Raw genomic sequence first — 72,089 nt, forward strand, 5'->3', positions numbered from 1 at the left:
AGAGGTGTGGTATCCAAGCATCTCATATTGTGAGATCTGACAGCACCTGGTAGCAGTGTAATTTTCTACACTAAAGTGATAGATGCTGAATAACTGAAGTGTGCCTAGACACTCAAATGGCTAATACTTCCAAAGAACAGTATTGGGTCTTTAAAGGTCCCTCTTTTCCCTGTCAATTAGTGCATTTGAAGATCTATTATACTTCAAAGAAACCAGTTGCTAGTGTTTTCAAACAGAGCACAGTCAGAAGCTGGGAGACAAACAGAGGAAAAGAAGATAACAATACAGGACAGAGCACCTTCACCCACATAATGTTTTTCATACACACTGTGTGCCAGACCCTGAAAGGCGCTGAGTATCTGCTGCATACCCACCATTACCACTGCAGACAAGGGCTGATGCAGCTCCTCAGTAACTCTCAGGAGTTTTTTTTTCTCTCTCTCTCTGTAGAGTTAAATAGTAAAACTACAACAAAAATAATGAAAAGAAATATTAGCAAAGATGAGAGAAATTAAAAAGGAAAGAACAAGACATGGTTTTCTGCTGGGTGAAATGGGGAGTCAGTGTGGGAAAACTATCTAAGATTCCAGGAGCTCAGAGTAGAAGGCTTTCAGCTCAGTAGTAGCAAAATGGTGGGGGAAAAAAAAAGGAGGAAGGATTGTTTCAGTGGTAAGGTACTAACCAATGAACTGAAAGACCCTGTGTCTATTCCCTGCTCTACCTCACACTTTGTGTGCCATCTTGGGCAAGTCACTTAGAGCCAGAATTTTTAAAGTTTTTAAGCACTAAAGATACAGATAAACATCTAGTGGGATTTTAAAAGCACCTAGATTCATAACACCCATAGATTTCAATGATTAGCACTCAGGCATGAGTATTATCTGCATAAAAGGAATTAAAAGTGTGACAAAGCTCTGTCCTTGCCTCCATGGGTCCCATGTTTCCTGGCAGATTTCGCTAGCCTCAGAGGCTCACTGTGACCCTCCACGTAACCCTTCTCTCTCTAGGGACAAGGGTCACAGTCTACTGAGCCATTTTCATCATAAGCCAGCGAGGGAGGTGAGAAGTTATCCTTCCTTGCACAGTCTCCGTTGTCTCCCAGTCTCAGTGATTAATCAGGGGGCAAAGGTGGGGGGGAGCTCGGGACCACCCTCTACTCCAGGCTCCAGCCCAGGGACCCTAATAGTATCAGCTATGGTAGCTGACCTTTTAGAAACATGACATGTACAATTACTTCCCCCACAGCAGCCCTCGCTTCCTCAAGCTCTACTTCACCCTTACCTCAGGGCCTCCTTCCTTGTGCCTGATATGGTGTGAACTGCTCAGTCTCTCCAACAGCGCAACTTCCTCCCACAGCTCCTGACGTGCACACCCACCTGACTGACTGGGAGGCTTTTAACTAGTTTGAGCCAGCCCCTGATTGGCTTCAGGTGTCCCAACCAACCTAGCATTCTCCCTACCTTCTGGAAAGTTCTTAATTGGTCCCAGGTGTCTTAATTGACATGAAGCAGCTGCTGTTTCACTTATCCTAGTACCAGGGATTTGTTTAGCCTGGAGCTTATATATCTATCTCCCACTACTTTTCTATAGCCATCTGGCCTTGCCCCGTCACAAAGGCTAAAGGTAGAGATAACATAGGGGTAAAAATTACAATCCACTCAGAGATTAAGATTTTGGACAATGAGTAGGGAATCATAAATATATAACATCACATCACAACATTGTGATATTAGTGTTCTGATGTTGTGTCATCATATTGCAATGGCAATCAGGCATTAGACGCAAATGTGAACACACAAAACAAGTGATGCACTAGGGCATCAGAACACTAGTTAGGCCTAGTTGGATGGAGGCAGCGCTCTGGAGGCCAATAAAGCCTGAGAGAAACCCTTGTAGACATAAGCCTAATTTGTGATTCACTGTCTCAGGAATGGTGCATGGGAACCTTGGTGTAGAGAAAATGGGAGAGTCCATTTCTGGGAAGCTAGCACATGTAGGAAAAAAACTGAGAGACTTACAGAAACCCCAATAACATAACTTGCTCTGTGTGTGTGCACACACGTGCACATTTTATGACCATGTATCTAAATAAAACTTTGTGCATTTACTATCCCTTTAGTTTTTGTTGAAACCAAACACACTCCTAATTTCTTAGGGGGGGGAATCTTAAAATATGGACTGTTTACAAGCCCTTCTTTAAAAAAGAAAGTCACTCTTGCTATTTTCAGTAAACTTGCTACTTTCAGTAATTAGTGCACACTTGCTGGGGTGTAAATTCTACCAGAGTTTTGTACACTAACTGGCCTGAGTGGACCTTGCTGGCATGCACTAAAAGTTCCCTCGTATGCATTGACATAGTTCTGTTTGAAATGGGCCTGAGGGGTCCTCATGTTAGAATACCTCATACCCCAGTGGTTAGCACGCTCTCCTGTGAAGTGAGAAGATCAAAAGCCCTGTTCAAATCTTTTCTCCTCCCTCAGGCATCCCACATCCCAGGTAAGTGTTCTAATCACTAGGCTGAACATTTTAAGGTGGGCACCATCACCTCCTCCTCCTCTGGCCAGATTCTGAATTCAGTAGGGGCCTCTGAGCATGCATACTGGATCAGGCCCTGCATGTGAGTTAGGCACCTGAATGCCTGTCTTCCCCAGTTTGTGAATCGCTCAGGGGCTTAGCCAGGAGATAGGCATCCAGCCACCTAGAGTGAGGAACCAGTGCACATGTTCAGAGACAGAAATTTAGGCTCCAAGGGAACTTTCGCCCGGTCCCAGTCTCTCTGGTGAGCAGGGAGAAGATGCGGGAGAGGTCCCAGCCGGTCTCTCTCACCAGGCATGGTCCTTGGAGATAGAGAAAAAGTGGTGATAGAAGCTCTCAGCAACTGCCCAGAGCAAGGGCAGTGGCTCCTCATGGAGCGCTGCCCCGCAGGACCTCCCAGACCCTGCTTCCCAGGACTCTAAACCACCATCTCCTCACGCTGCCTCCTCTTCTGCTTCTGGGCCTGGTCCAGAAACAGAGATGGTGGCTCAGCAAGGACATTCATGTGAATTTGTAGTAGCATCTGTGGCCAAGGGGACTGAGCCACCTGCACTCCCCTTTGTTGTGCTCCTGTCTAACTCCCTTAGCCCTGGTCTACACTAGGACTTTAGGTCGAATTTAGCAGCATTAAATCGATGTAAACCTGCACCCATCCACACGATGGAGCCCTTTATTTTGACTTAAAGGGCTCTTAAAATCGATTTCCTTACTCCACCCCGACAAGTGGATTAGCGCTTAAATCGGCCTTGCCGGATCGAATTTGGGGGACTGTGGACACAATTCAACGGTATTGGCCTCCGGGAGCTATCCCAGAGTGCTCCATTGTGACCGCTCTGGACAGCACTCTCAACTCAGATGCACTGGCCAGGTAGACAGGAAAAGAACCGCGAACTTTTGAATCTCATTTCCTGTTTGGCCAGCGTGGCAAGCTGCAGGTGACCATGCAGAGCTCATCAGCAGAGGTGACCATGATGGAGTCCCAGAATCGCAAAAGAGCTCCAGCATGGACCGAACGGGAGGTACGGGATCTGATCGCTGTTTGGGGAGAGGAATCCGTGCTATCACAACTCCGTTCCAGTTTTTGAAATCCCAAAACCTTTGTCAAAATCTCCCAGGGCATGAAGGACAGAGGCCATAACAGGGACCCGAAGCAGTGCCGCGTGAAACTGAAGGAGCTGAGGCAAGCCTACCAGAAAACCAGAGAGGCGAACGGCCACTCCGGGTCAGAGCCCCAAACATGCCGCTTCTATTATGAGGTGCATGCCATTTTAGGGGGTTCAGCCACCACTACCCCAGCCGTGTTGTTTGACTCCTTCAATGGAGATGGAGGCAATACGGAAGCAGGTTTTGGGGACGAAGAAGATGATGAGGAGGAGGAGGTTGTAGATAACTCACAGCAAGGAAGCGGAGAAACCGATTTTCCCGACAGCCAGGAACTGTTTCTCACCCTGGACCTGGAGCCAGTACCCCCCGAACCCACCCAAGGCTGCCTCCTGGACCCAGCAGGCGGAGAAGGGACCTCTGGTGAGTGTACCTTTTAAAATACTATACATGGTTTAAAAGCAAGCATGTGAAAGGATTACTTTGCCCTGGCATTCGCGGTTCTCCTGGATGTACTCCCAAAGCCTTTGCAAAAGGTTTCTGGGGAGGGCAGCCTTATTGCGTCCTTCATGGTAGGACACTTTACCATTCCAGGCCAGTAACACGTACTCGGGAATCATTGTACAACAAAGCATTGCAGTGTATGTTTGCTGGCATTCAAACAACATCCGTTCTTTATCTCTCTGTGTTATCCTCAGGAGAGTGAGATATAATTCATGGTCACCTGGTTGAAATAGAGTGCTTTTCTTCAGGGGACACTCAGAGGAGCCCATTCCTGCTGGGCTGTTTGCCTGTCACTAAACAGAAATGTTCCCCGCTGTTAGCCACAGGGAGGGGGGAAGGTTGAGGGGGTAGCCACGAGGTGGGGGGAGGCAAAATGCGACCATGTAATGAAAGCACATGTGCTATGTATGTAATGTTAACAGCAAGGTTTACCCTGAAAAAGTGTAGCCACTGTTTTATAAAATGTGTCTTTTTAAATACCGCTGTCCCTTTTTTTTTCTCCACCAGCTGCATGTGTTTCAATGATCACAGGATCTTCTCCTTCCCAGAGGCTAGTGAAGCTTAGAAAGAAAAAAAAACGCACTCGCGATGAAATGTTCTCCGAGCTCATGCTGTCCTCCCACACTGACAGAGCACAGACGAATGCGTGGAGTCAAATAATGTCAGAGTGCAGGAAAGCACAAAATGACCGGGAGGAGAGGTGGCGGGCTGAAGAGAGTAAGTGGCGGGCTGAAGAGAGTAAGTGGCGGGCTGAAGACAGGGCTGAAGCTCAAATGTGGCGGCAGCGTGATGAGAGGAGGCAGGATTCAATGCTGAGGCTGCTGGAGGACCAAACCAGTATGCTCCAGTGTATGGTTGAGCTGCAGCAAAGGCAGCTGGAGCACAGACTGCCACTACAGCCCCTGTGTAACCAACCACCCTGCTCCCCAAGTTCCATAGCCTCCACACCCAGACGCCCAAGAACGCGGTGGGGAGGCCTCCGGCCAACCAGCCACTCCACCACAGAGGATTGCCCAAAAAAAAGAAGGCTGGCATTCAATAAATTTTAAAGTTGTAAACTTTTAAAGTGCTGTGTGGCATTTTCCTTCCCTCCTCCACCACTCCTCCTGGGCTACCTTGGTAGTCATCCCCCTATTTGTGTGATGAATGAATAAAGAATGCATGAATGTGAAGCAACAATGACTTTATTGCCTCTACAAGCGGTGATTGAAGGGAGGAGGGGAGGGTGGTTAGCTTACAGGGAAGTAGAGTGAACCAAGGGGCGGGGGGTTTCATCAAGGAGAAACAAACAGAACTTTCACACCGTAGCCTGGCCAGTCATGAAACTGGTTTTCAAAGCTTCTCTGATGCGTACCGCGCCCTCCTGTGCTCTTCTAACCGCCCTGGTGTCTGGCTGCGCATAACCAGCAGCCAGGCAATTTGCCTCAACTTCCCACCCCGCCATAAACGTCTCCCCCTTACTCTCACAGATATTGTGGAGCACACAGCAAGCAGTAATAACAGTGGGAATATTGGTTTCGCTGAGGTCTAAGCGAGTCAGTAAACTGCGCCAGCGCGCCTTTAAACGTCCAAGTGCACATTCTACCACCATTCTGCACTTGCTCAGCCTGTAGTTGAACAGCTCCTGACTACTGTCCAGGCTGCCTGTGTACGGCTTCATGAGCCATGGCATTAAGGGGTAGGCTGGGTCCCCAAGGATACATATAGGCATTTCAACATCCCCAACAGTTATTTTCTGGTCTGGGAATAAAGTCCCTTCCTGCAGCTTTTGAAACAGACCAGAGTTCCTGAAGATGCGAGCGTCATGTACCTTTCCCGGCCATCCCACGTTGATGTTGGTGAAACGTCCCTTGTGATCCACCAGAGCTTGCAGCACTATTGAAAAGTACCCCTTGCGGTTTATGTACTCGGCGGCTTGGTGCTCCGGTGCCAAAATAGGGATATGGGTTCCGTCTATGGCCCCACCACAGTTAGGGAATCCCATTGCAGCAAAGCCATCCACTATGACCTGCACATTTCCCAGGGTCACTACCCTTGATATCAGCAGATCTTTGATTGCGTGGGCTACTTGCATCACAGCAGCCCCAACAGTAGATTTGCCCACTCCAAATTGATTCCCAACTGACCGGTAGCTGTCTGGCGTTGCAAGCTTCCACAGGGCTATCGCCACTCGCTTCTCAACTATGAGGGCTGCTTTCATCTTGGTATTCATGCGCCTCAGGGCAGGGGAAAGCAAGTCACAAAGTTCCATGAAAGTGCCCTTACGCATGCGAAAGTTTTGCAGCCACTGGGAATCATCCCAGACCTGCAACACTATGCGGTCCCACCAGTCTGTGCTTGTTTCCCGAGCCCAGAATCGGCGTTCCACAGCATGAACCTGCCCCATTAGCACCATGATGCATGCATTGGCAGGGCCCATGCTTTCAGAGAAATCTGTGTCCATGTCCTGATCACTCATGTGACCGCGCTGACGTCGCCTCCTCGCCCGGTATCGCTTTGCCAGTTTCTGGTGCAGCATATACTGCTGGATAATGCGTGTGGTGTTTAATGTGCTCCTAATTGCCAAAGTGAGCTGAGCGGCCTCCATGCTTGCCTTGGTATGGCGTCCGCACAGAAAAAAGGCGCGGAATGATTGTCTGCTGTTGCTCTGACAGAGGGAGGGGCGACTGATGACACGGCTTACAGGGTTGGCTTCAGGGAGCTAAAATCAACAAAGGGGGTGTCTTTACATCAAGGAGTATTTCAGGCAGGGCTTCACGGAGGTTCCAATAAGAAATGGTGCACCTAAGTTATTGTTCTTATTGGAACAAGGTTAGCTTGGCCTCTGATTGATACATGGCTAGATTTACCTTGCTGCACCTTCTCTGTGAGTGACTGCAGTGTGACCTAGAGGAATGAGTCCCCTAGACGGGGGAAGGGGGGAAGCAAATGAATACAAAACAAATCTGGTCTATTTCTTGTTTTGATCCACTCCATCTATCTTTTACATCTTTGGCTGGCCGCAGACGGTGCAGAAGGACTGCATGCCATCCACATCTCATGGCTGCTCGGCAGAAGATGGTACAGTACGACTGCTAGCCATCCTCATCTCTTGCCTGCCCGGCAGAAGATGGTACAGTACGACTGCTAGCAATCCGTATTGCCTGCCTGCTCACCATAAGACGGTTCAATAGGACTGACTGCAGGACTAAAGAGAATGACCTGGTCAAGTCACTCCAAATTTAGTCCCTGCGCCCATGTCTGCCCAGGCGCTCCCAGCCAACGTGGCCAGGAGCACCTCGGACACGACGAGGACGGCTACCAGTCGTATTGTACCATCTGCTGCCACAAGGCAAGGGGTTGGTGCTACTGTGTAGCAATGCCGTACCACGTCTGCCAGCACCCAGGAGACATAGGGTGACGGTTACCTGAGCGGGCTCAATGCTTGCCGTGCTATGGCGTCTGCACAGGTAACTCAGGAAAAAAGGCGCAAAACGATTGTCTGCCCTTGCTTTCACGGAGGGAGGGAGGGAAGGGGGGCCTGACGATATGTACCCAGAACCATCCGCGACAATGTTTTAGCCCCATCAGGCATTGGGATCTCAACCCAGAATTCCAATGGGCAGCGGAGACTGCGGGAACTGTGGGATAGCTACCCACAGTGCAACGCTCTGGAAGTCGACTCTAGCCTCGGTACTGTGGAAGCACTCCGCCGAGTTAATGCACTTAATGCACTTAGAGCATTTTCTGTGGGGACACACACACTCGAATATATAAAACTGATTTCTAAAAAACCGACTTCTATAAATTCGACCTTATTCCGTAGTGTAGACATACCCTTAGACTCCTTTAACTAGTCTACAGAACTACATGTTCCCATGATTGTTATCCTCATTCTCAGTGCCCCAATTCCTCTGTTCTTCTGTTACAATCACCTGTTGTGAGCTTCCTGAGTTTAGATTGTAAAATAAAGAATTGGGGCTGTCCCATACAATCTGTACGATACCTGACCAACATACTAACAACTTTGTAATACACATTAATAATTTTTTCTTCAGAAAGAAGCCTAGAAAACAAGATAGATGTAACTAGAAAGTAAATGTAACATAACATTTCAAGGAGATTTTAAGATGGATCATAGGACTAGAGTGAAAGAGAACATCTACATGCTTTACAATTGATCATTAGTCTTCTTTGTTGTAAAGGAAATCTCTTCACACGTCAGTGCTCAAAGTTACTTGAGCTCCTCCAATATTAACTATAACACATTCACTACTAAACCTTTGTTACACTAAAAAAACCCTATGGCCCTGCCTAAATATAACAGCTTGTATTTTCAAAAAGAACAGGAGTACTTGTGGCACCTTAGAGAGTAACAAATTTATTAGAGCATAAGCTTTCGTGGGCTACAGTCCACTTCATTGGATGCATAGAATGGAACATATAGTAAGAAGATATATATACATACAGAGAAGGTGGAAGTTGCCATACAAACTGTAAGAGGCTAATTAATTAAGATGAGCTATTATCAGCAGGAGCAAAAACTTTTGTAGTGATAATCAAGATGACCCATTTAGACAGTTGACAAGAAAGTGTGAAGATACTTAACATGGGGAAATAGATTCAATATGTGTAATGACCCACCCACTACCAGTCTCTATTCAAACCCAAGTTAACGGTATCTAGTTTGATATTAATTCAAGCTCAGCAGTTTCTTATTGGAGTCTGTTTTTGAAGCTTTTCTGTTGCAAAATTGCCACCCTTAAATCTTTTACTGAGTGGCCAGAGAGGTTGAAGTGTTCTCCTACCAGTTTTTTAATGTTATGATTCCTGATATCAGATTTGTGTCCATTTATTCTTTCGCGTAGAGACTGTCCAGTTTGGCCAATGTACATGGCAGAGGGGCATTGCTGGCACATGATGGCATATATAACATTAGTAGATGTGCAAGTGAACGAGCCTCTGAGACCGTGGCTGATGTGATTAGGCCCTATGATGATGTCCCCTGAATAGATATGTGGACACAGTGGGCAACGGTCTTTGTTGCAAGGATAGGTTCCTGGGTTAGTGGTTCTGTTGTGTGGTGTGTGGCTGCTGGTGAGTATTTACTTCAGGTTGGGGGCTGTCTGTAAGCAAGGACTGGCCTGTCTCCCAAGATCTGTGAGAGTGATGGGTCGTCCTTCAGGATAGGTTGTAGATCCTTGATGCTGCGTTGGAGAGGTTTTAGCTGGGGGCTGAAGGTGATGGCTAGTGGCATCCTGTTATTTTCTTTGTTGGGCCTGTCCTGTAGTAGGTGACTTCTGGGTGCTCTTCGGGCTCTGTATATCTGTTTTTTCACTTCAGCAGGGGGGTATTTTAGTTTTAAGAATGCCTGATAGAGATCTTGTAGGTGTTTGTCTCTGTCTAGGAGATTGGAGCAAATGCGGTTGTATCTTAGAGCTTGGCTTTAGACAATGGATTGTGTGATGTGTCCTGGATGGAAGCTGGAGGCATGTAGGTAAGTATAGCGTTAGTAGTTTTCTGGTATAGAGTGGTGTTTATGTGACCATCACTTATTAGCACCGTAGTGTCCAGGAAATGGACTGCTTGTGTGGATTGGTCTAGGCTGAGGTTGATGGTGGAATGGAAATTGTTGAAATCATGAAATTCCTCAAGGGCTTCTTTTCCATGCGTCCAGATGATGAAGATGTCATCAATGTAGCGCAAGTAGAGTAGGGGCGTTAGGGGACGAGAGCTGAGGAAGCGTTGTTCTAAGTCAGCCATAAACATGTTGGCATACTGTGGGCTATGCGGGTACCCACAGCAGTGCCGCTGACTTGAAGGTATATATTGTCCCCAAATGTGAAATAGTTGTGAGTGAGGACAAAGTCACAAAGGTGAGCCACCAGGTTTGCCGTGACATTATCAGGGATACTGTTCCTGACGGCTTGTAGTCCATCTTTGTGTGGAATGTTGGTGTAGAGGGCTTCTACATCCATAGTGGCTAGGATGGTGTTTTCTGGAAGATCACCTATGGATTGTAGTTTCCTCAGGAAGTCAGTGGTGTCTCGAAGATAGCTGGGAGTGCTGGTAGCATAGGCCTGAGGAGAGAGTCCACATAGCCAGAGAATCCTGCTGTTAGGGTGCCTATGCCTGAGATGATGGGGTGTCCAGGATTTCCAGGTTTATGGATCTTGGGTAGCAAATAGAATACCCCTGGTCGGGGTTCTAGGCATGTGTCTGCACAGATCCGTTCCTATACTTTTTCAGGGAGTTTCTTGAGCAGATGGAAAAGTTACTCATGTATTGGACATTGAGTAAATAAAATTCCATGCTGTGTTATACATGTACAAAATGATTTGTTCCAGAAACTTTTGGTATACTAGTATGACCATTTATTTTCCACCATTCCTGAACTCCTTACCTTTTTTCTGTTGGTGTGTGCCTCACATTTGGAGCATTTGAATACTAAACTAATCACTATTTGTCGATCTAGGAAGCAAAATGAAGATAATAGCTATTTACCTATTTTACTCAATTGCAAATAGAAAGAATATATCAAAGAAATTAATTATATGCTTCCATTCCAATAAAGTTGCAACCGCTGTTTTATTCTTACAAAGCATCCTTAAAGATATGTGAGACAGACCATTTTCATACCGAGCCAAACCAACGAACTGTGTTTTTCTTGAAGTTACCACTTTGAGTCCAATATTGAAAGCTCTGTTGACACTGGAGCAACTACCAAGTTGGAGGGATCCAGTTATCACAAGGAAGTCACCTAACATTCTGTGACAGGGTCATGCCAGATGGCTACAGGAGAGTAATAGAAGGCAGATATATTAGCCCCCAGGCTAAGTAGATCCCTTTTCCCTGGGTAAGGTAACTGGGAAGGTTCCAGAGCAATCAGGAACCTTCTGGAGACAATTAAGATGGATAGGCTGATTGGCTGCAGGTGTTCTAATCAAGAAGCTGCTAGAATCAATTAAGGCAGGCTAATCATGGCACCTGGGTTTAAAAAGGAGCTCACTTCAGTTTGTGGTGCATGTGAGGAGTTGGGAGCAAGAGGCACTAGGAGCTGAGAATGAGAACACGGACTGTTGGAGGACTGAGGTGTACAAGCATTATGAGACATCAGGAGGAAGGTCCTATGGTGAGGATAAAGAAGGTGTTGGGAGGAGGCCATGGAGAAGTAGCCCAGGGAGTTATAGCTGTCGCACAGCTGTTCCAGGAGGCACTTTAGACAGCTGCATTCCACAGGGCCCTGGGCTGGAACCCGGAGTAGAGGGCAGGCCCGGGTTCCCCCCAAATCCTCCCATCTCCTGGTCAGACACAGGAGGAGTCGACCTGGACTGTGAATTCAGAAAAATGGCCAAGCTGAGGGCTGCTGTGAAGCTCCAAGGCGAGCAAATTCGCCAATAAGCGCAAGACCCACCAAAGTAGAGCAGGAACTTTGTCACAATACTTAAACTGTAGCTTGGTCTTGCAAGGTAGACTGTAATGAATCATCTTTTAACGGTGGTTCTGAACAGTGTTGTAGCCCTGCTGAAGTTCCAGGGTGACATACCATCTGGAACAGAATAAAAGCATGATTCACTCCTGTCTATACTGCAAAACGAACTGCTTTTTATGAGTTGTTATTATTAGATTACTATAAAGTAAGTGAAAAACCAAAGTCAAAGAGTAGTTGTCAATGGTTCTCTGTCAAACTGGGAGAACATATAGAGTGGAGTCCTGAAGCGGTCTGTCCTGGGTCCAGTACTATTCCATTCATGGCTTGGAAAATGGAGTGAAGAGTATGCATATAAAATTTGTGGCTGACACCAAGCAGGAAGAGGTTGCTAACACTTTAGAAGTTAGTGTTAGAATTCAAAATGACCTTCATAAATTGAATAATTGGTTTCAAATCAGCAAGAAGAAATTCAGTAAAGACAAGTGCAAAGTATTACACTTAGGAAGGAAACACCAAATGCCAAGTACAAAATGGGGAATAGCTAGCTAGGTGGTAGCACTGCTGAAAAGGATCTGTGAGTTATAGTTGATCACAATTTGAATATAAGCCAACAATGTGACGCAGTTACAAAAAAGGCTAATATCATTCTGGGTTGTATGAATAGGAGTGCCATATGTAAGACTGGGAGGTACTCTACTTGACACTGGTGAGCCCTCAGCAGGAATATTGTGTCCAGTTTTGGGCACCACACTTTAAGAATTATGTGAACAAATGGGAGGGAGTCCAGAGGACAGCAGCAAAAATGATAAAAGATTCAGAAAACCTGACTTGTGAAGAAAGGTTAAAAAACTGGGTAGGTTTAGTCTTGAGATGGCGGGGGGACCTGATAATAATCTTCCAATATGTTAATGGCTGTTATAAGAGGACAGTGATCCATTGCCCTCCATGTCCAGTGAAGGCAAAACAAGAACTAGTGAGCCTAATCTGCAGCATAGGAGATTTAGGTTAGATATTAAGAAAAGACTTTCTTACTATAAAGAGAGTTAGGTACTGGAATAGGTTACCAAAGAAGGTTGTGGAATCCTGCCCTTGGAGGTTTTTAAGAACAGGTTGGACAAACTCCTGTCAAGGATATACGTGGTCCTGCCACAGCAAAAGAGGATGAACTTGATGATCTCTCAAGGTCCCTTGCAGCCCTATGATTACAGTAGCATTACCTAATCTAGCCTCCATACAGACACGTAACAAAGATGACAGTCCCTGCCCCGCCCCCGCCCGAGATCTTACAATCTAAATGTCATATAGAAAGCAACAAATGGACAAATCAGGGAAAGGGGGATATCAATCCAATTTTACCTTAAAAATAAAAGCCTGTTCACCACTTGCCTAACCAATGGTAGATAGTCGAGATTTGTAGGCATCACAGCAGAGACACGGTCTCCCAAGATGGTAGCTGTACAAAGAATTTAACTTGATATTTCAGATAGGTGACCTCTGTAATTCAGTGGTAATTCTGGTGGATAATAAACATACACCCATCTGGGGTTCAAACAATAATCATATTTTGTTTATTATGTGTGTATGGTTTACATTTTTGTTATTTAGGATAGTCACACTGCAATCACATGTACAAGAAACTACAGCCATATGGTTTCTTCAGCGGACCAATGATAGCCGGTCATGCTGCTTACTATATTTGGATATGGACTTATTTCTAAATTAGCTGTGGTAGATAATCAGCATATTAAAATTATCTTTACAATGTATACAAACACTCTTTGGATGAGAAGTTCATTTTATTTTTGATAGGCCAAATGTTGCTGACCTCACACACAAGTTATGGGTCTGAAATGGAAAAAGTGGGGCACGCATGGTTCTGTGGTTAAGGCATAGCACTGGGAATCACAAGATCTGTATTCTGGGCAAAGTCCCACTAATTTCACTATGCCAAGATTTTACCTTCTATTCCTCCTTTGCCATAGACTTCCTGTGGGATTCTTAAAATCTAATTTTCAGAAGTACTGAGCAGCCCCAGTTCTCCTTGCAGCCAAGACTTAATTCACAAGAATGCTGTGAGGCTACAAATACATAAACTGTTTTCTGATCCTCAGATTAAAGAAATGCAAAGTATTATTTTCATTAAAAAGTCCTGAATTTCCCATTTGTAAAGACCACAATAAACAATGTAAAATCAAAGAGAAGCAAATTCACACAAAAACATAATGTTTAAACAACCTTAATCTTCTGATTTAAACCCGTAACAAACCTGGCAATTCAGACTTAAAGCTGATATCATTTATAAGTAATTTCATTGTGTTTGGGGTCATCAGCACATATAATGCAAACAGTGCCCTGTGTGAATTATACATGTAATGAAAACTCAAGCAATTTCTGCCATGACTTGGTGATAAGTTGCTATAATAGCAGCTTGGGGTCCAGCAAATTTACTTTCACATGCATTATTAGCGACAGGTGACATAGTGATAATGATACAATTAACGCATTTCACCTCTTTAAGCTCTCCCAAAGGTGAATTTTTGCTTTTACTGCTTTATGGGGGAACCATTTCATTTTCGGTGTTTGAAGGTCCATGTGTTTTAATGGTATTTTTAACAAAATAAGCAGAAAATCGGGGGCTGGGGAGTGTCCTTTGGGGGACATTTTAACTCAGGTATTACATACTAGGGAGAAATCCATTTTGTTCAGTCAGCAGCAATGGTACATCTGTGTTCAAGAAACAAGAACATAGGGATTGGCATAGTAGATCAGACCAGTGGTCCATGTAGTTCAGCATCCTTTCTCTGATTGGCCAGATTGGCTTCAAAAGAAGGTGAAAAAAACCAATCTATAAGCATTTATAGCATAGCCTGTCCATAGAGAAAGTTACCTTAACCTCCATAATAGTTAGGGCCAAGTTCTGCATTAAATGCAGTCCCGTGGTTGACCCGAGGGCAGAATTTGGCCCTTCCACTGGAATTTGTCAAGCAGTTCAACAGACCTCATCATTTCCAACTGCTCCTCCAGAGATATTGTGTCATGAAAATATAACATGCATATCATTAACAGGATGGGATGGAGTGTCTTTATATCGTATTTGAATGAGTACTTAGGGACTCTAAACTCTGTATATTGGCATGAAAGAGTAGTTTGTCTGTTGTCTACATCTGCATAAGGATCTTCATGAAACTATTGTTAAATAAAACACTTATTTTCTAAATCTGTCTTTCCCTTTTACCCCAAGCGCTCCTCAAGAAACCAAACAAAATAAAACCACAACAGCATAGGGCCGTAGCATGTCTTTTCACGTTTTCATTTAAATAACGAAGTTTGTATGCAAGAAAGCATCCAAAATAAACCAACTTCCATTTCATTTTGACTTAAAAGTCCTTAAAACTTAGATTTTCAAATGTAAAAACAAACACAAAACCTGTCTTTGCCAAATTGCCACCTATCACAATTTTGAAAGCTAGTTTATGAACCCCTAAAAGTTATTTAAAAGACAAAGAAAACCCCAAAGAAGGGTAGTGGTAGTGCTCTGTAGAGGACTATTGATTAACTATGCTGGGCCAGATGTTTAATTAAATGGAAGTAGGATCAGGCCCCCATTCTTCCAAAAAGGACACTTAAAAATGGTTTTTTGTGCTGAATCTTTAAACAAACACTTTAGAGCTTAGTTTTACATTCATCTTGATCCCTAATTACTCAGATGCCACAGCAATGAGTATGACATATAAACAGAATAGATGGTAATTGTTTCTGATAAATTATGGAAATATTTCTGTATATTGCATATCCAATAAATGGGCACTGCCACCTCCATCAGTGATTCATGTCTGCCCATATTATGGTTTGTACGCATGTACGAAAGCATATGCAAACAATGACAGTTGTAGCATAGTTTTTACATCCATATTCAGCGTGATTACTTGTTAATGTTAAGAAGCTGTGCTAGTGAAAATGGGGAAGGCAATAGGACGGATGGTATGAAAAAACTCCCTTCCCCTATGGGAATGAAACCCATGCTACTTACGACTGTTCACAAACAGTGCTTCAGAACAACATTCTAACAGCAGTTGCTAATAGAACTGGCTTGAGAACCGTTTTCAAACTAGTTGTAACTCGTACAGTTAAGTGCTCCAGCATGGACAAGACTGTAGTTGTCTATGCAAAATACGTTTTAGTCTTTTTTTTTTTCTTTTTTTAAGTAATGTCATTTTGTGTTGCTGGAATGGTTGTGATTCAGTAAACGTACTTAGAGGAAAGAGCCCCTTGCAGTTCCATGGGCTTTCGATCAGGCCCTAAATCAGAACTAACTGAAGTAGTGCACATGGGAAAATAATTTATCGTTTACCTCTTTACTTATTTCTTATTTCTGACCAATCAATCTTGAATGTTATTTTCAAGAACTAATGAAGCATTAAAATAGAAGCTCCAGTTCAGAACTGGCTTCTTGAAAGAAATTATAACACTTAAAATGGAACTCTCTATTACATTTAATGAAGTGACATTTATTCCCCCCGTTTTTGATCCTTTGATTAGGACCTGAGCCAGCTTCCCTAGCCCACAAAACTCCCCTCACTTCCCTGAGAATTTTATTTATGGAATAAACTCTTGAATCACATCTAAATTAACAATTTAGAATTAACATACACATACAGGCAACATGGTGTATGTTGGTGCAGACTTGGTTGAAGCCAATGGAGCTATACGAGTTTATACCAGATGAGGTTCTGGCCCCTGTACATTTACTGGATTATACATAAGTAGTTCCAACCCCTGAAGTCCTTACTTAAGCAAAACTCCCACTGCCTTTGATAAAGAGTTGGTTGGAGTGTGGAAGTCCTTCATCTCCATGCAGTTGCAGAATAAGGGGTGTGTGTGAAGGTCTTGCCCAGCCTGGCTGAAACATAGGCTTCAAAGGATTAGATTTTTACTGGCAAATATGGGGAGAGGTTGATTTCACCGACAAAAAATATTTCCATCTATAATCATCAAATGTCTAGATAGGCAAAGTGAGAAAAATGCTGCTTCATAGCTTCTTAGAGTTTGAATTAAGGATATTTACTTTGTATATTTTAACATGTGATGTTGACAATTTGTGTTTTAGTGGTTTTAAAACATTAACTTTTTGAATCTCAACATCGGCTGTCTTTAAATAGTTATTGTCTGACCCTCTCCTTCTTGTCTGATCCCTCCCCATAATTTCCTGCACCTATGAAAATGTAAGTCAGTAAAAATAAAAAAGTGCTTACAAATAAACATCAGTATTACTTGTCAAAATTATTTTAAAAATAAATATTGAATTCTGCAAAGCCAACTGATAAAACAGCTCTTGGGACCACTACACACTCCTTAGGCACAGTTACAGTCCAGTGATCAAGTGCTTTTCACAGACCTACTGGCCCTGCCCTTGTCCCATCCACAAATCTTCCTGCTCCTGAGGAAAAAAGAACCTGCCAATCTTGATTCTGCAGCATACATACTGCTTGGCTTCTGTACTTTTTGCCCCCCCCCCCCGGCTTCAGAAATGACATTTGTGCAGCATTACAAGCCTGCTATGGCAGTGCTGGGATACAGCACAGCTCAGTGCTAAATAGCACAGCAAGACTGCTCCCTAAGCAGAAGTGGGAATTTTAACTTACGTCTGAGCATTGTTATAGATACTTTGGCATTTAGAAAGAATACAAACCACAGACCAGCACAAATCTTGCCTCTCCTAACAAATGGTGGCCAACCTTTGGGGTATGGCTTTTGATACAATAAGAAAGAAGGAACAGAATTAGAGTAAGGCTCAGATCCTAAGATCCTGGTTCACTACATTGACACTTCTCTTTCCTCCCCATGGCAGTTCATTCCACTGCTCTCACCGTATGCCTCCAGCACTGAACCCCAGATCACCAGCTGGTGGAAAACAGAATTGCATCCAAGCCGTGAGAGTGCTTGCTATACATTCAGTGACTGATCCAAAGCCTACTGAAGTCAAGGGGAGTCTTCAATGGGCTTTGGCTAAGGCCCATAGAGAACTCATGATATCAAAGAAAAGATCTGACATGTGGATTGACACAAGTACATTATAATCGTTCCCATTACAATTACTTTGTTAACAGAAACAGTAATTTGCTGGCTTCTCACCCCTCCTGAAGTGTAAGCTATCCTGTGATAGTAAGTACGGGGGGCTCGAATCATGTCTTTATGTCTCATGGGCACCATTAAACTTACAATAAAAGAGGATAACTATGTTTATAAATAAATAGTGAAGAGCACATCATTTAATTGCTATTTATTTTCATAAACATGAGGTATTTCAAAGTGCTATAAGACGCAGCACTAAATGTACATCGTTGGAAGAAATTAAACACAGAACTTTGCAGTTACCCAGTTCTATGCACCAAACATTAACAAATACATTAACTGGAAGAAACAGGCTAGGAAAAGGCATATATAGTAAATTTCTTTACAAAAGTTTTCTTAGTTCAAAAAAGTGATAAAGTAATATCTACTCAAAACTTTCACAACTCATTTTCATACGAAAATATAAGTATCAAATTTAGTTATGTATCAGCATCATACTAAAGTATACAGGCAGTGTAAGAATTAGTACAGTACATAACAGAGATTAACAATATATTTGTATACAAAAACATGCTCCTCAAACATTGAGGTATTACAGTACTTAGGTATGAACTTCCAGTCAAATACTGGTAGCAAGAGCCACCTCTCATAACCCAAGACATGTACAAAAGGCAAGTGTGTAGATGGTATTTACAGAAAATTCCCACAGAGGTACAAATGGTAACCCCTAAAGTAACATCTGTTAGAACATAAGCACCATTCAAAATTAGGAATGAACGTTTTTAAAACTTAACTAGGTGTCATCAGCAGCTCCAAAGGCTCACAACTTTTAAAGAACATCTATAGCTCTTAAGAAAAAATACAAGGGCAGTCCATCATTGTTTGGCAGTCTGTTAAACTCCTTGCAAGAACATCCATGTGCTCTGTACCCGGATAACATAGATTGTTAACTACTTGAGGGACTGGATTGAAAGTAAAACCAACATTCTTAACGTCAAAAAACACAATTTTTTTTTAAAAGAATTAAAAATGTGCAAAGTGGCAGTGACTGTCCAGGTCAGACAAAAAAAAAAGTTTAGCAAGTCCGTGTGTGTTCTATTTTCTTTAGCAACTGCTGTTGTCTGGCTTGCAATTTTTCCTTTTCTAGCAATAACTTGTGTTCCTCTGCCTGAAGGGAATGGACATAATCAGTGGCTTTTTTCAAGATGACCACTTTTGCAGCCTTCTCATTTTTAATCAGTTCAGGTACATGGTCCCTTAATGTGAGAAAACTAGATCGCAGGTCATTACGCCGCTGACGTTCCAGAATATTGTGATTGCGTCGACGTTCACTATCTTCTGAATCTGAGTTTCGAGGACTTGAACTCTTAGACTTTGGTTGGATCATGGGTTTTATTGGACGGGGCACCTCATTTTTTAGCTTTTTCTGCGGCGGGGCATCTTCGCTTTCCATGTATGGAGAAGGGGCAGCGTAATTATGCTGCTGGTGAATCGGGGCGCAACGCTTTAGAATCAGTTCATTCTGCTGCATTCTCACCGATGCCAAGGTAGCATTTTTAGGACGCACAGTAATAGTAAGAGTAGTAACAGCCTTGTTGGAGGAGGAACGCCTCTTCTCCACTGTCACAACATCAATTTCTTCCTCTTCATCCTCTTCCTCGTCATCATCTTTAGAAACACAAAATGTAAAATAAAGAAAGTAAGTTGTTCTCTCCAAAAAATATTCACACAGGACCTTGAAATTTAAAAACTAGTAACATATCTGTGTGAATTCTCAGGACAAATAGCAACCTGTAAGTATTTTAAGTGTTCAAAATATGCACAAATATTAGGATAAAAATAGGGTGCATATACTAACTATCTGCAGATAGATGGAGCTAAATAAATATAGACACACCATGCATACACTCAGACCCAGACACAATAAGTGGGTATTTGCTAACTCTAAGAACAGATAGTTTTCTGCACTTTTAAGCTGTATAATAGGAGGATCCATAAAGGTGCAACCCAAATAAACACATTAGAGGAAACAGTATTTGAGAAAATGCCCTAATTTATACTTTAGCCAACAAACTGGGGTACAGAACACACAGTGTGTGTGAGCGCACACACACCCACAACACCTCCCTTGCTTGATCAAAAAGGAGCCAGAAAACTAAACAATCGCTGGATTTGTTCTGATGCAGAATGTGAAGCTGTTCCAATCTGAGAGTCCCTTTAAGCCAATGTTTTGGTTTACTGCCAAGAAGACAGCTGTTGGGAGGAAGTGCTTCCTCACAGAAAGCTGTCAAGGCACAGACATTAAAGGGACAGTGAGCCTTTTGAAACAGGAGGCTTATCATCGACTTTATGATGATGGTCATATGGATCTACTCATTTACATAAGAGAAACTGTGTTTACAATTGAACTGGGCTTCTTTTACATGAGAGGAATTTTTTGCATCAAGATTTTCCTCTGCCTGTCTTAATCCAAAGACCCAAAAATAAAACATTTCCCTGCTAAATTATTAGACTGCCTAGCCATTCCAAAACCATGTACAAGGCAGGATGATTTTACACTAAAAACACTTTTATTGTATGGTCAATGCACTATTTACACAATACATTCTGCATAAGCTGCATTTTATTTGGCCCCATGAATGAATTTTGAGATTAACCACACGGTAGGCTTTGGCATGGGAGAAGATTAAAAAAAAAAAAAAAAAAAACACTCCAAGTTCATCCAGCATCTGTTAAGTATAAACATGCTCAGAATAGGATGCCCTTTAGTTATATACCACTGACTACTTTATCATCAGCTGCCTGCCAAAGGGTCTCCTTCAAGGAATCCTTTCAAATAGGCAATGTCCTAAGACAAGCATGCTGCCACCTACTGGCAAATCCATATACCTGTTAGAAATGGAGGGAGTAAAACGTACGCACCCACTTGGACAGTGACGGGTTTTGTTCTTGGTTATGTTTTTATCAATGAAGTAAAGCAAATGAGAGTGGTCTGAGATTTTTCAAGCTTCCCCTCTTCCAGACTAACTTTAGTGGCACCATACATCGATCTGACCTCTTCTAAATCTGCTGGTGGTGGACTCTCCCCCAGCCTCCCTTCTCTTCAACAGCAGGAGTTCCCATGCCCTAAGGGCTCACACCACTGTCATGTTTTACATTGAACTGATTGTGCAATACTTGTTCTTCCCCAGCTTCACCCCCCCAATGCTTCAGCTGCCCTTTTACTTACCCCTCCTCTCTCCCTGCCCAAGCCCTTCAACGCACGGGGCTTCCTCAAGCACTCAGGCATATGGCAACCAACTTTCCCCCAATCTTTTTTTTTAGTGACTCACTGAGATGCAAGAAACAAAGAAAAGGGGCATGACCTAGGACCACAGATTTATTTTCTTTGGTCTCCTGACCACATGGGGGCGGGGGGAGGAGAAGGGAAGACGGAGCTTAATTTTGATTACAGGAAGGAAATGTGGGGGGAGAGAGAGAGAGAGAGAGAGACCACCCCTTCTTTTTTCCTCACTGCCAATAGCCTAAGGCAGCCTTGCAAAATGTTCATGATAATGTACCAGCCAGGCACAACGTTACTCCCCCACCTTACCAGGATAATAAAAAACTAATGCTAATTTACTTGACCAGTAACATTCACCGTAAGTGAACTGAATTTTGCAAGCCTGTCCCAATGAATTCACTTTCTCTGTCTACACCTTTGGTTGGGGGAGATGCCTCATAAAGGTGATGCTGCCCCCAAAGCTGCATTTGAGGGTACGGCAACCATGCCCACACAACACCTCTGGGGATATGCACACAGGCTAACAAATCTGCGATGAGCGGCGTATTTACCCGAGTCACTGAGAGTATCGTCTCCTGAGCTGCTGTTGGCTCTGGTGGCACTTGTGTGGCAGCTGCTGCGCTGGGTGGTAGCTGCTGCCCCCTGTGCGATCCCACTGCTCCCACTAACGTTCACCCGGATGCCAGCCGTTCCCCCTGTTGCTGGGGCTGCGGCTGCTGTGGCTGCTGCCACTGGCTCCTTCTTGTTAATGGGGAAGGGGAACACCACGGCAGGATCCACGCACTCTGACACAGAGTTATTGAGCTCTGCTTGGCTGTTGGTGCCCCCAGGGCTGGCGGTGGTTGTGGATGCACCAGCTCTCACTGGTGCCACTCCTGCTCCCACTTTGCTCTGCAGTTTCTCACTCACTGCCCTCTCCAGCTTCTCGCGGGCAGAAAAGCCACTCCACATACAATCCTGGATGATGATGGAGTTGAGGTTGTTGCTCTCCCCAAAGCCTGTCTCCAGTAAGTCTCCTCCATCCGTGCTTCCCCAAAGGTCGGCCTCAGGGGGCAGCAGCAGCAGTTCAGATGCCCAGTCCAGAGGATCACGGGTTCGGAACCCCCCTAGAGCCACCCCTCCCCACAGCAGTGGGGCCCCTCCTGGGGGGTTCTCCTGAAGTCCTGCCCGACTGGGAGACAGAGGAGGGGTAGGCAGCAGTTCAAACTTTTTCCAGATGTCCTCCCCAGGGGGAGCAGAGTCCGGACCGCACAAATAGAAATCATCTTCATCTGGATAGAAGCAGGGCTGCAAAGAGTCAAACTCGAGGTCTGGGTTTTTACTGACCATCCCTGGCATTACTGGGTTCCTTCTGCTGATTCCTTGGTTGGGCTGTTATTTAGAGGGAGGTCTGAGTGTGTTTCCACTGAGAGAGAGAGAGAGAGAGAGACTTCTCTCAACACCTGAAAGAAAATTAAAAAAAAATCAAAAATAAGCAACTAGTTAAAACAGGAGGAAATACATTTAGATAGATTATTGTATAACAATTCATTCCTCCCAATTAAAAAAAAGTAAAGCCCATAATCATTAAAATGCCGCAGGAATGCAGGGAGCACTCCCTTAATGCTGCTTAAACCACCCAGACAAAAAAAAAAAAAAAAAACCCAAACAAACAACAAAAACCACACACACACACAACCAGGACAACCTGTGCACACACGTGCAAACTTTTCTGTTTTAAGCCTATGCTCTGTAACAAAACAAAACACTCCAGAAAGGGACAGGAGATCTGCAAAGGGGTGTCTGTGCAGCCTTACACATTGCAAGCTCTTCAAACTGCTTCAAAGAACCAAACACAGAGTAACCCAACCAATACACTGTATACATATGCAAAGTTTGATACAGCAATCGCTCCAGAAACCCCTCTTAATATGCCAACAAAAGTAGTGGAAGTTTCCCCCCTTTTTGTCATCCGCAGAACGGTGCAAAGGGGACAGAGGAGGATGCAAAAGGGGCAGAGGAGAGGCGGCTCTACGCAACTTTACAACTTGCCAGTTCATTCAGGCAAAGCTACTCAGAGAAACCCGCACACAACACGCGGGCGGAGGGGGGGATCGGAAGTAGCAAAATGCAGCAAACCTTATATAATAATTTCAATTAAAAAAAAAACAACAAAGCCGACACTAACAACAAAGCCCTTCGATATGGCAACAAGGTACAGGAAGTTTCTCTCTTGCTCAGCTGCCCACTGAGCAAAGGGGTGAAAGGCTGCAGATGCAACAAGGGAACTTTGCACATTGCCACTACGTTCAATGAGACCTGCTACAAACAAGCTTTCGATCCCCTCTCCCTCCGGAAGATTCCTTCATTGTGCGCCTGACCAGCCCACCACAACCCCCTTCCAGCACCGGAGCCCGCTTGCATCAGACATTTAAAATGACCTTTTAAGTCTGGAACAGGCGTTCAGTGTCCCCCTTCACCTCAGCAAGCGCAACCCGCAGGAAAATCGGTTTGCTGAGTTTCAAACAGCTGACATTCAAACTGAGACCAAAAGGAAAATCTCCATAAAAAAAGAAAAAAAAAAAAAGCCTTATGATGAAATGCAATTAAACGAGCCCCGCTCAGCTGCTCTCTCCCTGCCCCGCCCCCTGACCGCTTCCACTATTGTACCATTTTTCTACTTACAAAATCTATTGCAACCGTTTAAAATAAATCAAAGCAATGAAACTTCTCCTACAAAACACAGCGATGTCTATGCAACAGCTTCAGAAACCCTGAGGATTTCCTTCTGGTCAGTGAAACCCCCCCACGCAAATCACTTAACTGCCCCTGCATTCCCCCCCACCATCGTCCTTAGTTTTGCAACTCCAATACAACGTGAGGTTTTATTTATTTATTTGGTTTTGCCCTCCCTTCTTATTACAGCCGCGGTCCCTGCAGCTGCCTCTTCTTACCTCCTCCTTGGTGATGGGTGGTGTTGCAAAAGGGGGAGGGGGGCAGGAAAAAAAAAGAGGCAGATGATCTTGTATGTTGCACTTTATTGAGGGCCAGCCCGCTCGTCCCCGAAGGCTGGCTTAAGCCTCCACATTCACCCTTTGCTTGCAGACAGATGACTGTCACTGGCTGGCTTTGAAGCTCTTGGATATTATTAACTAAAAAAAAAACCCTGACACACCCGGGGAGGAAAAGGCGAGAGGAGAGAGAGGCTTAACCCCACCTCCCTAATTTCCATAAAAGCAGGGGAGGTGCCTGGCATTTGGCGCCAAAAGCCCCTTTGCTCTTTATGCTTTGCAAGGAGAATTAGGTCCAATTCCCTTTGCAAATAAATAAGAATAAAAAAGGAGAATGCAAAACCCGAGCTGCACGCCCGGCCACCCTGAACATGGGGGGGGGGAGGTTGTTATTGCACCAATGATGTGCCTATTCAGTGCTTTGCATGGAGCGCAGAGGAGGAGAGTGGGTGCCTTTAGGGTTCTTCTCCTTTGTATCTCTTCCCCCCCCCGCCCCCCGCCTTTTTAAGAGAGTTGTATCTATTCAGGCTTGCCGGCGCGATTTATTTTGCAGCAGATGCTAATAAGAGAAGGGAAGACCTAGGCGGCGAGCTTCGCCAGGACAAAAAGGAAGTCATTATGGAGGGTTCAATCCAAGGTGTCGGATTGATTCTGTTGTTGTGCAAATAACAACCCCGTCTGCCCGGGTGGGGGCAGGGGTGGTGAGCACCACAGCGGCGCTGCCCAGAGGAGGCAGATTGCAAAGTCAATAAATACAGAGGCCGTCCCCCCTCCCCCCGCAGTCCCTCTGCCCTCGTCCTGCCCCTCCCCCACGTGGTAAATAAATAATTAAAGGAGCGGTTGCGGCACAGGCTTTCCCTCTGCAAAAGGCGACACCTTGCGGAGGCGCGAGGGAGCAGAAGCAAAGCGCAAGGCGGAGGCGCCCCGCGCTTTTCCTAGCAGCCGCGCGTCGGGCAGGGCTGGCTGCGAGCTGGAGGAGGAGTGCAGGAGGGGTGGGGAGCTGCTTTTTCTAGCTGGGGATGCCCTGAAAGGGAGGGGTGAGAGGGGAGCAGGGGTGCTCAGGAGGAGAGGGGTGTATGCGTGGGTGGGTGGGGGCAGTGATTAAAGTGCCCTGAAAACAGCGGGGGTGGCCTCATCATCTGGCAGGCGCAGCTAGGGTAAAACAGGGCTTCAAGTGCACCTCTCCAGGGCCCAGCTCAATTTGTATTGATTTATTTTGGCTGATGCGTAACCTCTTGACACACCACCCCATTCCCTCACACATACTCTTCAAGCTCATGGAGGTGGGATTTGGGCATTCCTCTCAGGAACCTTTATTTTGAAACCAAGTCTTTTTTTGTGCAACCTGGTGTCTTCCAAAGGCAAAACACTTATTATTGTGTGAGGTTCTTCGGCCCTTGCTATGCAGGATGCCAGACTAGATGATCATAATGGTCCATTCTGGCCTTAAAACCTATGAATCTGTCAACCGCTTTCTGTTAAACAAGTATATTTATAATGAGGAATAAAAATGATCCCTGAGAAGAATGGCTAAGCAACTTCCAGACAGGGATGAAGCTTAACCAGAGACAGGGAAATCCCCTCCACAGTCTCTTTGGTTGGCGCATTGAATTGCAAAAGCACCACACTTTAGACCAGTGGTTCTCAACCGTGGACTACGGCGCCCTGTGGGGGACTGCAAGCAGGTTTCAGGGGGTCCGCCAAGCAGGGCCGGCATTAGACATGCTGGGGCCCAGGGCAGAAAGCCAAAGCCCCACTGTATGGGGCTGATGCCCTGAGCCCTGTCACCAGGAGCTGAAGCTGAAGCCTGAGCAACTTAGCTTCACAGGGCCATGGGCAGTTGTCCTCCTTGCTACTCCCTAATGCTGGCCCTGGCTTTTATATGCAGAAAAACAGTTGTTGTGACGCAGGTGGGCCCTGGAATTCTTATAGCTGTTGCGGGGAGGAGGGGCTCAGAAAGATAAAGGTTGAGAACTCTGGCTTTAGACTTTGCTTTCCAGAACACATTGAGCATGCCTCCTGTCATGTCTGAGTTGTCATGCAATGTCACATCATCATGTGATGTTACATTGTGATGATGTACCTCGAATGCCATCATATTGCTCTGCAATGACTTTATGAACACCCCAAAGATATTTAGCGATTCTTTCGATGCCCCATAGGACATGGAACAGCCAAGTCAAAATGAGACTGGTAACAAAATCTTGTGTATGTGTGTTAGCCAAGGATTAGAGATAGAGTTGCTAACTCTGATTGAAGCTATTCCGGGATATTTTTTCCCCAACATGGTGTAATGTCATTAATTGTACTGTACAATCTATAAAAATCTCCCGAATCGCTTTCAATAGTCAGCGGGAGATCAATACTGATTCCGGTAGACTCCTGACCAATCTGAGAGGGTTGGCAACCCTAATTAGAGAGGTGGTGCTGGGAAATAGGCCACGTTTGATGGCCAGGTGGAAAATTGTTCCATTGTCTTAAAAGATCCAGGAGTAGTTTGATTCAAGGGATGTCAGGTTAGCAGAGGTGAATCTTAGTTGTACCACAACTAGTGATAATTTTCTGTCACAAAAGATTGTTAGAATCAGTGATAGAGGGGATACAGTACAATGAGCTGGAGGTTTCACTGACCTGTGTCAGGATTTGAACTGCACTAACAGTTCAAACTACTACTAAGCAATAAACTAGTTCAAACTAAATACTAAGCAACAAACTAGTTAGGTTTTGTGCGGTCAGGGCTGAACAGCCCGACCCTCCAAAAACACATTTTGGACTCAAGAGAAGGAATTAATTAATTAACGTGTGTTCTGTACTCTGAAGGTGTGAAGTCCCATAAAAGGTCTAAGTATGATTAATTTGCATTAATTTGTTTATTTTGGCTGGTCAAAAAGGTGTGGATGGTTTTTATTTAATTTTTATTTTTTTCTCCTTGCATATCAATAGCTTTTAGTGGCTTAAAGCTTGTTTAAGAGATCTTAATGTGTGAGTAATTTATACATTCTCCTCATTCATGCTCCTAGCTCAATTTTAAGCAATTATATGTGGTTTGCTCCTTTTAAATTCATTATTTTTGTCTCCCACGTGCTCTTGAATTCGTATGTCTCTCTTTCTCTCTCTGGGATGGACACTGGATGCCATCTGATTGTATATTCAGAAATCTGTTGCTTGATTCTCTCTGTAGTCTCATCATTTCCTGTCTCAGCTGAATTTTCTCAGTAGCCTTTTTAATGATGTCTTCTTCTTTATCGGAATGGAGATCAACTCCTCTTTTGGGTCAAGTATGATATTAACATATATGCTTAACTCTTGTTATATGAACAGTCATACCTGATTGTGAACGTTAATAAGGGATAGTGCTGATCAATTAGTTGGTGCTCTGTTAATGTTACCTCCATAGTGAAAATAAACAATATGGATACTGAAAAGACAGCAACAGTTCGCTGAGCCAAAACCCAATGAAGTCAATGAGAGTCTTTCCATTGACTTCAAAGAGCTTCAGACCAGACCCATTGCACTCTGCCTCTCAAGTGAGTGACTATTTTAAAGTATCCCTAGGGTTTCCTTTGCAATTTTCTTCAATCTTTAATTAAAGATCACCTTTGCTAGAAACTGATTTTTGCTGCTTCTTTGAGTGGTCAGTTGCTCAAGACAGGTTTCCCTGTATATTTGTTTTATATAAAGGGGGTAGGGCAGTGGGTATCCTGCAAGAAACCAGAGACCTTAACTCAAGTTATTGAAATAAGGAGGCTTTTTAAAAAATATTTTTTTTCTTTATTTAATTCAGCATTTGGTGCTAACTCTGTGGATGTAAAAATATTTTTAAAAATACAGTTCTATTGTTTTCCTTTTTCAGCCTAGTCTCACCTGCTGAACGTTCTGTGAAGCATGGGCATGACTGCACAACATTGTTTTCTTTTTGGTTTACATTAACATTGAAATTAGGCACCTAAATATTGGACCTTTGATGATCTGATCCTGGGTGCTTTACAGATGTGTAAGAAGACAAAGTTTCTGCCCCTAAAAGCCTGCAGCCTAATTAAATGCATCAGGGCAGATGAGATGTAATGACATGCTGTGAGAACTAACAATGAACTTTAGAATGTTTAGTGTTATTGCAGTTTTTGTGTGTGGTTTTCTTTGTTGCAGGGTGGATTTTTAAGGCTGCTAATCCTTCTCTTGTTGCCTCCAAGGGGTGCATACTCTTATCATCCACCGTTTCCCAGACTTTTGGATTCGCTATCTCAACAGTCATAAAAATCAGGTAATGGGACTGCTAGCATCACAAAACCATTTACATTACTCAAGGATAAAAGATACTTTTGCTTCTTAACTTAGTGGCGAGAGCCAGAGCAGGTGCTGCAGTCTCTAATCTGGCTTCATGACAAATCCTGCAATTCTTTGTGCTCAGTGCTCTGCAGTCACATGCACCTGAGTATTTTATATAGGTTGGGTGCTAATGGTGATGGCTATTGTACATTTTCATTTCATTAAGGAATATCATGCAATGAAAGCTTCTTATGTGGCCAAATATATCTCCTTCCCTCATGTACCCGCCAGCCTCCCAGCCTCCTGCCTGCTCAGAAAACCAAAGTAATCCAGGACAATATTACCTGATATGCTGGAAGTTGTTTCTACTAGAGCCACCCAGATCTTGGCACACATTCCACTTAAACACCCAATTTTCTTTGTCCCTGACAGCACACTAAATGTATTTTATTTTCCCCCTTGTGAATGGACATTTCCTTAATCATGGGGTCTTCTAGGTGCATTTGTCAAAACCATTATATAATTGGAATAACTCATTCCCACTCCCTTACCTCCAACCCACAAAAATGAATTGCAAAACCTTCTGTGCCATGATTAATAATGGCCTGAGTTTGAACATTCACAGTCCCGGTAGTATGATATATAGGATACTTTATTTCATGTAATGAAGAACTCTGCAGCATCTGTTAAATGACAATGAATAACATTTTTGGATAGGACAGCTGTTTGGAGATAGAGCTGGTGTTCTATCTTTTTTTACTTTTTAAAAATGCTAGATTTACAGAAATGGAGACTGAATTCTTCTGTTTATCTAGGGTACTTATATGGCCCCCAGCACTGCAGTATACAAGCACCTCACAATCTTTAATATATTTATCCTCAAAACACCCTTTGAGATAGGGAGGTTCCATGAATATTTGGCCTTAAGTGTCTCTGCTGAAATTGCCAGCAAGGATGCCAAACTCACAGTGGTTCCTGTGACATGAAAACTTTTCAAAAACTGGTCATATAACTTATGCAGTACAATATGTGTTCAAAGCATTGTGTTCACATGAGAACCTGAGTCACTTCACCTAGATTCACTTCAAGCAGGCCACCAAACTGCCACTAGTTAACAGGAAACATTTAGATATAGACGAGAAGGTAGGACACAAAGTAAAGAGGGAAAGACACCAGGAAGGGGACCCCATTAAGATACAAGTGCCATGTCTTCCTGTGCATTTGTACAGCTCTTACCTCAATGGGGTCCCTTTCCTGGTATCTTTCCCTCTCTATTTTATGAGTCCTACCTGTGCGTCTATATTTTCTGTCTCCTTTCTTTTCCTACCTTTCTTCTCCTATCTTTCCCCAGAGGTTCCCTCCTGCTACCCGGAGGGTTCTGGACAGCAGCAATTTTCACTTTTGCTGCTGGCAAAGGAGCTGTCTGTTTGCAGACTCAGGAAGACAGCGCTGCATTGGTGACAATCAGGCTACATGGCAATTTTGGTGTGTAGCAAGCCAGGGTGTGAATCAACAATGCACTAGCTTGCTGCACACTAACTGGTTGCTTGCACCCTGCTGCCGTGCACTAAAAGTTCCACAGTGCACTTTGATGTACTACTGTTCCTAAAGTCAAATCACAGGGTAGAAGGGTCCACATGGTCAGTTAATGCATACCAAGGTAGTGAGCTGTAGAGTCACCCCCTAGCTTGCCTCACGCTAAATTGCCATGTAGACAAGCCCACAGGTTTGGAAGGTTGTCATCAAAACCAGAAGGGCTAGAGCCTTTTATTTTTTTGCTTTGGTAGAAGCTGATGGCACTTGCCCAGGAAAGCGTCCTACTCACAACAGATTTTTCAAACTCTATATATGGCTCGATAAACATGTAAGCATTTGGTACATTCCAGTTGTATATTAAACCAAAGAACTTCATGAAGTTACAGTCAAGGCTGCTACGTGTAATGCAGTAAAAATCATAGCAACTAAACACATAAATAAAAAAGTACTAGGGCATTACAAATTATGGAAATCACAAGCTAAGGCTACATAAACAGTTCTGACACTAGCCTTAATTCTTGCACCCACTCCCCATTGCAAAGAAAAATTTTCAATGATTGTCATCCAAACAACATAAACTCTGACCCACCATTTGTGTTACTACTTTGAGGCCCAGTCTAGCTTCCATTGTAGTCCAAAGTGTGAGGAATAATTCCCTTTTCAAACTCTTTTACCCATGCACTTTCCTCAGCCTACTATGACGGACTTATAATCACTGTCAAGTGCTTGCTGCTGGGTTAGGTGACAAATGCAGCATATCACAAGTGACATGCTTCTAGAGGTAGATTGTTCTCCAGTTACATTCCTGTATGTACAGATACTGGTGAGAGCATAAATTTTGTTGACATACAAAGTTCATTGCAAGGCAATTGCTGTGGCAAAATAAATATACCTCATGGACCAGTTACAGGGTGGTGATATATAATTTGAACATTAATATATGTTAAATGGGAACTATTTTTGGTCAGAAACATTTCTCTTTAAAATATGTAGATATATAGGTTGGGGATTTTTTTTGTGGGTTTACATTTTGTCACTGATGGAAGCTAAAAGGTGAAACAGATAGGTTCTTGTTTTTATGTGTGTATGATGTCTAGCAGTGAGGCCCTGCTTCTTGATTGGGGCCCCTTGGAGCTACTATAATACAAACAAATAATATTAATCTTCCACCCATTGTTCTCAGTGTCTCAAATAAAGATGTTTGAAATGTATACTGCAGCCAATTCTTGAATGTCAGCCTTGGCCCAGAATGGGTTGTTTTGTGATGTATAATATGAACCCTTGTCTGCATTTCCATGTCTCTTTGGTGGTCAAGAAGGTGACCACCAAAGAGAATCAGAACTTGCTCCAGCACCAGCAGGATTAATTGATTTCAGTGAGCACTGGATTGGACTCAACTTTTAAAATACACCCAGCCTAGCACAGTCAGCCTTTTCATTTGCAGATACCCAAGCAAAAGAGAGCCTCGAGTTGGTGGAAGGAAAAGGAAACTGATCTGCAAGACCTGCTGCTGGTGGGAGACACAGTGGAGGTAAGACTGTGACTTGCTTTTGTGGACGTCCGAGCAGCCTCATCAAATTCCCTTCAAAGGCTAGATTTCCAAAGAGGTGTAGGCACCTAACTAATTGCCACTTTATGCACCTAAGCTCCAAATTTAGACACCACTAGTATTCACAAAAGTCTTGCTCAGCTGCCACCAAGCTCTGCAGGTGCCCAAACTCACTCAGCACCTAAGATTTTGCAGTAGATGCTCCCTAAGCACCTATGTTTCTGCCTCTGAGCATGCAGGCTGCTGCTTCACGCTAGGCATCCAGAGGGCTACATGCCAGTGCAATGTGTGAACCAGGGAAGACAGGTGTTCTCTTGCCTTGGTGCCCGATCTGGTAGGCATGTTCTGAGCACATCTAACTCCACACAAGATGGCAGCAGGGGAAGGAAGGAGGAAAAGGACTTTTTCATAACTTTACCCCGGTGGTTAGGGTATTCACCCATAGGTACTGGATCTAGCGGTGCTGGGAGTGCTGCCGCACCCCCTGGCTTGAAGTGGTGTCCATCATAGGTGTTGAGTTTCTGATCTGCCCGGTGGTGTTCCACTCAGGCCATGCCCCCACTCCACTGCTTCCCCCAATGGCCCACCCCCACCATGCTTCTTCCCGCCATGCCTCTTCCCCACCTCTTCCCGCCCCTCCACACCTCTTCCCCACCCAGTTCCGCTCCCTGCCCTGAGCACGCTGTACCCTCGCTCCTCTCCCCCACCCAGTGCCTCCTGATGCCACAAAACAGCTGATCCACAGCAGGTGGTAGGCGCTGAGAAGGAGGTGGGAGGTGCTGATCGGCGGGGCCCGCTGGTTGGCAGGAGGCGCTGGGGGGAGGGAGAGGTGTTGATATAGGGGCTGTCATTGGGTGCTAATCACCCACCATTTTTTTCCTGTAGGTGCCTATGGTGTCCATCATATACAGGATTTACAGTTTGTTCAATGGTTCTTATCACCCCCACTATACAAGTTGTTCCAGCACCCCTAATTCACCTGGGATGTAGGATACCCCTATAAGTGAGGGAGAGAAGTGATTTGCCACCTCTCAGGGGAGTGCCCTGTCCCCAGAGCTATTCTGATTCTCTCTCAAAAGATGGAGCAAGCATGAGAATGATTCTATAGCCTGGTGGTTAGAGGCTCCAGGAAGTGGGAGACCCTGGGTCCAGTCCCCCTGGCTTTGTAAATCCCAGTGATTTTCTAGGTATCTAAAAGTTACGGGTTACAACACTGAGTGTTGCACTACATAAGTCCCTTTGTGAATCTAGTCCAAAGGGGGCTACTGCTGAACCCCATTGCCAGACTTTTCAAAAGAACTCTGCTCACGTGTAGGCACCATATGGCTAGATTTTCTAAAAAGCTCATGGGTTCACGCTGGGAGCGAAGCCTCCTTGAAAAGCTAGCCCTAAGCATCACAGTGGGAGAGGCTAGGTAGTGATCACATTGGAAAATCTTGCTCTAAAAGCCTGGGGACTTGTTTGTGCTTAAGGCTTGCCCTGAAACCTTGGCATCATATTTTGAGTCAGTTTGAAATACTATACCGTGCAAATGTCTACATGTGTTTACATTTATCTTTTTTTCTTGTAACTTTCTCTATGAGTGAGGTATTGCTTGTTTTTGTGTGTTATTTTTCAGGCTCAAATTAGTGCCTATTTTTGAAAATTTAGCTCAGAACATTTCACTAGTCACTGCCCCTTTTAAAGTTTCGTTATCTCAGATCAATTGTGAAATATTTAATCAGATAATGCCCTGAGATAAATCTGAAGTATGCAGTTATGAACATAAAAGTATAACCAGTCTCATAAACCTGTCTTCATTAGCTCCATTTCAAACATGTCCAAATGTTAGAAATAGACATCCTCACGGGGTGGTTTCAAGCGTGAATCCGTTAGCTTTCAGTTGGAATCTGCTTTACGTTTAAAGGGAAGGCTTTCATTTCCTGCATCTGAGACTCATTTTCAAACACAAGGTATCAGGAGCATTAACTCTCAAGGATTATTAGTGGCTGCTCTGAATGGTATTGGTGCCTGGGACCTGAGAGAAAAAGTTTTTAAGACTGACTGAAGAGATGTATCAGGCCATATCCTGAGATAGGATAAATCAGTGTAACTCCCTTCAAGTCATTAGAGCTATTCTTATGTACACCAGCAGAAGAGCTGGCCCATCATGGTTCCAGCTGTAAACATGGGCCACAACTTGAAAGCTATGTTCTGGGTTGTTTTGTTTGTTCTTATTTTACATGCAGCAGATAAAGGCATACTGATAACCTCGGGGACAGTCTTCAAAGCTTTGCCATAAAAACTGTTAAATGCAAGGGAAACTACTTTACACTTATTGCAGTAATGAAAGTATCTTCAGACACTTTAAACTCCTTTATGGAGTATTGATGGCTTTATTATTGCCTGTCCAGCTTTAGTAAATCAAAGTAGAAGTTTTGTTTATTTACATGTCACATAAATTACTAGCGTATCTCTAGCTTTACCATAGATGTACGGGAAGGAGATGACAGAGGCTACACATGTCCTATTAGCTTCTCTTTCTTCACAATCAGCCTTAGAAAACTGAAAGTCGTTTACTGACCGTCAACAGGAGTTGGGCACCTACCTCCCCTGGACTTCTTTGAACGTCCTAGCCACTTTTGCCAAATAAAAGGATTTACAGTTTGGCACCCAGTTTTTGAAAAATATGGCATGGGTGCATTATTGGGTTTTTTTTCACCTTTCTCCAAGGCAACTGGCCATTGTGAGAGGCAGGATACTGGACTTGATGGACCAAGAGTCTGCTCTGCTTTGGCAACTCCTATAATATGCTCCTCTGCAAAGTTTGACTAGTTTTCCTGCTTACTGAGAGCTGCAGTCACTCTATACATCAACCGAAACAAAAACAAAAAAAAAAATACCAGCTTTGAAGAAAGCAAACTGTTAAATAGAAGGTTAAAAAGGGATTTGCAAAATTCTGTGCGTTTCTGGTCATTGTACAGCAGGATCATCATCTGATTATTGTATAGTCTGAAGATAGCCAAGCTTTACATAAAATTAGTTGCTAGCTCTATAGCTGCTTAGAAACAAACACTGCAGAAAATTTAACTTAATGGTAAATGTCTCTGCTCTGCAACAAGTAACCGGATGTTTCTTTTAGGGAAAATATGTTATGCATGAGATTTGGTTTCCTACTGCCTGCAGCATTCCACTGTGAACCTTTCAGATCACACAGGCTTTGTAGGGTTGTCCCTGCTTATTACACATCTTGGGGTGTTATGCGGCCGCCCGTCACCAGAGTGCCTGAGCACAATAACATCTAGATCTGACCACCTCCCTGCTACCACAACCACATACAGCCATTACTGTTGCCTTAATCCCCAAAACAATTGGGGCAAGTGGAGAAGAATAAACAAGAATTGGAAGTAATGGTATGTGGGAAGCTAGTTAGTGCTGTAGCCATAGTAAGAAAAAAGCTGGGGGAATAAGGAGTGAAACCACTGCAGCCACTGTGAAGGTGAGATCAACAGGAGAGTCAAAAGTTGTGGGGAGATATGTCCCTCTTATCTTGAATGGTTCTGGCCTTATAGCCAAGTGGGTTGACCCTGGGCATAATGTAGCATGAACATCCTGACATCTGGGGCATATGCACCCCAGACTTTTGCATATAATTAAGGTATTAGAATTGCTTAGATTTTCAGATTTGGCTTTTGACAGGGCCTCAGCTAATTGGTGGCTTTTAGTGATTTTTGATTAGGAAACCTGAAACATCAGTAGCAGAAGTGGCAATTAAAATGAGAAGGTCCTTTGAATCCCTGTACAAAACATTTAAACAATGTTGTTATTTAAAACATACCAGGGTCATAGAATGTACTGAAGAACGCATACTTTTAGAAAATATGGCCCTGGGGGGGTTGAAATGCAGCTACTTGTTTTTACTCTTCTGTTTCGTTCATTAGGAAGTTCTTTCTTTTAGGCTGTCGGTTAAAATAAATGTGCTTATGTCCCGTCAACCAGAGCTGTAATTCTGCTTTGGTGCTGGAAGAGTGTGTTAAATGTGATCAGACATCACATGTTAAATGTTTTATCTGTCAGTGCTCTAATAGGTAAGAGCCAGTTACAGTGTGAGGTCTGGCTAAAGGCTTTCTGCACTAATGATGCTGGTATTTGTTTTTACAATGTCATAACTTCATCACTAAACACTGATTACTGTTAAATATATTTGCTACTAGAATGTTTCTGATACCGTGTACATATTTCTGCATAATCCACAGATGCACAGTGTACAGGTGCTTTTATCTACAGAAAGCAGAAGTGTGCATTATTTTAAAAGAACTAGAGTTTATGTAAAAAGGAAGTGAATAAGTAAGTGGTGACAAGGAATTTTATTATATTTTATTTTCAGCTTGAGATTACACACATCGACTTCTTACAACAACTTTCATCACATCAACCCCAGAGTGCTAAATGCTTAGCGTTTTGGCAAGGTAGTCGCTGTACGATAATAGCATTCCAGCTCCTTTGATTTGCATTCTTTATACAGCCAGCCAAATCAGCATAAATCAATGCTGAAAATCACCTATGCCAAGGTTTTAGAGCACTGGTGAAGATTTGTTTTTGGCAGAAACAAGTCAGGATGGCAGCACAGATTCAAGGTTGGACAGAATCCTGCTCTCAATGACTCATGATACTTTATGGCCTAATTCCTTACCTACTCTGGAAGCAATATCGTACAAAAAGAGTCTGTTGTGTATAATTAGAAAAAGGGGCATTCTTTTTTCTTTTGCCAGCCAACGATCCTGTAACAAGCTTACATTGGATGCCAGCCAACTGAATGTAGTTGAACCAGAGTATATCCACAATAGTCAGAGAATGAATATTATTATATAGATATGTAATGCCGACCCACGCACGGGCATTGACAGTGGGGATCAAACCTCAGAAGCTTAATGCATGAGCTTTTACTGCATGGGCTAAAAGACCCATGTCTCTTAGCCAAGGCTGTAGCAGGCACATCAATCTCTAGCTGGCCTAGCCACCACTAGAGGGGAAAAAAGTATCATGCCTAGCAAGAAAGGGTTATAGATAGATGTTTTACCATGATCTCTTTTGATTTATTTTTTATTTTATTTTGATTCATACAAAGGAAGATTGGCTAAAACAGTAATCTGTTATGTATGTTTTAGAGAAATCAACAAAATATGTTCTTGTAAATTCCATTTTGATGATTTTTAATTGTGTCAATGCATGAACTTTTAATTAATCTCTCTTATAGAAAACTTAGGATAGGATAGCAAGTCTGTTAAATCATTTGAAAACACCCAGGTATTATTTCTCCTAGTTCACTGTGTATTATGTTTCTCCTAGCTACACTAGCCTGAGCTGTGATTTTACCTGATCTCCCTAGCTGAGCTGAGTTACTATTACTTTGATGGGAGCCCCATATAAAGCTGTTGGTAGTCTTTCTTCTGACACCAGGCCAAAACAATAGCCCAATATGGTGCTAAGGGGCTCGCCACTACTAGTGAAGTCATGGTTAAAATTCCATCTGATAGCAAACTCCTGACCATGTGTATTAAAGATATAACTGCATGTTTTTTATAAGATAGGAATGTTAAATCAAATGTCTTGACCAAATTCCAGCTCAGATGATTACATTCTACCTAGGGGGTGTGGGCCTGCAGATAAAGTATAGGATTGGCAGACAAAACATCTGAATTCCCTTTCATGCTCTTCATTAACTTGCTATCTTTTAGATTCATTTTTTTTTAAATTTGTCTGCCCCAAGTCATAAAGTTCTAGAGCTTAAGGCCAGAAGGGACCACCAGATGATCTAGTCTGTCCTCCTGTATATCACAGGCCACCCACACCTCCCAGCACCTACAATCCAACAACTGAAATTAGACCAAAGTATTATAGTCCACAGGAGACTAGACTATTATGTCCTGCAGGTAAACAGTGGGAGGGACCAAGGTGTACCATTGCCTGAGGCCCCTGCAATGGCAAGGGAATGATTAAAGCCCCGAAGTTAAGACCTTAAAAACATATTTAGGCATTTACATAAAAGTGTTCTGGTTTCCTGAGATGCTGAGCACACACAGGTCCCATTCAAGTCATTTGGTACCCACCATACTTGAAAATCTGGCCCCTAATATTAAGATGTGTGAATACAGATTTAGGAGCCTAACTGTGGGCAAAGTTTGAAAATATAGGCCTTAACTTCTCTGTGTCTCAGTTTCCCAGCTATTAAATGGCCATAATGATACTTAACCTCCTTTGAAAAAGCACTTTAAGATCTGTGGATGAAAAGAACTAACAATAAGTTGTTGGGGTTTATTAAATCTATATATTATTTATTACCATTATAACCCAAATTTCCCCTATAGATTCAGCTGGAGACAGTCTTTACCTCCTCTTCTCAACCGTTGCATAGTATGCACTACTAAACAGTGGCTGCATTTCAGTAGATAAATCAGTTGTAGTAGTTGATAGCCTATTAAACTGGGATAAAAGGTACTATATAAGTACTATATACTATATAAATACAATATGTTGTTCATATATCCATAGATTTTTAAAGGCCGAAGGGACTATTAGATCATCCGATCTGATCCCCTGTACAAGAGAAGCCACAGAATTCCAATCAGTTTCTCTCTTATTGAGTTCAGTAACTAGAATTTGACTAAAGTATATCTTCCAGAAAGGAATCCAGTCTGACTGGAAGACTCAAGAGATGGAGAATCCATCACTTTCCTTAGTAGCAGGCTTATTAATGCTGCTGCTACTGTTATTAACTGCCTCTCCTATACATGTCTTAGACTAATTTTCTAAAATAATTAACAAAATAAAGCATACAAGCTTGGGCAACTGAAAATCCTCTTCTCTAAGAGAATCAGCTATATGAAAATTTCAAGTGCCAGTGTTGGTTAGCATTCACTGTAAAAAAAAAAAATAAGGTAAATTTGGCACACAATAATGAAATGTTAAAGTGGCCAAATAGATTAGTCTGGCAGGCTCAGCTGTCAAGATAGTTGTATGTGTGTGTTCTGCAATGCAATGTAGTTGTAGCCGTGTTGGTCCCAGGATATTAGAGAGACAAGGTGGATGAGATAATCTTTTATTGGATCAGCTTCCATTGGTGAGAGACACAAGCTCTGTGTGGTTCGAAATCTTGTCTCTCTCACCAACAGAAGGTGGTCCAGTAAAATATATCACCTCATCCACCTTGCCTCTCTGTGTTCTACAGTGTCATTCTTGATTGCATTACTTTAAGATTTGGACTGAAGTCACTGTAATTAGGTGAAAATAGGTACTTCTGTTAGCACTGTGACTATAAAGAGTATGGAATTAGGGTTAAATTTCAACAATAGCCACTCCATTCTGCAATGCAATGATAGTCCGTGATAGAGTAGTCTGCCTTTTTACAGTTAGTGGGACCTAATGGTCAGCCTACCCCATGATGTAGTGTAACCCTTCTGCCCGTCAGAGTTGGCAGCAACAAGGGCCGGGTTCAATATCTAGGGGATCCATTCCAATAACACAATGCAAACCGGCTCGAGCCCCCACCCAGTGACCTGGGACAAATATATACCACCCCCGCTGGGCGCCTCCAAGAGGCAATACTTCCCCTCTCGCAAGCACATAGCCTGAGTGTAGCAAAAGCCTTTTAATAACAGAGAGAAACAATGTGGCATTATGTTGGGGAAACACCACCAACAGGATTCATAACACAACCCATGAGCAAAAAAAAACCCACCCCAGGCAAATTGGGGCATGCCCTTTTCCCTTTGGTTCTTGAGTCCAGCAACCCCAAATCACCCAAAGTCCCAAAAGTCCAATGCCCCAAAAGTCTCTGTCCCTGGTCAGGGCAGCCCCAGAGTTCGAAAGTTTATCTGCGGAGCTTTACCTCCCAACCTGGGTGGAAATGGGACGGGGATAAGAGGCACCTTACATGATCTGAAGCTGACCGCCCCATAGCTCCATAGCGGCGCTCCGCTCCGCCAGCCGCCCCACAAACTCCTTCGCTCCGCTGCGCTCCGCCAGCCGCCCCACGAGCTCCTTCGCTCAGCTGCGCTCCGCTCCGCCAGCCGCCCCACGAACTCCTTCGCTCCGCTGCGCTCCGCTCCACCAGCTGCCCCACGAACTCCTTCGCTCAGCTCCACGACCCACAAGCAGCTCCTGCCATCCACACACTGCTCCGCGTTGAACTGCTTCACCAGCCGTGCCGCAAACTGCTCCACAATATATCTTCAGGCTCCCCCACTACTTAACACAACACTCAGTGATTTCAGCTCTTAGGTGAATTCAGCTTGTAGTAGGGGAGCCCCAGTGCTGGCGCACTGTCAGCCCAAAGTGAGCTCAGCAGCCTATAACTAGACTTCTAATGAAATCAAAATTAGCTCTGATATTCCACAGTGGAGAGAGGAGGAAGTGCAATTAGCATGTAAGGCCCTCACCAAGGGGCCCATGCCACCAAGTATTAATACTTGTCCCCAGCCTCTCTCTATTCACACAGTTTTGGAACCCATGACCCTTGCCTAGCGAGTGCTACTTAGTTGATGGTGAATCCCTCCATCATAACAAAAGGCCACGTACAGTTCCAAGCACAGTTCCCATAATCAGGGTAATAACAATTTATTCTTCCTGCCCCAATAACAGAGACGCTGGGGATCCCACAGCAGCCAAAGTGACCATTTGAGCAGCTATGGTCTCATTCTAGGCGTGGTGGGTGTGCCTATGCAAATGACATCGGCCCCTGAAGTTCTTTTCCACAACTTGCCACACCTCACCACCAGATGTCAGGGTGGAGCTCATCCTGACACTGCTTACATCAGCATGTCCTTTTCAGGATCAAAAGGTCTGATTATATATAGAAGGACCTGGGAGACACTGGCAGACAGGAAGTGGAAGAAATCCGGTTCCTGTTTCTTTAAGGGCCCAGGACCAGGAACCCTGCAGAGAGGGAGGGGCAAGGCTCCACTCTCACTAGGGTGACCGTTCGTCCCATTTTGGCTGGGACAGTCTCTTTTTAAAGCCCCATCCCAGCCATCCTGACTTTTTTGGCAAAAGTGGACATTTGTCCCATTTGCTCTTGCTGGCTTGATCAAAAGTGGGTGCGGAGGAACTTGCGTGGGGCAAGCGGTAACACCAGCCCCATGCAGGGGGGAGGCAGGGCTCGGGTGGGAGCCAGGCAAGGCTCAAGTGAGCAGCGATGCCAGCCCCAGCCTCACACAGGAGACAGGCAAGTCTCGGGTAAGCAGCGACTCCACCCCCACACGGGGCAGTCCAAGATGTGACCTTCTACTTGTGCTTATGGTTGTTATTAATAAAAGAGACCCTTTGATTTTAAAAGGTCTGTCTGGACTTGTTTATAACCCAGGTGAAGGGAAACAAAGCCAGGATCACCTGCAGCGCCACATCTGACCAAAAGGAGGCCCCATGGGAGTGACCTCCATGCATCACATAGTCCTGTCTACATGATTTGCAAATGAAATCTTCAGTCTTCAGTCATTTATTTGTTGAGGGGTTAGAAGAATGTTCCGTTTTGGAGCTGATATTAAAAGTTAAGGTTGTGAATGCATTTTGGAATTTGGAACTTATCATTCACAGGGACTAACTACGTGTTAAGCATCTGCTCTTTGTACAAGCCTTTGTTCATGAAATACAGGCATATGTCTCCAGTTATACATTAGTCCCAGCATTTTTTTCCTGAGTTTGGATTGTGGAAATTAGTGAAAAAGACGAATGGATGATGAAAAATGAAGTATGAATACATTCATTGTCCTACAATTCCCAGTTCTATTTGCCAAAACTCCACATAATGGGTTATTTGCAGGGAGGAAGTGTGTCAGGTAGCCTAGCCTTAGTGTACAGCCCATAGTGCAGGGAAATAGGGAGTCTGTTTGGAGAACTATTTGTCAAAAATTCATACTCAGAAATATAGGTTGGGGGAAATCCTTTTGCTTTTTTGGCTGGTCCTTGTGCTGCCTTGCTGGAAGCCAGACATGAAGGAACTCTCACTTCTCTTACTGATTTGGAAACACATTTGGCCTCAGAAAGAGGAAGCTAGAGAGAGACTGAATAAGTTGATTTACCATCTCTTGCTGTACCTCCTTTACTGGTTCTGTGCCAGAAGCTGAAGTGCTGCAGTCACAGCAGCCAAATGGGAGTGAGGATTTGGATTAAGATAAAGGAAATGATGAAGTCAAAACTTATATTTAATCCATTGGCCTCCTTATCTGAAGCTAGCCACTTTCAGGAGCTCTGAACTATTGCTTTAGTGAATGAGCTTACCCTGTATTGTACCCCTTCTCCTGTGGGAATGTTCATGTTGTGGGATATTAGCATTATACTGAAAAGTAAACAATTGGATTTGATACACAAGGTATTATTTTCTACATCTTTGGTGCATGTGAGTATGGATTCAAGGATAACCCAACCAGGTAGGAGATGTGTTTGAGCTGTTCGACTGTGGATTTTTGACTATCACACCAAGCACATCTGTAGTTTAGTTCAGAAAACTGTGGGCTGTATAGGATGGTAGTTGATGATATGTTTGTGATGTTGATGAAGCTAAAAGTATTTCTCCATACAAATATTTCATTCTTCCAGGAACAGGCGGAGGAAGAGGAACTTTTGGTTGTTGTTGCTAATGTGGCTATTTTAAAACACTCCTAACTGCTAGGGTTCTAAGATATGTGGCATTTTTTCCCCTTCCACTTGGCTTAATTTGTAGCATCTCTACCATTACAGATACAGGGCTTGAGTCTCAGCTGGCTTGAGTCACCATCACTCTGCTGACTTCAGTGGAGCTCTACTGACTTCCACCAGCTGAGGATCTAGCCCATAACTAACACAAGTGATCAACATTGATTTATACTTGTTTAGATTATAATTTCTTTGGGGAAGGGACTGCCAGGTCGTTTCCATTCTTAAAGGAATAGACTTTAAGCAAGAAGAATTAATGTGAGTAGAACAGAACAGTAAACACATGGATAAGGACTGTTTAATGTTTATATTACATTTGCACCCCAGGACCCTCTCAGGATCAACACCTCATGGTCCAGTGGTCCCTCCTGCTAGGCTGGGGGAGGGGCATTTAGCAGTGGGTGGGCTTGCGCCCACCCACTTCCCGGGATTTTCCAATACGATCAACACCCCATGGTGCTGAGTCAGTCCAAATTTAAGGCTAGATTGTGGTTTTTTTAAGGACACCCCAAGTAAGGACCAGTGAGGAGCCACACTGCACTATGGAGAGCACCGGAAGCACTGTGTCTCCCCAGAGGATGCACATCCTTTTGTGGGATGCAGCTAACTTTGTCATTCCCTGCCCCCATGTTGCTGCCTAGGCCCACTGGCCAGTGCATGGGTGGGGTGGAGCCATGTCCCTGCCTCTGATACCGAAAATTTTAAAACTACTCCATTCTGTCCTTTAAACACAGCACTAAAAGCATCACTAAAAGCATCCACCATTCTCTGAAAATAAGGGAAAAAGTAAATTAAATTTGGCAAGAAATAGGGTAGCAATAGTAGACCATAACATTAAGATAAATAATTGAAATGCATACATGTGCACTGAAAGGATGAGGTAATTGTTCATAGTTTGGTATGTGTGAAATATTGGCATGCCTCCAAGTAAAAAGCAGAGCATGCTCAGAACAAAAGTAGGCTAAAATTCACACAGCCATTGAAAGTAGGTCAGATGTTGACATGCTCAGTACAAATGTAGACTAAAAGTTAGCTAAGTAGGTCAGCTAAGCATACTCAGTGTGAATATAGGCTAACGGTTACAGACCATACTACTAAAACAGACCATACTACTACAGTGATGATTGACAGTTATAATTCCAACAATTATGATTGGAGGATAAAGAAAAGATTAGAAAAGTAGCCAATAAAACAAGGGTCTGATAGTTGGCAAAACTGTATAAAAGGCAGTGTGCCAGGAGAGACTTTTGAAGGTATTAGGGGAGTTGTTAGGGAACGTGTTAGGGCGGAGTCATCCAGGAGGTTGAAAAAGAAAGTCAAGATAGGTCGGTCAGGGTCGAATCAGGTGGTGTGGTTATTGCAGTGGAACCAGAAGCAGCAGCAGCCACAGCATCACCAACAAATGCAATGACAGAGGAAAAGGAGCCCTGACAGAACAGAGGGATAGAAACCAACAGAGAAAGTGAGGCTGCTAGTTGTAGTTATAATATAGGGTTAGTCTATATGCATGTATATGTCTGAGTTAATAAAAATGAGTGTATGTGTTGTGGGTGTTATATTAATCTGTATGTATAAAATTTAAATAAGGATATATATAAGGATTGCTGTCAGCGAACAGCAGGTGACTGATCACTGTATGCAGAGTGCAGCCATTTAGTATTGCTCTAATCGTACGTCATTGCTGTTCACATGCTTTTAGCCTCAAAGATTGTGTTAACAAAAGGGATTTATTTTTAGATTATTATACCTTATATTATTTGCACCAAATAAAGAGGTGCCTTGTTTTGGAAAAACACTGCCAATCATTTTTATCAGAAGGCTGTATCCGTGGCCTCTCAGAGTAACAGGTCCAAGTTGTCCTGGGGAGTATCCCAAAGGGAGAATCTTTGGTACACCCAAGATTCCTTGCCCACCCTGTTAACCCACACCTAACAGAAACAGATTAGCAGGCCAGGTAGGCTGTTTTAGAGGGGACCCTTAGCAAACCTGGCAGGGGACAATAGGTGAGCTATTCTGAGGGTACCCTAAATCTGTTTTGGGGGTAAAATCTCCTCCATGCTCCCTTTTGGGCACCAAGTTCCTGTCAGAGTGTAGAAATCAAGCAGTGCCTGCGCTCCCCTGAGCTCAGAGTACGATTCTACTTGGCGCCTACACTGGGCTTTGCATCCTCTCCCACTCTACATACTTGCATAAAGGTCAGGCAGAATCTGGTCCACAGAGAGAGTCCTGGACCCCTTCCCAAAGAGCCTGCAATCTAAAACACTGGTAACTGGCAGGATGCTCTTCTTTCATGTGGCATTTGAAAAGCAATGGGCTGGAATTATCATTCAATTTTGAGATTCAAAAGCCATTGTAATACTTCTGGAGTGGGTAGGTGAATCCCTCTTGTATTACCACTGTATGTGTGAAGGGGGCAGTTGTCCGTGGTGTGTCACACGGTTTGTACCTCACCACAAGCACAATTTGGTGATTCTTTGATTTTCCATTCGTGGAGGAGATATCCACACTTTCCATGCGTTATCTGAACATGATCAAGTGCAGTCCACTGCCTACAGAGAAGGTAGAATCCCAGGATTTATTTTCATAGAATGTCAGAGTTGGAAGGGACCTCAGGAGATCATTTAGTCCAACCCCCTGCTCAAAGCAGGGCCAATCCCCAATTTTTTTTGCCCCAGATCCCTAAATGGCCCCTTCAAGGATTGAACTCACAACCCTGGGTTTAGCAGGTCAGTGCTCAAACCACTGAGCTTTTGTTGGATTTTCCATCAGGTCTTTGTTTGGAACGTCACAAGCAGCCCACAATTTGACACCACAACTACATTTTGGCATAAGAAATAGTAACTTATTTTGAAAAGATAAAAAAGTACTTTTAGCTCTTGTCACCTGACCTCACCTTCTGCTAGATTCAATCTTATCCAGGTGAGTCTGCAAAATTTGGAGGGGGCATATTTCAGGAGAACAGACTCTCTTATGCAATTTCCAGCACTTCTGCTTCTTGGGTGTGATCTTGCAATGTAAAGTTGAAGTTAGCGGGAACTGAGGGTGGTCAGCACTTTATAAGATTGAGCTCTTAATCCCAATCAGAAATACCGAGAGAACAAACAATCTAGTGGCATTTCACTTCCAGTGTCATCAGGAACCCAGAAGAACACTGGTGCAGGACAATGCAAATCAACTCCCCACCCCCCCACAAATGTTGAACAAGATTTGATCTGGTTTGGGTCTTACCACAAGAGTGGTAGATGTATTTTCCCAAAATAATTATTACATCCCTAATTTCAAAGATATCACTACATGTACAATAAAAAAAATTTCTTTTGATTTACAGATCTTTCTCCAAAAGAGCTTGCAAGTAAATTACATAATATTCTGTTTAAGATTCCTAATTAGTATAAATTGATATGAAGTTCAGCACCCTGATGAAAGGAATCCCATCCCAAATCATTTGCATGACAGAGTATTTGTCTCCTGTCCTTCCATTGTTTAAAATCTAATTGTGTACAGAGATGTCACAAGAAAAAGTGTTGGTTGCTTTTATTTATTCAGGTCAGGAAAGATGATCATGAAATATGTAGTCATATAGTAATTATGTCATCAGATACACAGTGCAGAACTCTCTTTAGTGAAGAGGAATTTCCTTTACACCTGATGATAACATTTTTCAAAATAAAATATGTTAAAGCTCAGAAGTTTATCTTGGCAGAACATCATACCATTAAAGCAAGATTAAATGTATCCTGTCCAAATCTCTTGCTTCTTGTAGTGGTGCCTAAGGCACAATCCTCCAGATGTTGATACGACTAGTAGAAGCTAGAATGTTGTATAGAAAAACCTCCTGTGACTGCAGACACTTATAATAGGAATCTTGTCTTACTTTCCAAAAATAGCTTGCCCAGTGTTATGCACATGATGAGTGATAACCATGGTAAGAAAAAAAGCACAAAAAGTTTTTTTTTTTCAAAAGCTGCCTGCAGCAGCAGGAGTAAATTTGGCTGGAGCAGCTGGTCTCAAATGCTTCCAACCCCCAAGCCATGTGGAACTAGAGTTCCAACTTACCTCAAAGTGGCCATAAATTGTCCTGACCTCAGAAAGGAAACAGTAAATGCTGCAGCAGCAATAGGACTGAGGTCAAGAGAGAGAGAGACTTCACTGCACCAGCAGCAGCCTGACACCATCAGGTCTAAATGTCATTGAACTGTATGGGTCTTATTTATACAGAGGCCACTTTACTTCACTTGGGTAGTGTAAAGGCACCTTCAAGCAGATGTAAGGAGAATCATGCCCCATCAATTTCAGTAAACAACATCATCATTTGGGCACGGGACTAAAGGATAGTGTTGGAGCAGAGTCCCAGAGAATGGGAGGAATTATCTCTTGGATACTCACGGCAGCTCACAGAATTGGATCATTGCTGGGGTGGGCTAGTCCAGGGGGATTTGGTGCCTGGAAAAGTTGGTCACTTTTAAATGCAATGGGACTTTTTGGATAGGGGTGGGTTTAGATGGTTGCTAGAGAGAGAAACAGGGAGGTTTAATGGTATATTTTTAGAATTATCCCTATAAAATTCAAGAGAGATGCAACCAGTAGATTTCTATGGAAATTAAATAGGATTCTATTGGTTGCTTAAATACCCAGTAATGCAACATCCTGGCCACACTAAAGCTGCTTTGCCCTGCTGTAACTCACATACTTAAAAGTCAAGCATGTCAAGTGGTTGCTGGAGAGAGGGATTGTCTCTTAGGCTTGTATATGGCAAAGATATTCTTGCTGCTATTTAGACTATGCTGTCTGGTCTATTGCTGTCATTTCTGCACTGAAGATGACTCTGGAAATGAGTGCCCAGGAATGGATGTCAGCATGGAAGAAGACAGGCATGGATGATTGTTGATACTTGATAAAATTAGACATGCAGTACACCATCCTCAAATGAACAAATCTTGGGAATTAATTGATCAGACCATTATTAAGAGGACTGGTGAAAGTTAAAAAAAGGCACGGCCAACTCACCTATCAGGATGGATGTACATTGAATTTATTGTGCTTAAAGTTATGCACATGCTGATGAACTTTTCCTGCAGAGGGACCTAAATGAGCAGAAGCTTGGAAAAGTTCATTCATCAAAGCAAACACATGGGAAGCAGCTGACTGCAACTCTAGTAAAAGTAATCTGTGAAAGGAGTGTTATTTTCCTATCTGCTATTGTCCACCACAAATACCTCCCTAAATAGACAAGGAGAAGATATTGGAGGTGCTATATTTACAGATGTTATAAATCTACAGTCTTAATGGGAGGGATCAACCATGGAAAACTCACTGAATCTGTGCAGCAACAGGAAAAGTACACCATGTGGTTTGACATTCACTGGTAATATCATCCGAGTCCTTCTTTGTAAATGCATCCAACAATATATATATTTAGGGTATCACACACTCTTGTTTTTTGCCTATGCTTTAAATCATTTCTGTTCAAACATTCTATCCTGGGTCATGGATGTATGCTTGGCAGTAGTAGAAGCAACATAATTCCCAAGTAAGAAAGGTCATGGATAGGGCAGTGGGACTCGAGACCCAAAGCTGGAAAATGTATTAACATACTTTAATCAGTCAGACAAAATTCCACTATGGCATATTTCCTCAACAAATTAGTTAAGAGGATTCTGGGTTCTGTCACTGGGAAAAAAACACTTAATCTTTTATTCTCAAAAGAAAGAAAGAAAGAAATAGTATAAATATAAATATAAGTATAAATACTAGGACAAATAGTAGAAATCAAATTACACTTTTGGTAAGTGACATTTTTGCATATGCTTATGTTTATTTATTAAATACATTATTTATTTTAGTCTTGTGTTTAAAGGAATGGGAATGGGACTCAGGAGATCTAGCTTCAGTTTTCAGCTTTCCTGGGCAACCATAAGCAAGGCATTTAATTCCTCTGTCTCAGCTCCCCATCTGTATCACTGCCTTTCTCCCATCCTTTGTTTGTCCTGTTTATTCAAGTAATCAACTCTCCAGGGCAGGAACTCTTTCTTATTGTGTGTTTTTATAGTGCAAAGCACAATGAGGGCCTGATTTCAAATGGAGCATCTAAGAATTACTTCAATATGAACAGTAATTTTGGTTTTGTCCAAATTGCACTAAGCAGCAGCTTATGATGATGAACAATTATCTCTTAAATTGGAAGTTCTTTGGGGCAGGGACCATCTGTTTGTTCTGTGTTTATATAGTAGGGTGCTCTTAGCCCATTTTCACTCCTATTGCGTGTTTTCTTTTCATCTACATTGGAGCAATCAACTTTACAGCCACACTGTTCATGGAATGCAAATTTTAGTATTTGTACTGAAAGTTTGCACATGCAAGCATTTAGTGAACAGAAACAATGCCGTGTGACCTACCAATCCAGTCATAACTAAGCCACATAATTCAAAATTTAGACTATTCCTAGACAAACTATATAGTAAAAAGTTTGAAAATATAGCAGTGAGATAAATGTCAACAATGAATATATTTGATTTACTTTTTAATTGATCCTGCAGGTCTTATTAGCTATACAGTGTCATAAAATTTCATGTCCGTGCTACTTGCATTGCTGCTTTGCAATCTCTTTGGTCTGAGTCAGCCATCCTTATACAGTGTGTTTTACCTTGATATGTTGGGGCTCAGAACCCATTTGTAAAATTTGATGACCTGTTGTGATTCAGAGATCCCTGGAGATGCTCCCAGATCTGATTGCCCCCGCTCCCCAGAAGTCCATCAGGATGGAAGGAGAGGTGGGCTTATAGCTAAGAATTCTAGATACTCTGGCCAGATGTGAACAGCAGGGGAATCCCCCCTCCACTGGCAACTGTGGGAAGGGGCAGTGAGCCAAGACCCCCCTCAAAAACACACAGCCCCCACATATATGGCCCATGGAGACATAGGATAAAGGAGTTGGGGGGCAGAAGCAACTGAGAGTGCAATAAGGAAGATCTGGGGGACTGGGGACTAGGATGGATGTCATGACAGAGGAAGAGTGACCAAACTGTGGGAGAGGGGTACATTAGGGGGCCCTCTCTGGGGGGGGTATGAAATATAGGGTGTCATGCATCTGCAGGCAGGGGGTAGATCAGGGGCCCATTTTTACCAGAGAATGTGAAACCCACTGTTCTCTCCCAGTTTCTCTCCTGCTGGGCTGGCTGGATTTAGCTCCCCTCTCCACATATTGTGACCTGTGGGGTCATAGCATCAATCACAGTTGTCCCAGCCCACCCCAACAGAGCACCACAGGACCACATTTTTGTGAGTGGCATTACACCCTGGCACACTGGCTTTCAAAGCCACTCACTCAAATTTGTCCCGGACAACCCCCCAGGTGAGGCCATACCTGAGCCATCAAGTTGCCACACAAAGGTGCAATGCCCGGGGTGAGGAGCTGAACCCCGCCAGCTCCGTGATTCTTTGACACGTTCTGGTGACCCAATTTTGGGTTGTGAGCCATGGGATGAGAAATCTTGCCAGTGTCTACCCCTGGCCCTAGACTGTAATGAAAGGCAACAACTAGCATTTAGCAAGTGACTACAGCGGCATTGCTGTGTGAAGATTCGGAGTGTAGTTAACAAAAATGTTCCTTGTACTTTACAGTCTAGATAGGTTTGAATTTAAATTCCTAATGTAGTAGTAGAGTTGATGTCTTTCACAAGTACCTTTCAGAGTTTATTAGTTCAAAAACCACAGAATTATGACATATCATCCTGAATTACGATCATAGTATGTTCAGCTGAGTTGAAGAGCAAATGTATGATTTCTTCTCTAAAGTAGGTATCACTGACAGAGCTTAAAAATGCACGGCATGTTCCTGCAGTAATTAACTATACAGGGAAAATAGGATTCTTCCAAATTACTTAAAAGCTGGCATATTTCCATCCATACAATTTAAACAGGCATTAATTTTAGGCCAACTGCTTCTTACCTTTTGCATCTTAGTATAACTTTCTTTTTTCCCTTCTGAGGGTTTGCTTGTGCTGTAGGCTTATGTGTTCCAACTTTATCTATACAATAACACTGGCTATGATCTCATAACTGTCTCTACAAATAGGCCCCAGAAAGACCAAATGCAACACACTAATGCTATATTCCTGCAAGTGGATTGTGAAAGTAAGTATATGAATACAGAGGGAAGCAGATTAGTAGTTGCCAAATAACACCAGTATTGCTAACTCTAAACATGTAAATATCATGAGTCCGACCCTTCCAATAAATCCTGAGATTGGCTTGAAAATCATGAGATCTTTAAAAAAAAATGGGTTATTTTTATTTGCCTTCTGGTTTTGATCTTTAGGGTGCACTGGGGTTATTTTTCAAGCTTGTCTTCACAACCAAGAAGGCTAGGAACTTACTTCATTTTTAAAACTGAAAGCTGAGATTATTCAAGTAGTCACATGTTTCAGGAGCTAGGGATTTAGGTAAAACACCAAATATCGTGAGACTTCATAAAATCGTGAGAATTAGAAACACTAACATATACACTTTTAGAATACAGCCAATGTGAGAATGCTGCCACATTCCCCTGAAAAGACTTTTGAGTTGGACCATTTTTGGAACTCTAGAATTCTGTAAAATGGCTGCAAGAGTGGGCAAGATAATAATTAGTGCTAGGGGAAAACCTAAAAAGGATCATAGGTTCCAAGTCTGGAATTTGGGGCCCACAGAGCCCATGTCCTGTAGCCTTAACTTTTCCCCCATTCGGTCATGCCCACACATGCACATCGTCCCTCCGCAGTCCCGCTCTTGCCGTTGCTTCTCAGAGCCTCCTCAGTGGGGAAGAAAACGCTGCAGGAGGCAAGAAGGGAAAGGTGAGGAAAAGGAAGCCTTGGCTACATCCTTTGTGGGCCTGAAAGCAGCCCTTAGTAGCCTGGAGGAGGAGCTACTGGGGAAATTATGATCACTCCCTGCCAGCCTGTTTATAAGTGATATTTCATGTGGCATGAGACAGAGCCATAGCAGAGGTCAGTACATGTGTCACTTCAGATGAGTGACATTTTTTGTACAGTGCTTAGCAGAGTGGGGCCCTGATTCGTGTTTGGGCCCCCTAGGTGCTAAATGCAATACAAGTACATAATACAAAAAATAGCATTTATGCATAGGGGCCTGATCCTCTGCCCAGTGAAGTCAATGCAAAGACATAGGAGTTGGATCAGGCCCAAAGCCTTTAGGCCCACTCAACTCCCACAATCCCCTTTGAGGGAGACGGAAGGGAACAAAGGTGAGAAGGCTTTTTCCCATGTTTAATCGCACCAGCTTTTCTGAGGAACTCTCATGAAGGCGTAGAAAGGGGCAGACTTCTCAGGGGGTAAATTACACAGTGTCCCCAGGAATGAGAGGAGAGAACAAAGAAAAAAAGGGGGGGCTCCTTAGAAAAAGAGATAAGGAGGAGGGAGGAGCAGAGTGACAGGGTGAGGACAAAGAGGGAGGGGACAGAAAGAAAGAAAGAAAAGATGGGTGGAAGTATGAAAAGAAAAATAGAGGTGGCCCGGCTTGGGGAGCAGGGCAGAGAGAGTTGTCAGGTAGCCAGCCAGCACCCTAGCTCCCACCGTGCGGAGACCCAGGGGCCCAAGAGGGCTGGGCAGCTCCCACCAGCTTCCAATCTGCCAGCTCCTGGCAGGAGGCTACAGTTTTCAAACTGTAGGGGGCGCATCCCACAGTTTGAAAACCTCTGTGCTAAATGGAAGGCAGAACTCTGGGGGGCATGTGACCCTGCGTACCCCCACATATCGCCTCTGCTTATGCATATGTATATCTTTTATCATATGATTAATCCCATTGAAATCAATGTGTAAATATACTAAAACACAAATATATAAATAATATTTAACATGTCATTGGACTGAGTTGAGTCACAGTGCAACTCTGTGCTTGATAATTCACTTTGGGAGGCGCTTATTGACTCTTACCATATTTTCAGATAGTTATAACTACTCTGTGAAGTTTGCTGATCAGCAGGGTTGTCATGTTGCCAGGAGATGAGCAGAAAAAAAGACAACTGGTTGACAGCTGGTTGCAACTGGTTACAACCAGGAAGGCATCAGCAGTAGAATAAACAATTCAGTCCTTAACAGCTGCATTTCTAAATACACGCAGCTTTCCAAGTATAATTTGCGAGCTAGAGACATAAATTATCTTTAATAGCATTTAGAAGACAGAAAAAGTACTGTTCCTCATCTCACCGTGCTCTCCTTTCATTAGTGAAAATTCTTGGTTTTAGTTCCCATCTTTGTTTTAAATGTTAGAGATAGTTTGAGCTTGTTAGGTGTTTTAACATTGTGTTTTAGCTTGTCCCCTGGTACACGGCTGTCTCAGTTTCTAAAGGTACCTTGCTACAGTTTCACTTGTACGCTGATATTTGGAGAGCTAGACTCCATAAAATTCACTAGGGATTTGCTACTGATTTTATCTGGGAGGAGCTCACATACTGAGGAGAGAGGTGGTAGGGAAAACCTCCAAGATAGCTTGCTAGTACATAATTTGAACTGGAACTCCATTATTCCATGGGTTACTTGAGTATACTGTTGAAAGCCTGGCCAAAGATCTGGGCTGCAGGGTCATGTAGACTATCTACTGTTTGGAGACAGGCAGAATAGTGTGTGTGTGTGTGATCTCACTTTTTTTGCCTTAAGATGGGCAGGCTCAGATAGTGAGGCTAGGCAAACCTTCTCCAGTCAGTTTTCAGAATTCAGAGAAGTATTCTGGAAAGGAAGGTGGATTGAGGACACCAAGTTCCCCAATGGGGGAAAAAAAAGTTTTTTAAATTTATTTGTTGCCACTGTAAGAGGCATCCAGTGTAGATGTGGTCTTTGAATAAATTGGTTTGCTTACTCTGAATTTGACTGAAAGCTTTTGTCCTTCATGTCAAGTGCTGAGCTAGGCTTTGGGGGCAGAAGGGGAACAGAATAAACAGAGGTACGGGGGCGGGTGGGGGCTCTGTCACAGTCCAAGATGTAAGCACATTTGGGGAAAAACAATTATTCACAAACATACTTTGGCCTTCACGTCCCATTTATTGTGTATATGAATTTGTGTAAACATATCCCTTTGAGTATTCATGCCAGAAGGGTTCATGCAACCATCCTGAAAGCTCTTTGTAGGTTTGGGAGACACCAGTCAGGGAGCAAAACAAATACACCAGTCACACACCATGAACAGCTCATACGTGAAGCAACGGTTGCATCTAGCAATTCTAGAGCAATCCATAGTCTGATTTACGTTTGCGGAAACGTATGGGCAAATAATTTCAGTGAACACACATTTGTAAAAATGGGACTGCTACTATAAGGGTGAGACTTGTGAGCTTACAAGCATGGAGCTCCATCCTGTAACCATTGACATGGCCACCACAAGGCCCACATTCAGAACAAAGGGCAAACCTCACTCATTTGACATAGCTTTCCTATAATAAAACAGAAAGCAAAAAGTTACTTATTAAAATACTATTGTTTTAAGACCAGTAAAAAAAATTGACAGAGCTGATAGGTAATATTAGATCAGATCAAGATGAGGTTAGATCTTGGCAAGTAGGAAAGCTTTTTTTCACCTCTTAGTCCATTCACAACTGTAACTGCTGTGGCTGTTAGACTTTACCAGCCTCGGCATGAAGGGCCCTTTTTGAAAGGGCCAGTTCTGCACAGCCTAATACCAGTCACAGTACAATCTGATTTTATTGTGCCTTCTTTTCATCCATTGAATTATTAGCATTGCTTTCCATGTTTTTTGTTATACCTGCTTTGATGTGCACAGTAAGAAATTCTCATAGAACACCTCTGAGAGTCCAAGACAGCTGATGTTAGAACATAGCTAAGAAATGATAGAACAAAAACAATTCAATATCACTGCATTATTGTCATATGTAAGCTGTTATCATAAAGGGCCATTCTCTCCTTTCATAAGGATAAGCTACTGAACATGAACTTATTAAAAAACAAGTCAGCACATTTATTAAATGGACCAAAAATGTCACAGAAGAAAATATTGAGCGTATAATAGAAAATCTTTTAAAAATCCGCCAAATTTACCCAAGACCTTAACGTTTTTTTTCAAACTTAGTCTTATCTCTTGGGTAAATAAGCTGTTTTACAAAACTGCCTAATTACATCTTTACCCAAGAGACTGAAATTATGTCTTCAGAGGCATTCCCATTTTCTTCTGTGACATTTTATTCATTTCACCCCATAAAATTCTTACTCACTCCATTTTGACCACAGGGGCATTTTGCCTGAGTAAGGACTTCAGGATTGGTCCCAAGGAAATGAAATGCAAAAACTACAATATACAGTACTTAAATGTTACAGGTCTTGTAATCAGCAGTATGGGTTAATAAATATTTTTTTTAATTTCCGACTGACATGAACCAATAAACAGAGAAAATTCATGACCTTTGTTACATGGGACTATTGCCAAGAGTAAGACTTATTTGTGTGAGTGAGATTTGCAGTGAGTAATATGCTGTACAGCTGTACTCTCTTCAATGCAGTGTGCAAAATTTTATAACTATATTTACTGACTTACCTAGGCTTCAGTATTTCAAAAGTAAGTACAATGCTGCAGCAGAGGGAAAGACCAGTGGTTTTATAATAAGGGTTGCATAGACAGGTAAATTTGTCTTTTTTGAAGAATAGATTAAAATCAAATAATATTTAAGAAGCACCTGTTGAAGTTTTGACTTTGCTGTGGCTGTGACAGGCTCTTTGCTTCACTGAGGCTCTGATTCACAAAAACTCGTAAGCACATGCTTAAGACAATCTATATTCAGCAAAGCACTTACACATGGGTTTAACTATAGAAGCATGCCTGTGTGCTTTGCTGAACAGGATTGCTTTCCTGAACTGTAGTTTTAGGCCAAAGCAGTCAAATGGGTTTCTTATTCCAGCATGAGCAAAAGTGGGTCCTGATCTCAAATTGGGGCTGACATTCTGGCTAGAATAGCATACACCTCACCAGTCCCATCTCCAGCCTCAGAATAAAACAAGATCATGGCTGACATTATGGTGATGTCATGGTAGGGGTCTACTACAGACCACCGAAATAGGAAGAAGAGGTGGATGAGGCTTTTTTTAAACAACTAACAAAATCATCCAAAGCACAGGACTTGGTGGTGATGGGAGACTTCAACTACTCAGACATCTGTTGGGAAAATAACACAGCAGGGCACAGATTATCCAATAAGTTCTTGGAATGTATTGAAGACAATTTTTGTTTATTTCAGAAGGTAGAGAAAGCTACTATTTGTTCTAGATTTGATTTTGACAAATAGGGAGGAACTGGTTGAGAATTTGAAAGTGGAAGGCAGCTTGGGTCAAAGTGATCATGAAATGATAGAGTTCATGACTCTAAGGAATGGTAGGAGGGAGAACAGCAAAATAAAGACAATGGGTTTCAAGAAGGCAGATTTTAGCAAACTCAGGGAGTTGGTAGGTAAGATCCCATGGGAAGCAAGTCTAAGGGGAAAAACAATTGAAGACAGTTGGCAGTTTTTCAAAGAGACATTATAACAGGCACAAGAGCAAACTATCCCACTGTGTAGGAAAGATCAGAAGTATGGCAAGAGACCACCCTGGCTTAACCAGGAGATCTTCAATGATCTAAAAATCAAAAAAGAGTCCTACAAAAAGTGGAAACTAGGTCAAATTCCAAAGGATGGATATAAACAAATAACACAAGTACATGGGGAGAAAGGAAAAGGTCAAGGCACAAAACGAGCTCAAACTAGCTAGAGACATAAAAGGTAACAAGAAAACATTCTACAAATACATTAGAAGCAAGAGGAAGACCAAGGCCCAGTGGTGAGCTGGAGCCGGTTTGCACCAGTTAGTGCAAACCGGTTGTTAAATTTTGAAGCAGTTTTAGAGCCGGTTGTTAGCCTGCTTCCCTGCCCGCACCCACCCCCAGCCCTGCCTGCAGCCAGCCCCTGTCTCCAGCCAGCCCTGCACCCCCCCTGCCCTGCCTGCAGCCAGCCCCTACCTCCAGTCAGCCCCTGCCCTGTCTCCAGCCAGCCCCACACCCCCTTGCCTCCAGCCAAACCCGCACCCTCCGGTTTTGTTCAATATCTTCATAAATGATATGGAGGATGGTGTGGTTTGCACCCTCAGCAAATTTGCAGATGAGACTAAACTGGGAGCAGAGGTAGATACGCTGGAGGGTAGGGATAGGATGCAGAGGGACCTAGACAAATTGGAGGATTGGGCCAAAAGAAATCTGATGAAGTTCAACAAGGACAAGTGCAGAGTCCTGCACTTAGGACGGAAGAATCCAATGCACCGTTACAGACTAGGGACCGAATAGTTAGGCAGCAGTTCTGCAGAAAAGGACCTAGAGGTTACAGTGGATGAGAAGCTGGATATGAGTCAACAGTGTGCCCTTGTTGCCAAGAAGGCCAATGGCATTTTGGGATGTATAAGTAGGGGCATTGCCAGCAGTTCGAGGGACGTGATCATTCCCCTCTATTCGACACTGATGAGGCCTCATCTGGAGTACTTTGTCCAGTTTTGGGCCCCACACTACAAGAAGGATGTGGAAAAATTGGAAATAGTTCAGCGGAGGTCAACAAAAATGATTAGGGGACTGGAACACATGAGTTATGAGGAGAGGCTGAGGGAACTGGGGATGTTTAGTCTACGGAAGAGAAGAATGAGGGGGGATTTGATAGCTGCTTTCAACTACCTGAAAGGGGGTTCCAAAGAGGATGGTTCTAGACTGTTCTCAGTGGTAGCTGATGACAGAACAAGGAGTAATGGTCTCAAGTTGCAGTGGGGGAGATTTAGGTTGGATATTAGGAAAAACTTTTTCACTATGAGGGTGGTAAAACACTGGAATGCATTATCTAGGGAGGTGATGGAATCTCCTTCCTTAGAAGTTTTTAAGGTCAGGCTTGACAAAGCCCTGGCTGGGATGATTTAATTGGGGATCGATCCTGCTTTGAGCAGGGGGTTGGACTCGATGACCTCCTGAGGTCCCTTCCAATCCTGATATTCTATGATTCTATGATTCTGTCTCCAGCCAGCTCTGCACCCCCTGCCCTGCCCGCAGCCAGCCCTGCATCCCTTGCCTCCAGCTAGCCCTGCCCCATGTCCCTGTCTGCTGCTGGCCCCACGTCCACTGGTACCCTGCAGTTCCCAGGAGAGTAACCCCGCACACCTGCTTCAATGAGGGGGGCAGGGAGCAGCTGGGACCCACACATGTGCACATCCTAGGGTGACCAGACAGCAAGTGTGAAAAATCAGGACGGGGGTGGGGGTAATAGGAGCCTATATAAGAAAAAGACCCCAAAATCGGGACTGTCCCTATAAAATCAGGACATCTGGTCACCCTACCACACCCCCAGGGAGTGGCAGGGACCAACACATGTGAAATGGAGCTCATTTCTAGTTCAGGCCCATCTTTTTAAAAAAGAACTTTAGGCAGGGTTAACATACATCCGTATTTTTCCAGACAGGTCAGACTTTTTGGTTCTTAAATCGCCGTCCGGGAAAATACAGACGTATGGTAACCCTGTTGGTACAAAAAATACATACTGGGGCACATCCTTTAAATCAGAACTTTTTATAGGGAACCAGTTGTTAAGATTTTGGCAGCTCATCACTGCCAAGGCCAGAGTAGGCCCATTACTCAATGGTGGGGCGGGGGGAGTAATGTCAGAAAATATGGAAATGGCAGAGGTGCTTAATGACTTCTTTGTTTCAGTTTTCACCAAGAAGATTGGTTGGTGATTGGACGTCTGACATAGTGAATGCCAGTGAAAACGAGGTAGGATCAGAAGAGGCTAAAATAGGGAAAGAACAAGTTAAAAATTACTTAGACAAATTAGATGTCTTCAAGTCCCCAGGGCCTGATGAAATGCATCCTAGAATGCTCAAGGAGCTGACTGAGGAGATATCTGAACCATTAGCAATTATCTTTGAAAAGTCCTGGAAGACAGGAGAGATTCCAGAAGACTGGAAAAGGGCAAATATAGTGCCAATCTATAAAAAAGGAAACACAGGGAATTACAGACCAGTCAGCTTAACTTCTGTACCCGGAAAGGTAATAGAGCAAGTAATTAGGCAATCAATTTGCAAACATCTAAAAGATAATAAGGTGATGAGTAACAGTCAAGCTTTCTTTGACAGGGTAACAAGCCTTATGGATGGGGGTAAGCGGTAGACGTGGTATATCTTGACTTTAGTAAAGCTTTTGATAGTGTCTCACATGACCTTCTCATAAGCAAACTAGAGAAATGCAACCTAGATGGAGCTACTATAACTGTTTGGAAAACCAATCCCAGAGAGTAGTTATCAGTGATTCACAGTCATGCTTGAAAGATATAACGAGTCGGGTCCTGCAGGGATCAGTTCTGGTTCCAGTTCTGTTCAATATCTTCATAAATGATTTAGATAATGGCATACAGAGTACGCTTATAAAGTTTGCGGACGACACCAAACTGGGAGGGATTGCAAGTGCTTTGGAGGATAGGATTAAAATTCAAAATGATCTGGACAAACTGGAGAAATGGGCTGAAGTAAACAGGATGAAATACAGTAAGGACAAATTCTAAGTACTCCATTTCGGAAAGAACAATCAGTTGCACACGTACAAAACAGGAAGTGACTGCCTAGGAAGGAGTACTGCGGAAAAGGATCTGAGGGTCAGAGTGGACTACAAGCTAAATATGAGTCAATAGTGTAATGCTGTTGCGAAAAAAGCGAACATCATTCTGGAATGTAGTAGCAGGAGTGTTGTAAGCAAGACATGAGAAGTAATTCTTCCAGTCTACTCCCCACTGATTAGGCCTCAACTGAGGTATTGTGTCCAGTTCTGGGCGCCACATTTCAGGAAGGATGTGGACAAATTGGAGAGAGTCCAGAGAAGAGCGACAAAAATGATTAAAGGTCCAGAAAACATGACCTATGAGGGAAGATTGAAAAAATTAGGTTTGTTTAGTTAGGAAAAGAGAAGACTGAGGGGGGACATGATAACAGTTTTCAAATACATAAAAGGTTGTTACAAGGAGGAGGGAGAAACATTGTTTTTCTTCCCCTCTGAGGATAGGACAAGGAGCAATGGGCTTAAATTGCAGCAAGGGCGGTTTAGGTTGGACATTAGGAAAAACTTCCTAGCTGTCAGGGTGGTTAAGTACTGGAATAAATTGCCTAGGGAGGTTGTGAAATCTCCATCATTGGAGATTTTTAAAAGCAGGTTAGACAAACACCTGTCAGGGATGGTCTAGATAATACTTAGTCATGCCATGAGTGCAGGGGAGTGGACTAGATGACCTCTCGATGTCCCTTCCTGTCCTATGATTCTATGATTATGAGCACTGGACTGTCACATAGCAGGGTTTTGTCTCTACACATAAAGCTAGCCGCAAGGCCAATGTAGTCATTTTCCCCTGGATAGTTCGGCCTTCTGTGCAGTCAGGATAAATGGCTTTCAGTCGGATGATAATGATGTCAGCTCGGCAGCTTTGCATGTGAACTCTGTTTCATTTCAAATGGGCTCACACCTGTTGAGTTTTGCTTTGTGTTTAAAGTTTGAATGAACCCAAAATCTCAACTTAGCCAAAACAGTTCAGCCCAGAGCCAAAGCACTGTGGGGATGGTCATTCCCTGGAGCAGGGCCACAACCAGAGTTTTCCTATAGATGGGACTCAGTTTACCTGGGGAGATGGGAAGCTGAGTAGAAGTGAAGTGGGAAGGCATCGGGGGCCCCCAGAGTGAGGAGAGAGTAGCAGGAGGAGCTGGGGAGGAGGCAGAAAGATAGTGGCTGGGCGGAAGCAGGGGGTGACTCCCTGCAGAGCCCATCCTGTCCTTGCCTTCCCCCTAACCTGTGTCCAGGTCCAGATAGTTCTGCTGGTCAGGCAGCCCCACTACCCAGCTTCCAACATCCTCTGGGCTCGGCTCTGCCCGAGAGCCCCAGCAGCTCCCCCGGCTGCAGCATCCCTGGCTCCCTCCGCACTGACCCATCGCTGATCACCCAGGCCCAGCACCTGCCAGTTCAGAGGATGCTCTGCAGCCACGGAGGGAAAGGAGCCACATGGCTCAAGACTGGCTCTCCCGGTCCCCCGAGGCACTGTCAACAAAGTCCCACTTATGCCCTACATCCAGGGGCCCCAGGCATGGCCTTATTGCTGGGTGAAAGAGAGTGTTGTCCTGGCCCGATCCCTCCATGGTCCCAGGTTTGTCCTGCTTCAGGCTCTTCTTGATCCAGAGGCTTCGATGGACATAGGTAGGGTGCACACCCATCTGCAGAGCCTGGGCACACACTGCACAGGGATATGTAGTGTCTATGGCCAAAGGGAGAAGGGGCTGGGCCCCTCCCTCCCACCCACTTCTTATACCCAGCTCTAGACTATATGGGTGTTGTAAATGGGAAGCAAGTATTCTGGGAAAGGGGACAGGATTTAAAAAAAGAGGCCTCTTTTCACTGATAGCGAGGAAATAAAACCTGTTGTGGGTCTCTTTGCTCCAGGGGCAGGAACAGCATGCATATCCCTCCACAAAGGCAAGTAGGCAAAGGACCTGCCATGCTTTGGAAACCTGCTCAGCCAATCTAACAAGCCCTGAGAATAGAGACTTTGACACCAGCCTACAGTAGAGAACCAATAATGTCTGAGGAGACTGGAGAGGTAGTTGTTTACTTAGGGTTTAATTTAATTCTATTGATTTTGCTACAACACCTCAGAAAGACAGAGTGAGGTGTGAATGGACTAGTCTGGTGGACGATTGTACTGACAGATAATATACCAAAATGAGTGGGCTTTGATTTACTGGAGGGCTAAATTAAACTACCCAGCAAAGAGGGAAACTAAGACAGTGGCCACATCTCCATCCTTCATTTTTATGCTTAACTTTAGGCTCCCAAATTTGAAAATGTTAGACATACCTTATAAAATATCTATGGCGTGGTATATACATATTTTGACTGCCTGCCACTGTTATTTGTTGAGTATTAGGGGGTAGCCATGTTAGTCTGTATCCACAAAAACAAAGACGGGGGTTTTTTACCCATGAAAGCTTATGCCCAAATAAATCTGTTAGTCTTTAAAGTGCCACCGGACTTCTTATTATTTTTGTTATTTGTTGGTATCAGTAATCCAGCCACTCATTTCTTAATAGATTTTACCCCCCATATTCATTTTATTTAGTACCTTCCCCTGTGATTGGGACTAATCACAAGGGAAAATACTACTCCATGTGAGTAAAGGTGGCAGCATGCAACCCTTCAATATTATGGTGAATATTATTTTGCTCTTCAAGGAAGAATGAAGATCTGACCAAAGTATGGTGGATAAGGAACTTGCCCGCCACCAATCAGACTTCTCTGTTGAGATCTGAGTTGTGCTCAAATCTAAATGCACTGCCACACTTGGCAATGTCTGGTATCAGAAACTGACAATTTAAGGAAGAACAGCTTTTCAGAGAGGAAATGGAGATGTTAGAAAAATCCTCAAATGCTTCCCAGTTTCCCCAATGTCCTGCTTACTATTGGAATCTCTCCACATAAGGTATAACTCATTGTGTCAGCACTGAATCTGATCCTTGTGCACACAGGAGGGTAGAGATTTAAACACCAGCCATCTGTTTGCTTGTTAAAAGGAATGTGTTGGTCAAGCTATTAGTGTCACTGTCACTAGGAGGTAAAAGAATGTGAAGAATGCTTAGAAAAATCCATAAAATGTATCCCTTGTTTTTGTGTATCCTCTGTCACAACAACAGTAAAAGATCCCCCAAACACCCTTGTAACACTCTGCTAGCAAATTGTTTCCTGCATGCAGATAAAACAAGCTGTCATTACTCTTCTAACCTTCAATTTCTCCATATCTATCTAAATAAAGACATTTATAGCCACAAAAAGTTTCTTCACTAAATATCAACCAGAATCAAAGAATTTTCTCCCTGAGATATTCAGTCATATTTCCAGATTGATACCAACGGGGTCACAGGCTTCATGATTGTTCAGTGTCACAGCTGCCCAGTGCAATTTTTTTTTTCTTTTTTTGTACTTCCACAAACTGCATTTCAGATATGGGTGCTTTCTCCAAATTGCAACTACTGAAGAAAATAACTCAGAAGTGAAGAGAATCAGATGCTTCTGCAGCAAGATCCTGGAATTCCCTGTATGGGAAACCCTCTAGAATGTAGTAGAAAATTATAACTTCTCAGTACATTTTGATTCCAGGAAATACCCAAGCCACAGGTTGGTATGTGGCGCTGACAGAGCAGGTACCAGTATTAAACTTCACTTCTTAATATTTTGTTTCATCATCTCTCTCTTCTCTATGTTGTTTAATTAGATTGCAAGCTTTTGGGGGCATTGGATTTGTCCTCTTGCTTGTTTGTGTTGCATCCAGCACACTTTTGATATAATAAAATCGTAACAAAACTGCCATGACTTACCTGCTGCTGCAAGATTTTTCCTAAATGATCTCTCAGCCAAGTATTGACCGAGCCTGAGTATATCTGGCTTGTTAGATTGGATGGGATTCCAGCTCTCAGAACCCAAAGGGCCTGACTGCAGACAACGTTGTACCACTTTCATCTCCTCTACCAAGTTTTCATGACACTGCATGGAGAAACAAAATGATCCTATTCTGAATGCTATTGTTCATTTCTGCAGCTCCACTGATGGCTGCCCCTGGAAAAATGGAATGGTTTCCAAGCTGGTGGCTCTGTTACTTGTGGCACACTTCTTCTTATGACCACAGTTGAGACGTGAAAAGAGAAAGAAAGCGGGTGCAGCTAATGCTGAAGAAAATAAACCCGGTGGGCAAACTCTTCAGCTGGTGCGCATCAGCTTGGTGCCATGGTTTACAACAGCTGAGGATCTGGCTCTCTAAATGCACAGCAGGTTTTATAAGCCTGTTTCTAGCAATGTGAGTGCCAGTGAAATCAGGGGAGTGGTTCTTCTACTGCTGAGCCAGTGATCACCTCAGTTAAAAAGCATGATAACTGCCAACTAAGAAGCCAGGCAGCTACAAAAATTGTTAACAATGCCCTGCAATTTATCTAGGACAGAGGCACTAATTAAAAATAAAGCAATTTATCTAGGACAGAGGCACTAATTAAAAATAAAAATATTTAGCTACAGCTAAATAAAAAGATAATGAATGAGGCACAAATTGTCTGTTAATTGATGTAATACACTGGAACAATCGTGAGCAAAGATATGTTTGTTATGTTAGAGATTCATTTAGACTATTAATGAATCTCACCAGCCATTATTTCCTGAATTAAACAGCGTTAAGTATTATAATAATACTCAGTCATTTTCATTCTCTAAGCACTTTGCAAACATTAACTGATTAATTCTCCCAACACTAATCTGAAACAGATAATATTATTCTTTGGTTTACAGTTTGGGAAATTGAGGCAGAGCAGTTAAGTGATTTACCAAGCTCATAGACACAGTCAATATAAGAGGTAGAATTAAAATGCAGGAGTTCTAATTGAATATTAATAATAAAATAATAATAATAAAATAACAAATACTAGATTATTATTACTATTAAGATTTTGCTAGTGCCCTGAGTGTGCTGAGCACTCTCCAAACATAGACAACATACTGCTTCCCCTCAATAGCTTAAAATCCAAAAAGATAAAGACAGACAAAGCATGGTGTTTTGTCTTTCGCTCCTTTACACAACAAATGTAATATAAAGGAACCACATAAGAAGGGCACGGTCCAAATAACCATGTTTACTAAACATATACAACATGGAAAGTTTACCTACATATACATTCTGTTGTTCTGTCTAGTTTCTGTGAACAGAAAACACAGTGGACACCACTGAGGGGGCTCACAAACTATTTAAAGGAATACTACCCTTTTCTGTGCACTACAAGTAGGTGTGTGGTTTCAATTCTACATTCTTCTGTTTACCTACAAGTGAGATGGGGTGGGCTGCACAAGGACCTTGCACAATGAAGTGAGTAATTTTACCTTTACGCAAAGAGCTCTGTGACCCATCTCAGCAGGGGTAGATCATTGGTGCACAGGAGGAGGTAAGCTGTGCCATACTCTGAGTGTGTCTTTACTGCCATCAGAGGCAAGAGCTTTGATCTAGCTATTTGAACAAAAATATTATTGAAGCCATGGCAGCATAGGCTAGCCACTTGAGTACATACTCAGGGTCCCAGGTGGGGTTGTAGACCCAATCCTACCATTCTTCAAGCTTGCTAGATCAATGCTAGGTTGGGCATGTCTACATGTGCTGCAGTCACACCTCTGATTGCAGTGTAGACATACCCCCTGGCACAGTTCAGGCTCTGTTCTTGGGGTAGCAGAAATATATGTGATTACAAGATGCCAATCTAGCCGTTACTGTGTAAGGACAAGATCCAAAATCAATTAAATTCCATGGGAAGTTTTCCATTGACTTAGACGAACATTAAATCCAGTCCTAAGTGCTCACCATCATGATTAAGGGTTGTAGAATCCGGCCCTGAGTAGAAATAGGCCTGGAGTACAAAATGTGTAGGTCTGATTCTCTCTTCACACTTACTTTTACATCATAGCAACTCCACTGATCTAAATGGAATTCCTCCACATGATAGAAGACAGTTGAACTGAGAATAAAATCTGTCTCTTCTCATCTGGATTCAAACTTCCCCAAAATTTAGGACTTTTTAGGTCCAAGGTGTTGCTTCAGCTCCATTTCTGTCATAGAGAATAATGCTTAGCCTAATTATTGTTTGCATGATGCTATCTGGAAAAAATATGTAATTGTTTAAACTTTTTTAAAATTTAGTTTTGGTGGAACATAAATATTGAGTATACAAGGTAAAGGCATTCATAAAGCTAAAGTGGTTTAATAATCTAAAACAAACCTGCAGATTTATAGCCTGTATAATAAAGAATTAATGCCAGCTCATATTTTGTTTGTCTTTATTTCTTCCTAGTCTTCTTTTCTCTGACACTAGAGATGTGCCAAACTGATACATATTCTCTACTCAGTTCTATCATCAGGAAGCACAGGAAAAAGTGCTCGCTCCTACATAAACTTGAGCAGTAAACACCTGGCATAAATGTTGCAGCAGCCAGTCATATAGAAGAATGAAGACCTTAAACAGATAATGCAAAGTTTTGAAAGATAATACAAAGCTTTAAAATGTGCTGCTTCAGGTCCTCAGATGTTCTTTGTCTGTCCATCTATTGGAAAAGAAGTATAAGCACTTTCACATCATGTTCTTGAAGGAAAGACCGGGAAAGTCACATTTTTCACACGGGAAAGTAGAAATTGCCATTCTGGCTGAAAGAAGTAATCTATCTAGATTGATATCCTGTCTCTGATAGTACTAGTTAAATCAGACTGTGTAAGTGACAGGACTATGGGTAATACGTAAAGTATGTGTGATGGGTACTTACATAATGTGTGTGAGATTTTGAAGTGTTCTTTGCTAATCTGACTCTACTGCCCTTTTCAAGCTGATGGGTCAGAGCAACAAAATTCAGATACACATCCAAACTTCCCAAAAGTGCAAAGGTGTTCAGATCAGGTTTTTGTTCTGGCCATTTCTACAGATGTAAGGGTCAGCGGCAAAGTTTGAATTCCGATTTGGTCTTCTGTAATGTTTGGTGGTGTTTGGATCCAGGGTTTTGTTTCTGGCACCTATCTATTTGTCCCATAGAGCTCAGGACCATTAGAAACCATGAGCTACTATGACTGTAGATCTTCCCCTTGGTGTTGAAATAGACTTTGCAGACTATAAAAAACAACCTCTACAAGCTACAAAAGGTTTGTATTCTGCAGTACAGATGAGAAAAAAGGCTGGATATTAACTCCATGCAAATCATCGAGCCTTTTCCACCACTTATTATAGCATCCGGATGTTCTACATCTGCTTGATACAAATTCACTAGCACCTAATACTTACAATATGTGTATAAACACAGAAGTCTTGTTTGCACGCCAAAAGCCTGCACATATTTTGGCTTTCTGGTGTTGGAAACAGAGTTGTGTGGTTGTTGAGTGATTCCTGTCTTTTGTAGTGATTATCTTTCTTCAAACTGACTAAGCAGATTCTCTTCTTATTTATTCATAAGGGGTGTGGAAATAGAAGGGGTGAACACTAGTTTAGAAAATGTCGGTTCCCTTTCTGGATCTGGATCATATCTAAAACTAACCCAAAGTGAGCTTTTTTGGATGTTTTTCGGCTTTGTACCTCCGTGCACTTCAAGGATCCAGCTGCAACTGGAAAATCTGAAATTACAGTATGTAAAACTCTTATTGCACTAATATTTGAAACAAAAAGTATTGGAAATCTGATGAGACTTCCAGCTACATTTGCAGACTCAAGACTGTCTGGAGGAGCTTTCAGACTGAGCACTTAAATCCACATTGGCATCTCCTGCTCCAAATTATCAATGCAACATGTATATAAATATAAATCTCAGACACAAAGATAGAGCTTGCCAAGATCAGGACATTTTCAGCATGATTTCCTAGCAACTCAGGTGGCCTTGCCCCATAACCTCAGCCATGCAGAACACAATGCCATCCACAGCCTCAGAAACAACTCTGACATCATAATCAAAAAGGCTGACAAAGGAGGTGCTGTCGTCATCATGAATAGGTCAGAATATGAACAAGAAGCTGCTAGGCAGCTCTCCAACACCACTTTCTACAAGCCATTACCCTCTGATCCCACTGAGGGTTACCAAACGAAACTACACCATTTCCTCAAGAAACTCAAGAAAAAGCACAAGAACAAATCCGCACAGACACACTCCTGGAACCCCAATCAGGGGTATTCTATCTGTTACCCAAGATCCATAAACCTGGAAATCCTGGACGCCCCATCATCTCAGGCATTGGCACCCTGACAGCAGGATTGTCTGGCTATGTAGACTCCCTCCTCAGGCCCTACGCTACCAGCACTCCCAGCTATCTTCGAGACACCACTGACTTCCTGAGGAAACTACAATCCATCAGTGATTTTCCTGAAAACACCATCCTAGCCACTATGGATGTAGAAGCCCTCTACACCAACTTTCCACACAAAGATGGACTACAAGCCGTCAGGAACAGTATCCCCAATAATGTCACGGCAAACCTGGTGGCTCACCTTTGTGACTTTGTCCTCACCCATAACTATTTCACGTTTGGGGGCAATGTATACCTTCAAATCAGTGGCACTGCTATGGGTACCCGCATGTCCCCACAGAATGCCAACATTTTTATGGCTTTCTTAGAACAACGCTTCCTCAGCTCTCGTCCCCTAATGCCCCTACTCTATTTGTGCTACATTGATAACATCTTCATCATCTGGACCCATGGAAAAGAAGCCCTTGAGGAATTCCACCATGATTTCAACAATTTCCATCCCACCATCAACCTCAGCCTGGACCAGTCCGCACATGAGATCCACTTGCTGGACACTATGGTGCTATTAAGCGATGGTCACATAAACACCACCCTATACTGGAAACCTACTGACCGCTATGCCTACCTACATGCCTCCAGCTTTCACCCAGACCACCCCACATGATCCATTGTCTACAGCTAAGCTCTAAGATACAACTGCATTTGCTCCAACCCTTCAGACAGAGACAAACACCTACAAGATCCCTATCAAGCATTCTTACAACTACAATACCCACCTGCTGAAGTGAAGAAACAGATTGACAGAGCCAGAAGAGTACCCAGAAATTACCTACTACAGGACAGGCCCAACAAAGAAAATAACAGAACGCCACTAGCCATCACCTTCAGCCCCCAACTAAAACCTCTCCAACGCATCATCAAGGATCTACAACCTATCCTGAAGGACGACCCATCACTCTCACAGATCTTGGGAGACAGGCCAGTCCTTGCTTACAGACATCCCCCAACCTGAAGCAAATACTCACCAGCAACCACACACCACACAACAGAACCACTAACCCAGGAACCTATCCTTGCAACAAAGCCCGTTGCCAACTGTGTCCACATATCTATTCAGGGGACACCATCACAGGGCCTAATCACATCAGCCACACTATCAGAGGCTCATTCACCTGCACATCTACCAATGTGATATATGCCATCATGTGCCAACAACGCCCCTCTGCCATGTACATTGGCCAAACTGGACAGTCTCTACGTAAAAGAATAAATGGACACAAATCAGACATCAAGAATTATAACATTCAAAAACCAGTCAGAGAACATGTCAATCTCTTTGGTCGCTCGATTACAGACCTAAAAGTGGCAATTCTTCCTCAAAAAAACTTCAAAAACAGACTCCAACGAGAGACTGCTGAATTGGAATTAATTTGCAAACTGGACACAATTAACTTAGGCTTGAATAAAGACTGGGAGTGGATGTGTCATTACACAAAGTAAAACTATTTCCCCATATTTATTTCCCCCGCTACTGTTCCTCAGACGTTCTTGTCAACTGCTGGAAATGGCCCACCTTGATGATCACTACAAAAGGCGTTTCCGCGCCCCCCCCTCCCCGCCCCGCTCTCCTGCTGGTAATAGCTCACCTTACCTGATCACCCTTGTTACAGTGTGTATGGTAACACCCATTGTTTCATGTTCTCGGTGTATATAAATCTCCCCACTGTATTTTCCACTGAATGCATCCGATGAAGTGAGCTGTAGCTCACGAAAGCTTGTGCTCAATAAATTTGTTAGTCTCTAAGGTGCCACAAGTCCTCCTTTTCTTTTTGCGGATACAGACTAACGCGGCTGCTACTCTGAAATATATCTACAGTGTAGTGCATTGACATCTTGAGCACCTTTTGTTAGTGAAAGAAAGGCTTGAAGATGCTATGCATTAGAAGACCTCTTTGTGTCCAAGAGGAGCATCAATTTAGAATCTTTAAAAGTCAGGGAACAAAGTTCTTTGTAAATATTTGCATATACTTTTATCTCTGGGGAAAAAAAACTCTTCTGTAAATGTATCTGATTAATTCTAGTTAGTGGGTTTAAAACTATCTGCAGGTGCTTAACATTTAAACAATATACATGCTGGATCTAATGCTGCTGTCACTGAAATTCATACAACCTCATTTGCCCTCAGTTGGCATTACGCACACAACTGCCAGCCGTACCAGTTTTGCTGGCCCCAGCTGTGGACAGGTTAATCATGTTCTGAAAATATTTTCAGAACTATTTCACAACATGGCAAAGTTCACAGTACGGGCAGAGGTCAAAGCATTTTCCATTGGCAGTCATGAACGTCTCTATCAGCAACCCACCATTTTCTTCTGATAGTTCTTATGCTGCAACCACTGGAGACATACTCGGTGGTGATGCTTTCATACTTGCATAGTGCAGTGGTCTTTTTTTCATAGATCTATGGATTCTAAGATCAGAAGGGACCACTGTGATCATCTAGTCTGATCTCCTGTATCACACAAGCCACAGAATTTCCCCAAAATAATTCCTAGAGCATATTTTTTAGAAAAATTTTCAATCTTGATTTAAAAATTGTTAGTGATGAAGAATCCACCATAACCCTTGGTAAATTGTTCTAATGATTAATTACTCTCACTGTTAAAAAAGTACACCTTCTTTCCAGTCTGAATTTGTCTATCTTCAACTTCCAGCCATTGGCTCATGTTATAACTTTTTCTGCTAGATTGAAGAATCCATTATTAAATGTTTCTTTCCCATTTAGATACTTAGACTGTAATCAAATCACCCGTCAACCCTCTCTTCGTTAAGCTAAATAGACTGAGCTCCTTGAGTCTATCACTATGAGGCATGTTTTCTAGTCTTTTAATCATTCTCATGGCTCTTCTCTGAACCTCTTCAGTTTATCAACATCCTTCTTGGACTGGACATGGTATTCCAGCAGCACTTGCTTCAGTGCTCAATACAGAGATAAAATAGCCTCTCTATTCCTACTCGAGATTCTCCTGTTTATGCAGTCAAGGATTGCATTAGTCCTTTTGGACACAGCTCAGGTTCACCTGATTTTCCACCACAATCCCCAAATCTTTTTCAGAGTCACTGCTTCCCAGGATAGAGTCCCCCATCCTGTAAGTATGGCCTATATTCTTCATTCCTAGATATATACATTTACATTTAGCTGTACTGAAGCACATATTATTTGCTTGTGCCCAGCTACCAAGTCATTCATCTCAGTCTTTATTAGTGACCTGGTCTCTTCATTATTTCTACTTCCCCATTTTTGTGTCATCTGCAAACTTTATCAGAGATGATTTTGTGTTTTCTTCAGGTCATTGATAAAAATGTTAAATGGCATAGGGCCAAGAACCAATTCCTGCGGGACCCCACTCGTAACACATCCTCTCAGTGATGATTCCCCATTTATAATTACATTTTGAGACCTAATTGCAAGCCAGTTTTTAATCCATTTAATGGGAGCCAAGTTAATTTTATACCATTCTAGTTTTTTTAAATCAAAATATTGTGAGGTCATTTGAAGAGTCAAATTAATTTGCTAGCAGTGATAGCAATAGGACCCAAAAGTCCCCTCATGGAACTCTGGAGAAGAATAACTTTCTGCCGTAAAAACTCTGATCCTATTTAAATTGATGGCAAAATGCACTTAACTTCAACGAGAGCAAGACTGAACCCACATTGCTGTCCACGTAAAGTGCATGTGCTTAAGCAGAGAAGAATAATGTGGTTCTCATCTTTCTCCATTAGATTGCACATGTTGTTGTTGAAGTCTGGTGTATGTCAGCTAACAGCATACATTAGCTATCTGAAGACTATATGGAGTCTGAATTCTGCTGTCATCACTCCAGCTAAGTGAATAGTCAAAATATTTGTGAGAATTTCTCTATTAATTTAAATCTTTTGAAACATCTGTAATGTAGTAAGCTACTGCTGCTAATATCATTTTGCCCACCACTCTGATCATGTCACTCTTTGCCTGTCTTTGTTCTGACTTCCCCCTGTCTTGCACATCAAGATAAAGTCTCACTTTCAAAGATCTGGAAAGCTCCGCTCCAATGCACATCTGTTATTCCCTCTCTTGCTTTCAAGCCTCCCTTCATATCTTTCTCGCAATCATCTTCATACTTTCCTTGATATTATATTAGGTCAAAGGTTATACCCTATGTAAGAAAGTTTATGGAAGAAGAAGAGGAAAGCCCAAGTTATGTTCTCAGAGATCCTCCTGGTCTTGTGATTGAGAGAAGGCAGAAAATACTGGAGAAGAACCATTGATTGTGTGGCTCGTGAGAAGCTGAGGGTTTTGAGTGCATTCCAGTAGGAGAGGAGCTGTATGAATGGGACGACCTGCATCTCAGAGATAAGGGGGGCTAATTTTCTCAGATGGAGACAAGCTGGAGCAATGAGGTGTGTGTTAAACTAACAACACAAGTTAAGGGTACTAAGAAGGCAAATATGGTACAAACTCAGTGTGTTGTGAATAAAATTGAACTAATGTGATGAAAATATGTAGAGAAGACATTTCTCGGTTGCTTATATACAAATGCTAAGAATCTGGATGACAAGCAAGAGGAATTGGAAATTCTCATTGATACGAAGAAATTTGATTGCATTATTGAAACCTGGGAGTTTGAGCTGCACTCTTAAAGTCACTGGTAATAGCCTGTCCAGGAAGGATAAAGTGGGTAAAAGAGGCAGTGGAGTGGCATTCTACATTAAAGATACCATTACCTGTTTCTGAGTTATCAATAACTCTAAACTGCAGAATCTTGAATGCAGATGGATCAATGTTCTAACTAACAGACTCTGGAGGGGACACTAGTGGGAGTCTGTTATAGACCACTGAATCAACAAGAGACCAGGATGAGCTGCTCCTTAAGCACCCGTCTATATCATGTGGAGATGGGAGAAGAATTGTATTGTAACTGAGGACTTCAAATTGGGAGGCATAAATGCTTGAGGTCTCATGAAGCTAATCATAAAACATTATTAGACTTTCTAAAAATTATAGCTGATATTTTTTAACACAAAAGGTATTGCAGAATACATGAGGCTACTGTATTTTGGACCTCATTATGACAGATAAAGATGAGCCCAGCACTGGATTGGAAGTTGGTGGTTGACAGTAATCATGACATTCAATATGGGCAAACAGCGGGCAGTCTCATATACATGCTTGGTGCTTCAAAAGGGCTAATTTCTCAAAGCTGAGCAAAAGTATGAGCAGAATTGATTTTGAGGAAAAAGTTAGAGGAAAAATGGGAATGAAAATTGGGAACTCTTTGAAAGAATTTATTAAGTGGCCAAAAAAAGCC

The 72,089-nt window shown here is 43.0% G+C and overlaps 1 protein-coding gene across 2 annotated transcripts; it reads right to left on the reverse strand.

The window, feature by feature from the left end:
• Positions 1-18,670: 18,670 nt before the first annotated feature.
• On the reverse strand, positions 18,671-23,977 carry MYCN (MYCN proto-oncogene, bHLH transcription factor). Of its 2 annotated transcripts, XM_077811551.1 has the most exons (3): positions 23,840-23,977; positions 21,458-22,348; positions 18,671-19,291 (listed from the first exon to the last, which is right to left on the reverse strand). In XM_077811551.1, the coding sequence occupies exons 2-3, from the start codon at positions 22,242-22,244 to the stop codon at positions 18,699-18,701; spliced, it is 1,380 nt and encodes a 459-aa protein (XP_077667677.1). In that variant the 5' UTR covers positions 22,245-22,348; positions 23,840-23,977; the 3' UTR covers positions 18,671-18,698. The 2 variants fall into 2 exon arrangements, with proteins under 2 accessions (XP_077667677.1, XP_077667678.1); XM_077811552.1 differs by lacking the exon at positions 23,840-23,977 and having other exon boundaries at positions 21,458-22,500.
• Between the last annotated feature and the right edge of the window lie 48,112 nt (positions 23,978-72,089).

This window comes from Eretmochelys imbricata, chromosome 3 (genome assembly GCF_965152235.1).
Source record: "Eretmochelys imbricata isolate rEreImb1 chromosome 3, rEreImb1.hap1, whole genome shotgun sequence".
NCBI classification, from domain to species: Eukaryota; Metazoa; Chordata; order Testudines; family Cheloniidae; genus Eretmochelys; species Eretmochelys imbricata.

What these genes read in the sequence shown, in the direction of transcription:
- MYCN (XM_077811551.1), bottom strand. Translation starts at nt 22,244, where the DNA reads ATGCCAGGGATGGTCAGTAAAAACCCAGACCTCGAGTTTGACTCTTTG. An exon ending in CGATACTCTCAGTGACTCGG is followed by an intron (nt 19,292 to 21,457) that starts GTAAATACGCCG and finishes GTGTTTCTAAAG; the next exon opens with ATGATGACGAGGAAGAGGAT.